Consider the following 72,089-nt stretch of genomic DNA (forward strand, 5'->3'; position numbering starts at 1 on the left):
ATCCTCCCCCACAAAAAAAAAGAAAACCTATTCAATAAAATATTAGCAGGAAAAAAAAACCTAACAATGGGGAAAACATGGGCATCCATGTCTTATAGAATCCCAAAAAGACATGATCAGAAAGAATTTTCACCATGACATATTATCATCAAACTGTCAATATAATCCTGTAGACCAGGAAGGAATGGAATGATGTATTCCAGCTCTGTAAGAAAATAACTGCCAACCAAGATTACTAATCCCAGCAAGGTTAACCTTCAAAAAGAAAGAAGAAATATCTTCCAAGGTAAGCAAATATTGAGGGAATTCAGAACTACCAGACCAGTCTTACAAAAGATGCTTAAGGGAGTACTACACTCTGAAATGGAAAAAAGATAACTAGCATCAAGATAGCATGTGAAAGTATAAATCCCATCAAAAGGGTAGATACACAAAAGAGAAGTAGAAAATTATCAAACATCATCAATACATTAAAACCCCAAACCACAAAGATGAACAAGAAAGAAAGAAAAGAACTATTTTCAAAACAATTAGAAGAAAATCAACAGAGTGAGTATAAGAAGCCCTTCTTTTTCTTTTCTTTCATCTTTTTTTTGGAAGCCCTTATTTTTCAATGATAATCTTGAAACAGACTAAATTCTTCAATTAAAAGATTCAGAATGGACAAGTAGATTTTTTAAAATGCCATCTATAAGAAATTCACTTCAAAAATTCAGGAACACATAGATTGAAAGGGAAAGGAGGGAAAATAATACTGCAATTATATAGAAACCTAAAGGGAGCAGGAGTAGTTAGATCTGACAAAATAGACATTAAGAAAAAAGCTGTAAGAAGAGACAAAGAAGGTTGCTACAACTATCAAAGGTTTAATTCATCAAGAAGATATAACAGGGGCTGGGAATATGGCTTAGTGGTAGAGAGGTTGACTAGCATACATGAAGCCAGGGGTTTGCTCACCAGCAACACAAAAAAAAAAAGAAGAAAAAGATATACAGTTATACATGTATATGTAACTAATGTTGCACCACCAATTTTATTTAAAAAAAAACATTAGACCTAAAGGGAGAGATAGGCTCTAATACAAGAATAATGGGGTATTAAAATACTCTAATCAATGTGCAGAGTTCATCCAGACCAAAAAAATCAACAAAGAAACATCAGAATTAAACTATACTATAGATCAAATGGACTTAACAGACATTTATAGAATATTACATCCAACAGCTGCAGAAACACTCTTTTATCAGCACATAGAGCTTTCTCCAGGATGAACCATATATTAAGTCTCAAAGCAAGTCTTAACAAAACTTAAAACACTTGAAATCATATCCTGCATCTTTTCTGATTACAATGGAATAAAACCAGATGTCAACAACAAATGAAACTGTTGAAATTATACAACTACCTGGAGACCAAACAATACACCTCAGAATAATAGGTCTTTGAGAAAGTCAGGAGGGAAATTTAAAAATCCCTTGAAACAACAACAACAACAAAATAGAAACATTATATATCAAAGATTGAGGATGCAGTACTAAGAGGGACATTTATAACAATGAGTACCTACAGAGAAGGAAGGATGGAAGGAAGGAAAGAGGGGAAGGAAGAAAGAAAGGAAGGAAGGAAGGAAAGAGGGGAAGGAAGAAAGAAAAGAAGGAAGGAAGGAAGGAAGGAAGGAAAGAGGGGAAGGAAGAAAGGAAGGAAGAAAGAAAGGAAGGAAGGAAGGAAGGAAGGAAGGAAGGAAGGAAGGAAGGAAAGAGAGGAAGGAAGAAAGGAAGGAAGGAAGGAAGGAAGGAAGGAAAGAAGGAAGGAAGGAAGGAAGGAAGGAAGGAAAGAGGGGAAAGAAGAAAGGAAGGAAGAAAGGAAGGAAAGAAGGAAGGAAGGAAGGAAGGAAGGAAGGAAGGAAGGAAGGAAGGAAGGAAAGAGGGGAAGGAAGGAAGGAAGGAAGGAAAGAGGGGAAGGAAGAAAGGAAGGAAGGAAGGAAAGAGGGGAAGGAAGAAAGGAAGGAAGGAAGGAAGAATTCAAATAAACAACTTAATGATGCATAACAAGGACTTAGAAAAGCAATAGCAACCCAAACCCAAAATCCATAGAAGGAAAGAAATTACAAAGATTAGAACAGAAAAAAATAAAAGAGACTTAAAAGATCAATGAAACAAAGAGGTGTTTCTTTGAAAAGATAAACAGCATTGATAAATCTTTAGCTAGACTAGCCAAGAAAAAAGAGAGGAGACCCAAATAAATAAAATTTGAAGCAAAAGGGAAATATTGTAAGCAATACTACAAAAATAAAAATGATATTTAGAGATTATTTTGAAAAAATCATATGCTAGCAAATTGAAAAATCTAGAAGGAATGGACAAATTTCGGGACACATATGATTAAGAACATAAATAAAGAATATAAAAGCTTGTTAAACAAATAACGGTGATGAGTAATAGAAAGTCTCTCAACAAAGAAAATCCCAGAACCAAATGGCTTCACTGCTGAATTTTATCCAAATTTTGAAGAAGAACCAATGCCAGTTCTTCTCAAACTATTCCATAGAATTAAAAGGGAAGAAATCATCCTATAAGGCCTGAAGTGCCCTTTTACCAAAACCCAACAAGGACACAACAACGACAAAAACCAATATCCCCAATGCAAAAATTCCCAACAAAAAAATACTAATAAAACAAATTCAACAGCATATAAAAAATCACCATACACCACCATCAAGGTGGTTCAGTCCAACAATTGCAAGCGTTGTTTGATGTATGCAAATAACAAACATAATACATTAAATCAACATGATAAAGAAATACATAAAAATTATATCATCATCTCATTGGATGCAGAAAAAGCATTTGATAAGATTTGATATCCCTCCATGATCAAAATTCTGAATAAAATAGGTATAAAAGGATCATTCCTCATCATAATACTGTCTACATGTGACAAACTCCCAGCTAAAATCACACTGAATGGGAAAAGGTGAAAGAATTTCCTCTAAGATTAAATAAGAGGACAAGTTACCACTCTCATCACTTGTATTCAATATACTGCTAGAAGTTTTAGCTACAGCAATTAGGTAAGAGAGAGAAATAAAGAGCATAACAATAAGAAGGAAGTAAAATTATCCCAGTCTGTAGATAAGATAATTCTATACATAGAAAAAACCCAAAGACTCCACTAAAGGAGCTTAAGAACCAATAAATTGAATATAGTAGTGAGATATAAAATCAACAAACAAAAATTAGTAGCTTTTTAATATGCCAATAATGAATTTGCTGAGAAATAAATAAATAAATAAAATAAAAATAAAAAATAAAAAAATCCTGGGATAGACTTAACTAAGGGAGCGAAAAAGCTCTATAATTAAATGTAAAACACTGACAAAGGAAATTAAAGAAAACACTAAAAGATGGGAAAACTCCCATGTTCTTGGATTAGAAGAATTAATATCATTAAAATGTCCATACTATCCAAAGTGGTCCACAGATTCAATGCAGTAAAAATACAAATGACATTCTTTTTAGAACTAGACAAAGCAATCATAAAATTCATTTGGAAGGACAAAGATCCTAAACCCATAAAACAATCTTGAGCAAAAAGAACAAAGCTAGATGCATCACAATACATGACTTTAGTTTGCTACAGAGACATCATCAACAAAATAGCGTGGTAGAGCCATAAAAATAGACATATATACCCTTGGCTCATGGTGGAGATACCAGAAACAAACCCATGCATCTACAACCAATTCTTGACAAAGGTGCCAAAAACATACATTAGAAAAAGGCAACCTCTTCAACCAATGTGCCAGAAAACAAGATATCTACATGCAGAATATGGAAACTTGCCCCCTATCTTTTACCCTATAAAAAAATTAACACAAAATAGATAAAATACCTAAATGTAGACTTGAAACTGAGACTACTAGAAGAAAAGAGGGGAAAGACTTCAAGACATTGATACAGACAATGATTTTAGAACTAGACAAAGCAATCCTAAAATTCATTTGGAAGGACAAAAAAATCTTAAACAAATAAAACAATTTTGAGCAAAAAGAACAAAACTAGATGCTTTGTTAGGACCCCTAAAGCACAGAAAACCAAAGCAAAAATTGACAAATGGGGTGACATAAAACTAAAAACCTTCTGTACAGCAAAGAAAACAATCAACAGAGAAAAGAGAACCTACAAAATGGAAGAAAATGTTTGCCACCTATTCATCTGACAAAGGGTTAATATCCAGAATATTAAAAAAAAACTCAGGGAAACTTAACAATAAAAATAAGTATTCAATTAAAAAATGGACAAACGATCTGAATAGATACTTCTCAAAAAATACATTAAAAAATTTAAGTTAAAAAGTACAAATGGACAATAAATATGAACAGATGCTCATTAAGCCATTGGGGAAATGCAAAGCAAAACTACAAGATACCATCTCACCTGAGTTAGAATATTTATTATAAAAATAAATAAATAACAAAAAATAACATTCTGGAAGAGATGTGGAGAAGAAGGAACTCTTATATACTGTTGGTAGAAGTGTAAATTAATATAGCCATTATGTAGAATAGCCTGGAAGTTCCTCAAAAAAATCAAAAAATAGAACTACCATATGATAAAGCTATCCCACTCCTCAATATATGTCCAAAGGAAATGAAATCAGCACACAAAGAGAAACCAGTATTCCCATATTTATTGTAGTACTGTTCACAATAGTTCAGGTATGGAATCAATCCAAGTCTCAGAAACAGATGAATAAATAAAACATATGTGATACACACACACACACACACACACACACACACACACACACACACAATGGAATGGAATAGAATATAGCCATAAAGAAGAATGAAATCCTGTCACTTGCAACAAAATGGATCGAACTGGAGGACATTATGTTAAGTGAAATAAGATAGACCCAGACAAGCACCGAATGTTATCTCCCAGATATGGCAACAAACAAACAAACAAAAAAAGTGAACTTGAAAAAAAAATAGCAATTACTAGGAACTGGAAAAAGGAAAGGTGTGGGGTGGGGAAGATGGAATGATCAATGCACACTTTCTGCATATATGGAAATATCACACTGAACCCCATTAACATGTACAATTAATATGTTAGCAAAAAAGAGTACCAAAAGCCAAAATTGATCCTACTGTCAAGTATAACTCAAGAGACCCAATAAAAAATAAAACTGAACAGAACTTTTAAAAATATATGTAAAAATGGGAACCTTGGCGGGGGGGGGGGGAAATGTTACATAAATGGAATCATATAATATGTGATCTAATGAAATTGGCTTCTTTCACACAAAATTCCTTGGAAATTCATCTAAAATGTTACATATTCAATAGTTTATTCCTTTTTTTTTTTGCTAAGTAGTATTCCATGACAAAGACTAACTAAGTTTACTTATTTTTCTGCAGTGCTGGAATGAACCTAGGGCCTTATCCATGTAAGGAAAGTACTTTACCATTAAGCCACCTTCCCAGCCCACTATATTTATGTTAACTAGCTGAGACTGGCTTTAAAATCATGATCCTCCTGTTTCAGCCTCCTAAGCCACAGGGATTACAGGCAATTGCCACTGTACCCAGCCTTATATTTATTTTAAATGGTTAGTAAATAACATTTTTTTTGCAGTGCTGAGGCTTCTACCAAGGACTGGTCCATGCTAGGAGAGTGCTCTGCCACTGAGCTACACCCCAACTCAGAAAACATTTTTAACAGCTCCATAATATTCCCATGGGTGAAAATGCCATGAATTTCCTAATTATTTCTTTATTGTTGAACTTGTAGGTTATTACTGTTAAAAATAAATGTACTGAATATCTTGTACACAAAGGGTTTCCTGATTCAGATTTTTTTTTTTAAAGACAGATTTGTGTGTGTGTGTGTGTGTGTGTGTGTGGTGCTGGGGATTGAACCCAGGTCCTTGTTCATGTAAGGCAAGCACTCTACCAACTGAGCCATATGCCCAGAACTCTTTAAGACAGATTTTAAGTAATGAAATAACTCAGACAAAGTCTATTACCATTTTTCATACTCCAATATAGGTTACCAAATTAATTCTCCAAAAGTTTGTAGACATGTTCCACCAGTGTTCTGGAACAAACTGACCTCACTGTACAAGAACCAGCCCCAAGGTGCTGTGAGACTGAAGGAACAGATAGATCTAGGATTGCACAGAGTGCAATCATGGACAGAAGCATGGTCCTGGATAGAAGCAAGATGAGTGTATTCCTGCGATTTGTGTCAAAAGACAGGCTTACGAAGTTATCAGTGTAGTGGCACCCCCTTCCTCCACAGAAAAGTCTTAACTGGATTCTCCAGAAATCTTCACCATGGCTGATTTTGGGGACTGTCAGCAAAAAGAGTCTCTGCAAATGAGTCCAATGTAGATAAACTTCCTATTTTCGTGTTGTCCTGTCTTACTTGGCCACTGGCCGGGAAGATATTAGCACTCCAGGTGCTGGACACCCCTTACTCGTTTTTCACAAACGTATCCAGTATAGTAGTTTGTAGACATGTGTAAACAAGGCCTCTGGCCTTGAGCTGGGCTTCACCGAGATGTCTACATTTCTAAGATAAGAGAAATTTCCACTTGGGCTCCATGGTAACAGCTGGCAGGGGGAGGAAAGAAAGGGGAGAAGAAGCTCTCCCCTTCTCAGGTGCTGTCCTTGAAGGGTTAACTTGTCCCCAAAACAGTAAAAGAAAAAGTTGCTTTTATGTGAATGTCTGCAGATTGTGAACTTCTGAGCCCCTCCCCTTATGTGCTAGGTATAAAATTCTGAAACTACCCGAACTTGGGGTTCAGGGGATTGATTGATTACAGCAAAAACTGTGCCCTCTGAACCTGGCTACAGCCAAATAAAACTGTTTCCTGCTGTCTTGGGTGCCTTGCCTTGTCTATCCCTACAACATCAGGTCAAAAGTGACTTCATCCAAACTGGGATGTACCTGGTTGAGCTCTAGCAAAAAATAAAAAAAAAAAAAAAAAAAAAAAAAAGGCACATTTACTGTCCAGTTGTAAAGCTCTGCATCCCACTCTAATGGTTTTGTCTATTTCATAGTATACTGGGAAACCATGTGGAATAAAACTGACTTATTTGACTCAGGGGCAATCATGGTGGTTACATCTTTAAGATGGCTACAGTCATGTTAAGCTGAATATACACTGTTTAAGTCAGCGTTTTGCTGCTGTGACTTAAAGATCTGACCAGAACAACTTTAAAAGAGGAAAAGTTTATTTGGAGGCTCAAGGTTTCAGAGATCTCAATCCATAGACAGCAGACTCTAGTCCTCAGGGCTCAAGGTGAGGCTAAACATCATGGCAGAAGAGTGTGGCAGAAGGGAAGCAGCTTACATCAGGATCAGAAAGCAGAGAAGGGGCTCCACTCTCCAGATCAAAAATATATACCCCACTGCCACACCCCACCAGGATCCAGCAACCACTCAGTTAGTCCCATCAAGGATTAATTCACTGATTAGGTGAAGGCTATAACACACGTCATTTCTCCTCCAAACCTTCTTGCATTGTCTCACATCACAACCAAATCATTACACACAAAAAAAAACAATACAGAGGAAATGAAGAGATATTCCCAAACTACAAGTTGCGTCATAAATATATAGCTTGCATTCTACCAAAAGCAATTCTCCATATTCGTAGGAGAAACTAATAAGTACTATCATGTCTAAGATGTACTTGACCTGGGCATGTATGATCTAAGGTTATTTGGTATCATGCTGCACTCTTTGTGGCCAAATGATTGGAGGCAATCCGCTACTCGGTACTTGCATGGTACAATGGTGGCCAGGAGACTTTGGCATGCTTTGACTTGTGTCTTCCTCTGGATTTTTGTTGACAACCTCAACAGGCTGTATTAATTTTCTGGCATTGCTATGACAACATCTCACAAACTGGGTGATATAAAACAGTAGACTTGTATTTCCTCACAGTTCTGGAGGTGAAAGTCCAAGATCAAGGTGCTGGGTGGGGCTGGAGTCCTCAGACTTCTTTCCTGCCTTAGAGATGGCCATTTTCTCCATGTGTCCTCACGTGGTGTCTCTCTCTGCCTGTGTGCTTCTGCTGACTTCTTGTCCTTATCTCCTCCTAGGACACCAGTCAGATTGGAATCAAGCCTATGCTAAGGCTTCATTTTTAACCTAATTACCTCTATAAAGACCCTATCTATAAATACAAATCACATTGTGAGGTGCTGAGGGTTAGGACCTTAACTTGTGAACTCTTTGCAGGGGGCAAAATTCAATCATAACAGAGATTTATTACTGCTAGAAAGGAAACAAAAGTGAGAGAATCCAGAAAGTCCAGAATTGAAAGGACAAGGGATGTTTGGTGGATGCCACTGAGATGGATGTTTGGCCCATGCCATTGACATGTGGAACACACTAATGCAATACCCCTGTGAGCTTCATCTTCAGGATTAACCAACAGCTTAAATTAAGCCAACTTATTGGGAAGCCTTGTTGTATTTTTAGTGATATAATAACTAAATTCAGAATAAAAACGGAATCCTAAAGGCATCTCATCCACACAGTACAAAGATCTCTGACACAGACATTCCTTCTTATATGGGCAATAGAAAACTTCTGGCCAAAGAGCTAATGTTTGATGGGCATGTACCCTATGTCACAAGGAACTCTCATGATAGGACATATTAGTAGATCTAGCTCAGGAAAATGGAATAAGATTCAACCTTTCCATACTTGGAGCCAGCTAGGAATCCTATACACTATAGGCAACCAAATCCAGAGCCAAACCTGGGAGAGCCTGGGTTCTTGACTGTGGAGTAGACAGGACACAGAAAACCATCTGCTATGGTTACAATATCTCATGTGTTAGAAACTTAATCCCCAAATTCATACATTAATGAACTTGAAATGGAGTCTTTGGGAGGCCATTTGAATTAGATATGATCAAGGGGATGGGGCCCCATGAGGGCATTAGCAGCTTAATAGGAAGACGACGAGATGTGTTAGGATGCAGCAAGAGGCCCTTACCATAGGCTGAGCAGTGCTGGTGCCGTGCTCTTCCCAGCCCAGTCTGTTGTATTCAGTGATAACAGCAGAAAATGGACTAAGAACCATCTTTGCTTGAAGAGGCAATGGTTTTCAACAGAGCTGAGCATCTTCCTTATTAGCTCAGGAGATCCACTGGGACCTAGGAGGAGGAAGTTGTAAATGAAGAGTTAGGCTTGATGGTTCTGAGGATAGCATTCACCATGACATGCTTCACTGAAGATCAGCTATGTTGGTAGACTGCAGGGAGCAAAGGTTAAACAGCAGGACAAATGAGCCCATCAACGTATGTGACCAGCTCAATTTCATCTTCCCCTGCTGTTAAGGTACAGAACTGTAAAAATCAGCAACCAAACATGCTTAGCATTGCTTGGACCCATACTCAAAGTCAAGGTAGCCCCAGTCCCTCTGAAGCGGCTGGGTTTTATGCCAGGTTACAAACATCTCACAAAGCCCTGTAAGAGCTGGCAAAACAAATGTAGTCCCATGGAATCAGGAACCTAATTATAGGAAGTTTAGAACAAAAAACACTCTTAGAATGGGAGAAAATATCATGACACTTATATCTGACAGAGGAGTCATATCTAGAATATAAAAATACTCCCCCAAATCAGTAAGAGACAAGACAAATAGAAGAACGAACAAAAGATTGTAACGGGAACTATGCAAAAGAAAATACCCAATGTTCAATATCATGTGAATAAGTGTCAACTTTGAGGGAAGGGAAAATTAAAAGCATAATGTGATAGCAGTATACATCTGAAACTATAATGGTTACAAAGAAAAGCATTAATTATTGGTGACTATGTGAACCAATCAGTATTCTCATGTATTGCTGGGAGAAGTATAAATTGGTACAGTACCTTTGGAAAAATATTTGCCAGTGCTTACTGAAGCAGAACATGCATGCACATATCCAATGATCTAGCAGTTCTACTCCTGGGTATATGGCCAAGAAAAAATGCTTATGTCTACAAAAAGATTTCCTTGAATGCTCGTAGCTAGCTCCTCTACTCATCAGAGCCCCAAATTGGAAACTACCTAAATGCCCATCAACAATAAAATGGGTAAATGAATTCTTGTATACTCATACAATGAACTTCTGTATCAATTATACCACAAACTAAGTGGTTTAAATTTATATATGTTCTTTCATAGCTCTGGAGGCTAGAAGTCTGAAATCAAGGTGTCAGGGCCAAGGTCATTCTTTAGGAATCTAGAGGACAATCCTTCCTTGACCCTTTGAGTGTGTGTGTGTCTTGCTGGGCACTGAGCACAGGGCATCACAAATGCTAGGCAAGCACTCTATTACTGAGCTTACCAACAATCTCCCTTCCTTGACTCTTCCAGCTTCTTGTAACCCAATTGTTCCTTGCTTATAGCAGCACCACAGTAATCTTGGCCTATCACGATGTGGCCATCTTCTCCCCATATGTAACTGTGGTATGAGCTGTCTGTTCTGTTGTCTTCTTTACTTTCATTTTGAACTTCCTGAAATACTTGCAGCCAAAGGAAGAGACAATAAAATTTTTTTCTTGCTTCATATCAAAGTTACTGCTTACACTTCAAGCTACCCTTAGAAGGGAAATCCACTGTTATTAACATCCAGGAAAGAGAAATGGTTGGTAGGAAAGCATGAGAATTTCTACAAAAAGATGAAAACAGAATTAAATCCATTTAAGAATCTGGACACACCCAGAGATAAAGTCCTTAAATAGCAAAATGCTTAAGCTATCTTTCAGACTCCACTTATCGATCATATGAAACAGTCTTTTCAAGAACGGATATATGCAAAGTAGATCCTCTGATCAATGACCTTTAGAATGTCATGTCCCAGGCTTAAAGTCCCCAGAGAGAAGATGCTGCCTCCCCCCATTAGAAATATTTGATCTCTAAAGAGGCATGATAATCACCTGTGCCTGCATAAAAGAACCCTCAAACTCCCCTTTCATGCCATTCAATCAATAAGCAACTTCCCCTTCTCCCCTCCTGTAAATTTCCTACCAGCAACTGACTGGGGAGGCAAATTTAAGCTTCTACTAGCTCTTTGTCTGTGACAGTGCATTGAACTCATGATTCTCCTGTCACAGCGACTACAGCTTTCTGACCCACGTCTAATTTAAACCATTTTCTTTTTGCAAAACTTAGTACTGATTTCTGTGCATATTACACAGTGGGTCCTTATTCCATATCAGAAGGATAAAGCAAACATCAGGCAATATTTTAGCTTTCATGTGAATGGCAAATGTCTACCAATCTCAGCTACCCGTAACTCAGCAAGGAAGAAGAGAACCTATTAGTTCTCAGGACTGCACATAAACTGCACCTGGTTTTCAATACCGGATTCATAATCCCCAGGGGTGGGGCTAGGCACTAGTATTAAAGGGGCTCTGAGGGTTTCTAAAGCTCAAACAAGCCAAGAATGAGCGCCCTACTGGCGAAGTAAAAAGTGGCGCAACAAACAATTTTGTAAACGAATACTTCTTGAAAAGTTTTTCTCGAAATCTTATTAAAATAACCATGTAAAAAGGCTCATTTGCAACGTTCCTTTTCTGCAACAAGAAACGTAAGACCAGGAATTAATTCTGGTTATGAGAACTGTGTTAGCGTCTTTAGTTATTTGCATTTACAATAATTTTACCACGGATGTAATATTGAGAAAACTAGCACCTAAGATGCATTTCACAAAAAACAATGTAGCCAAAATTTACCGAGTACGTCAGGCGCCAAAACCCACCGAGGTGCCCGTTGTGTTGCAATGAGATGGACAGTTACCCTAGGGACCTGTGTGACTGCACGATGTAGCACTGCGAGGCTACACCGTGTACGAACAGAGGAATGAAATGTCGTATTAAAATTATGTACAAGGAATCTGTTGCTCATTGTCATATATACGTTCTGCTGTCATATATACCTAATCAAAATTAATTAAGGAATTAATTTTAAAAATTAAAAAAATAAAAAGACCCCGCAGAAAAACTGCAGAGCGCCCCCTCGCTGCGCCAGCCCCTCCCTCCCTCTGGCCCCGCCTCAACTTCCGCCCTGAAGCCCCGCCCACCCGCGTCTCCGGATGCTCTGCTTGGCCCGGCTCCCTCAGCCTCTCTTTCGCTGGGCGCTTGGCCGTCTTCCTCGCGGCCATCCAGCTTCCGTGGCGTGTTTTGTTTGCGACGCTGTCGTGTAACAGCGCGCTTTACGGTCGCGGGGACGGAGCGAGCCGGTGCCAGGGCCACTCGGGCCGGGAAGCAGGGAAGGCGAGCGAGGTTGATGCCCGGCGGCGGGGCAAGCGCGGCGTCTGGCCGGCTTCTCACCGCCGCGGAGCAAAGGGGAGCCCGGGAAGCATCGACGTTCAGGAGCGGCCCGGGGGGCTCCGGCGGCGGCGGCGGCGGCAGAGGCGGAGCAGGCGGCCCCGGGCCGGGCAGCGGAGGCCCCGGCGGCCCCGGCGGCCCCGCGGGCAGGATGAGCCTGACCCCGAAGGAGCTCTCGAGCCTGCTGAGCATCATCTCTGAGGAGGCGGGCGGCGGCAGCACCTTCGAGGGCCTGTCCACCGCCTTCCACCACTACTTCAGCAAGGCCGACCACTTCCGCCTGGGCTCGGTGTTGGTGATGCTGCTGCAGCAGCCAGACCTGCTGCCCAGCGCGGCGCAGCGCCTCACCGCGCTTTACCTGCTCTGGGAGATGTACCGCACCGAGCCGCTCGCTGCCAACCCCTTCGCCGCCAGCTTCGCGCACCTCCTCAACCCCTCGCCGCCCGCCCGCGGCGGCCAGGAGCCCGACCGGCCTCCGCTCTCAGGTACCTCCCGGAGCCGGATGGGCGGTGCGGAGACTTAGACTGGGCAGCTTCCCGTCTGCGCTTCTGGAGCCCGCCCAGAGGGAAATAAAGCCCCCTTTGGAAATGATCAACCCCCAACCACTAGAGTAGGAATTCAGGTGGTACCCGAAGTACAAATTCATTACGAATTCATGGCACCGAGGATTATTTGTCTCATCCGTACAGGCCATCCAGTCATTCAGGTCCTTAAATGAGGTTCATCTTTCTAAAGCCCATCTGGAGCTGTGTATAATTAAACCTGTAATGACACAATGGATCTGTCCCCGTTTGTAAGTCTCAGAGGAGTAAACAAGTCAATGTTAAGAACCCGAAAAAGTTGTTGAACGAAAATACACATTAAGCAGCATGTAAGGACCTTACAGCTGCCTTCCTTGGACTACTATGATGTGGTGAGGGTAGAGAATAGAAGGTTGTCTCAAGTTTACGGGCTTTGTTACAAAACGCATGTTTTGCATTAGGTAGAAAGTATGCTTGTGCAGCATTGGTTCGATGAGATAGGTTCGATAGGTTAGGTGCCAGGCAGCATTTTAAAATTTCTGCGGTACTGGGGATCAAACCCAGGGCTTCATGCAGGCTAAGGAAACAAGGTGTTCTTGCTTGCAGCCTTTCTGAATCTAAAACATTTTTGGATGCCTTCCTGCACTATCCTCATCTAAGAAGGGCAGCCTTTGTGTTGGGGAAGTTTGTGACTGCCCAGAAAGTGAATGCCACATCAGAATGTTTGTACTGGGGAATGGGGACAGTGTGGGATTTAGGTCAGAAACCCTTTGAATTCTGAAGGGTGTGTTATGTAAAACCCCATCATCAAATACATGTCTAAACCTACACCTTGTTCCTACACTGCATTGTAAACAGGAGGGGAGGTAGTTGCCAGGAAAGGAATCCCCAGGATGTAATCTCCAAGCCTCAGTTTTCTCATCAATAAAATTCAGATTCTAATAATTCCTAACTGGTAGTGTAGTTATGAAGAATAAAAGTACCTGTGAAAAGTATTACTCGTTATTGTCACCAATATATTTTTTTGAGATTACCTTTTGTTATCTTTATTCAAATAGGTAGGGATAATGCTTAAATTACACAGAAGAGGAAATGTTATTACCAGAGCTCCAGTCTTAGTGCTTCTCTTGTTCATTTAGGGTAAGCATCTAATGGGCATAGTTTTAAAAAAGTTAAAAAAAAAAAAAACTTTTCAAATGATTTTGAGATAGGACAGACAATGTATTTGGAAGTAAGAAGGATGGCTTCCCAAAATCAACAAATTTGCACTCTGGTTAGGAGAAAAGACAGGTCAATAACAGCATGGTAAGGCTGTACTAGGTGTCAAAAAAAAAAAAAGATGCAAGTAGCACAAAGAAACAACCTTCAGAACCGGAAAGATTCCCAGAGGAAATGTGTGATATCTTTGCTGTATGTTAATTAGGGATGCAGGTAGAAGGGAAGAATGTGGCCCTGCCAGGTTATTGTTAAAGAATTAGGTCTATACAGAGAAGCTGAGATTTTGTCTACCTGGAGTAAGTTACATGAATGGGAGGATAATCAAGAGGTAAGATTAGGAAGGTGGGTGGTGACTAGATTATGAAGTGTTTTATAATGATGTAGAAGTTTGGGGTTAATTTTATGTATGTGAACTGGTCAAGTAGTATGACAGATTTGTATTCTAGAAATAGAATTAAATGGCAAGGTGGGGCATGAATGGTGGATTAGCAGGGGTCAAAACTGGGATGGTACAAGGTTGACTGAAGCCAATAAAGAAGAGAATTATAGAAAATTGGGAGCTAAGGAAATCAGACTGTCCTGTAGTTCAGGCAAGAGAGGGGGGACTGGAGCTGAGGGAATGCAGACTGGGGACATTGTAAGATATCAATAGTTGATAGATAAGGCTTGGGGAGCTGTGGAATATGGACAAAAGAGAACCTTCAATCTTGTGGAGATGGTAAAGTTGCACTGTGTACTGAGGCTGGTACGTTGCTACTGATGAATTTGCTTCCTCTGTCTCTTTAGCTTCTGCACAGTCAGTCTTAGAAAGCACTTCAGAACATAGTTTTTATATCTGTTTTTGTTTGCATATATAAGCTTTGATCTTTGCAGGAATTGAGGGACTTAGAAAGCAAAGTTCTTAATAGTTACAGAAATATATTTTTTTCATAATAGTGCCACAAGTCATAGAATTTCCAGTGGCTTAACTAATTACAGAGTTCACAGAGGTATATATTTCATTAACCTAAATTCAGTTATAATTTAGTTTATAAAAAAGTGTAGGTTGCAGTGACAAGTAGCAAATACTAATTTTACTGGATCTGAGTTACTTTTCAAAAGTAACCATCAGAGAAATCATTGTACATCTTTGTTTACAGGATTTTTACCTCCTATAACTCCGCCAGAAAAGTTTTTTCTCTCCCAGCTCATGCTGGCACCCCCAAGGGAACTCTTCAAAAAGACACCTCGCCAGATCGCTTTGATGGATGTGGGAAACATGGGCCAGTCTGTGGACATTAGTGGGCTTCAGTTAGCCTTGGCTGGTAAGGAAGAATTGGAAGTTTGAGCATTTTTGTCTGTTTTTGAGATATTCTACTTAAAACAAAGGTCTTTGTAATCTTCATTGTGAAAAGGGTTAGTTACCTTTCATTTTAAAGTAGTTTCAGTACTGGATTCTAAATACCTTTCATTTTAAAGTAGTTTCAGTACTGGATTCTAAATATATGCGTTTGATCATCTATCCATTGTCCTTCAATGTAGAAAGAAGCAAGCACACCTTGTTGTTTTGGAGCTAGCTACACAGATCATCTCTGCAGTCTTGAAGTAGAGATGTTTTTCAGTAGGATCTATAGACCAAAGGTGTATTTGTGGATGATGAAGGGTATTTTTTTCTTCTTACTACTAGGGATTGAACCCAGGGTTCCTCTACCTCTGAGCTATATCCACTAGTTCTTTTTAAATTTTATTTTGAGACAGTCTCAGTAAGTTGCTCAGATGGACCTCAAACTTGCAAGCCTCCTGCCTTAACCTCCCTAGTAGCTGGGATTACAGACATGCATGTGCCACCACACCCAGCAGTTTGTGCTTTCTTAATTTGGGGGGGGGGGGCGGAAAGCAGGCAAATTAAACATTAGTGACTATAAAGAGAAGATTTACCCTTTAACAGTGACAGTGTTCATTAAATAAATTTTATTAAAAACCCACCAATTAGTTGGCAATTTGCCAACTGAAATATTTTTTCTTACATCTTGGACAATAGCCTGTTTTCTAATAACTTTTTGTACTTCTGTAATTTGGATTAAAAAATGCATCAGGATAATTTTGTTAGCATTTTTCTTATTAAGGAGACAATTGGGTCATGTCTAAGGCTTTTTGGCGGGGGGGGGGTACTGAAGAGTGAATGCAGGGGCACTGGACCACTGAGCCACATCCCCAGTCCTATTGTATTATATTTTAGTGACAGGGTCTCACTGAGTTGCTTAGGACCTCACTTCGTTGCTGAGGCTGGCTTTGAACTCATGATCCTCCTGCTTCAGCCTCCCAAGCTGCTGGGATTACAGGCATGCGCCACCATGCCCAGCTGATAAAATTGAAATGTAGGAATTAAAAAAATATATTTTGTGTACGTATATACACACACTCACATATAATCTGGCCATTTTTTTTATGTTGTAAAAAGCAAGTAGCTTTACCCCTTAGTAGCTTGTCCTTTCACTCTTCCTCGTGATGTCCTCAATTTTTAAACATCTCACATTTTAACCTCTTTCAGAACGCCAGTCTGAACTGCCAACTCAAAGTAAAGCCAGCTTCCCTAGTATTCTCAGTGACCCAGACCCGGATTCTTCTAATTCTGGATTTGACAGCTCAGTTGCCTCCCGGATCACAGAATCTTTAGTCAGTGGACCAAAACCACCTATTGAAAGTAGGTATATAGAGATTAATTTTAGACTCTTGGTTTTATTTTATCAGCATTCACTGAAACTTTTTAGGTTTTTGAGACATCTTGTTATTTTCATTACTATTTTAACTTTAGTTTAATATAAAGCTTCTAGGAAAGTATCTATAGAGAGCTCAGTGAAAATTAGTTTCTTCTTTAAAAAAGTTACATACAGCTTGATTTACATATCTTACATCCTGAAGATATAAATTCTCTGATTTTACTGAAATCAGTCTATTTATTACCATTACCTTCTCCACTTTAAAGTTTTACTGATTTTACAGCTCTTAATTTACTTTAATTCAAAGGAAGCACTTAGTGAATTTGAAGTAATATAGCTGCACCTTTTGGTTTGACAGGCTTCCATGTTTGAGTGATGAAGGCATGTTTTCTGCTTCGGGATAAGAACATGTTCTCCAGATTACAGTGCCACCATTAGTTTGAAACTTACACTGACTTGTCATACCATTTGGTTTACAGTATATATTTGGCATAAGTGGGTTTAATATTTGAAGTTTTATCTAGTCACAAGTGGGCCTAAAGATCCATGCCACATAATGATTTATGTGTAGTATTTGCTCAGGCACAACTTTGAATTGGATGAGCCTCCAGGACGGTATCTGAAGAGCATATCACTCATAATAAGTGAGTCCGACCACTCACCAGGCATTTCCTCCTCACATAAGTAGCACTTCTCATGAAGTGTTAGACTGTTTATTTTCATGAGTGGTCCAAAGAGGGATTCAGATACCAGTCCTTGGGCAGCAAGTGATGGAATGGTAGAGATGTGTGTCAATTTTGTAGCCAGAAAACAGTCTTTGGCAACAAACTGGATAGCATAATCCCCAAATTGGGACTAGGATGCATAAGAGAATAAGCCACCTTTGCCCTATGGGAAAACCAAAGTGATGTGTGACATAGGTTCAGCAGAAATCTAGCCAGAGTTTATTTTAGTGAGTGTATAACTTACAGGTCTACCCTGTTTTATAAAATAGTTAAATATACTCACTTCATTTTCCTGTTTTATGAAATGGAAATGGTATTTGTGAATTTGAGGATTCATGAACGACTCGATTGATTTGAAAATGTCAACCAATACTTTTCCTATTCTGTCATTTCACCATACTTAATTTGTCACTTCAGAGTTATTAAATGTAAAGCTAAAACTTGTACAAATCATAGTGGTCCATGAACAGATTATTAGTGGCAATTAAGAGAAGAATGAGTGAAGATGAATAGTATTTCATCTTTCCATTGAAAGATGTACCACTCTAACAGTTGTGTCTTGAATGGTGGTCATGTGTGAATTAGAAGTGTTGCTCATAGCCCTGCTTTCTTCTCCAAAAAGTAATAGGTATGTCTGGCATCATGCTGCTACATTGGTTTTTCATGTTCTTATTTGTATTCTGGATGAAATCTGACTTTCTGAATCATTCCTGCTTCAGATTTTGAAGTGTGAGAGTTTTATCATGCTATCTTTTTAAAGGAGGCATTTGTGTACTTCATTAAGAAAAATTTATGTGTGGTGTGTCACATTAGCTCACTGATAGTCACTTGAATATCACTACTCTCATTATAGGCCATTTTCGGCCAGAGTTCATCCGTCCGCCACCTCCACTCCACATTTGTGAGGATGAACTGGCTTGGCTCAATCCTACAGAGCCTGACCATGCTATTCAGTGGGATAAATCTATGTGTGTTAAGAATAGCACTGGTGTGGAGATCAAGCGAATTATGGCCAAAGCCTTCAAAAGCCCCTTATCTTCTCCCCAACAAACACAGGTATGTGTGTATTCCATGTTTTAGTTTTAATCCATCATGAGTTTGTTTTTCATAAGGTGATAAATGAGCAGTACACCGAAATTGACAACATGAGTTAGCAATAACAAGTCTCAAAGGTTTTTGGATCTCTGAGGCTTTGTTTTACCCTTTCCCTTTTGGTCATTTCGCTGTGGTAGGGCAAGAAGTCAGGTGATTGAAAAGAAACATAAAGAAACTTAATGATGAGTTTGTCTTTGACAGAGGTGAGGTAGGAAAGGCCTCACTTTTTGGCACTGTGCTCCTGCTCTGTACCAGCTGTGCATTTTATATACATCTTTGCATTAAAACTGGACAGTAGCTCTTTTGAGTGGAGTAATTTCATTTACCTCTGAGGTAAGTAGAATTATTAACATCTTTAGAGGAAGAAATGGTTCAGAGAAGGTGAACTAGCCCCCAGTACATAGCTCACTAGTGATAGATTTGAGATTAAAAATATTGCTTGCTATCCAGGGGCAAGACAAGATTGTGGGAGGTTTCTCTTTAGTGAATTTTATTCAGTTTGCACACTTCCAAATTAGAGCTAGTAGGGGAGATACTGACATCTCCAATTCAGTACATCATCAAAAGTATTTTCAATGTCATTAAGAGTTGTTTGTAGTTCCTTTTGTGTAGATCATTCTGAAACACAGTTCACTGGGTAACATTCAAGTAGACAAGTAAAAGCATATAAAATTGCAAGGAAAAAGTGCTTATTCGGCACCTCCAAATTTTATTTTGTTGTTGAGATGGAACCCAGGACCTTATACATGCTAGGCAAACACCCTACCATTGAACTGTGTTCCCAGGCCTGAAAACAGTGTTTTTGAGGAAACCTTGAAATTGCAAAATGTAGGTGTGACTTGCAATGCATCCTGCCCCCCTCCTTGGGTATTTCCATTTTCCGTCTGGGTAGGGTACAGCAGGGCAGGCATTATTTCTGATGTTCATTAATTCTCTGTGGTTTGTGCTTTTTGGAGACCAAATTGGTGATTAAGATTATTTCTGAGCAGGGCACATACCTGTTACCCCAGCTACTCAGAAGGCTGAAGCAGGAGGATCACAAGTTTAAGGTCAACCTGGGCAATTTAGCAACACTCTGTCTCAAAATAAAAAGGGCTGGGGATGTAGTTCAGTGGTACAGTGGGTAGAAATTTATGAAATTGGTGAACATGAGTTTTATACTTTTTTTGTGTAAAACACCTTTGTATGAAGGAAAAGCAATTTCCAATTTGATTTAAAAATCTCTCTCTCTTTTTTTTTCCTTAGCTCCTTGGTGAATTAGAAAAAGATCCCAAACTTGTTTATCATATTGGCCTTACTCCAGCCAAACTTCCAGACCTAGTGGAAAACAACCCTCTAGTTGCAATAGAAATGTTGCTGAAATTAATGCAGTCAAGCCAGATCACTGAGTATTTCTCTGTCTTGGTCAATATGGACATGTCTTTACATTCAATGGAAGTCGTAAATCGGTAAGTTTTCATATTTGATCTAATATGTGGGGTTATAAATGATTAAATGTCCAGGAAAGAGAAGCTGCTACAAAAAGCTGTATCATGTTTTTTTCCCCAGATACTGATTGTTGCCTAAGATAACCCACTTCAGAAATAATCTGAGCCTCAGTGTTTACTGCATGTGAATTTAGCATCCATTAATAAGAAATTTGAGAGTTGGATTTCAACATATTTCATGTTAATAGAAGCATGAATGAAATATAATTGCTTAAACTTACTTCCCTATACAGTATTTGTTACCCTTATATAAATATAGATATTAGGGACTTTTTTCTTAGAAACTTAACAGCTGTTAATATGGGAAAGTACTAAATTGAAGTTGGCAGGAGGGCCTAATACTGAGAGCCCCCATTGGCTGCCCTGAAAAATTATCTTTGCATTGTTCATGGGTGCAGCTCCCCACTCGCTTCAACCACCTCCACTAACTAGTATGGACTCCAACAGCTTTATTGCCAGAGTCCCTGAACGCTAGTGTCCTTTTAACCACTGCATCAGATCACCAGTGTGCCCTGCCAGTCAGACAGTGGCCATGGACACCAGCTCTGAGAACACCACCAAAGACTTAAAGGAAAAGAAGTGAGTTGTGGAAGAGGCAGAAAATGAAAGAAACACCCCTTAAATGAGAGTGCTAGTGAGGAAAATGGGGAGCTGGAGGCTGACAATGAGGTAGATGAAGAAGAGGAAGAGGATGGTGAGGAACAGGATGGAGTTAAAGATGAGGAGGCTGAGGCAGCTATGGGCAAATGGGCAGCTGAAAATGACAAGATTGATTACGTTGATACCAAAAAGCAGAAGACCAATGAAGATGACTAGATAGTAAAAAAGGAAAAGTTAAAGGGCCACTGGGACCTATTCACCCTCCACTTCCTGTCAGGATCTAAAGGTGGTTGTCATTGAGTAGAGAGGCCCACCAAGTGCTCTCCATCACTTAATCAAAACACAATGTGAATTTGCAACAGGGGAGGAAAAAAAGAACCAAAACTTTTCAAGGCCCTGCTTTCTTTTCTTAAAAAAAAAGAAAAAGAAAAACTTGTATTTTTTATTTACATTTTATATTTTTGTACATATTGTTGGGGGTCAGCCATTTTTAATGAACTTGGATGGCCAAACCAGCCTTTGGAGCATTCTCTGCCCTACTTCTGACTTTACTTGTGGTGTGACCATGTTCATTATAATCTCAAAGGAGAAGGAAAAAAAAAAACAAACAATTTATTCTGAGCATTCCAGTAACTTTTTTTGTGCATGTACTTTAATTGTACTGTAAGTAATTGGTTTGTATGAGGTGGTTTAAAAGGCCAAAGATAAAAAGGTTTCTTTTTTTTTCCCCCTTTTTTTGTCTGTGAAGTTGTTGTTTATATTTTTGGCCTTTTTAATGTATTTGTGAAACAAAGTTGTCCAACAATAAACCAGAATTTTATTGGGAAAAAAAAAAAAAAAAGAGCTGAGAAATTCTGAGCATGCTGCCATGGAGACTCCTTGTGTTCTTCTCTCAGCTGTTATGTTTTTCCTTACTCTGTTGTCACTGACCATCAGGGAAACATGTATTTCCTTCGAGATGTGCTCTATATGTTATTGTTTAATCTTAATTTTCCTTTATCATTTTATTTTAGGTATATTATGAATTAAATGGGTTTGAGAGGGTTAGCTTGGGATCTTACTATTTTATTAGGTTGTTTACTTAAGAAAATAGTAGATCCTGGTCTATTGGAGCACTGATTTAGGCTTCATAGTCTGAGCTCCTTTATCTGGTGTCTTGTTTGGATGACAAATTATATGGGCCTTCTACTCTTGCGGAACTCCATTCTGAGTGCTAGGCAACTAAGAGAACATCTTGGAACACCGTTTTGTAAGTTGGAGACTTAAAAAATCTGAAACTAATGAATGTGTCCTTTAAAGTTGGACATTATTTTAATCTTATTTGAACTAAAGAATGTGTTACTAAATTGGTGGCAGCTGAGCGAGCGTATGCATGTAGAGTGCCCTTTAAGGGACAGGAGAGGAAGAGAAGAATGAAGTTTCCAAAACTAGTCAGTTGCCTCCTCTTGTTCAAGCCTCTTTACTAAGACTCATTCTTCATTCAGTGTTTGAATCGTCTTTTGGACTGAGCTGTGTTCATAGCATTCTCGTAGCAGTTAGTGTCTCTACCAGACATTTGGCGCTTATTCCAGGAATGACTGTATTTTGTTATCAATAGGATTCTATCTCCCTGGTGTCTTGGAATTTCAAGGACAAGTTACTGTTTTTGTTTTCCCCCAGCACCTATCATAATGCATTACCCTTGAGCATGGAACATACTCGTTATTTATAAAAATCTCAAGTGAGTATAGTGGCTAGGGCACTGTTTCCTTGGAGCACTAGTTCCTTGGTGCCCTAAAGAAAGAAGTTTCAAGGTCAAATAAGTTTAGAATGTATTATTAATTTTATTTTAGAAATTTGTAGCTCACCTAGCAGACTTTGCAATAGCAAACCCTAATGTGGCCTAGGGTTTCCCAGACTGAACAGAGCTGAAAATGGAAGTCCTATCCCCCATACCATTTTTATTTCTCTGTTCTTTAAACATTCTACACAGTACTTAAAATTACTGGCCTTGGGCTTTAAGACTACAAACTCAGATTCATGCTCTTGTTACATCACAGCCAGGTCTTCCCTGCAGTACTTCCTAACATGTTCTGCTAATAATGCCAGTTCCAATCACCTTTCAGGAAGGCTTCTCTCCTTAGGGTTAAGTCATTTGCCCTTTTATGGCTTTTTCCAAGTCTTTTTACCTTCCCCTCATTTTGGCATTTGGTGATATGTTGAACTGTTTGCATACAGATTTACACTTCTCAGACATACTGCCTCTGGGCAGCTATATGTAATAGAGCTTCCTGAGTGTTAAATGAACACAGTAACTGCTCAGGTTGTTGGTGCTTATAAGAGATGAGACCATGACTTATGATTCAGCCAGGAACCCTTGGGAACATAATGCTCAAATAAGTCATTAATGATTAATTGCATTGCATAATGCTAAGCATAGACTTAAAAAACAGAAGTGTCACAAATAAGTGGCTGTGGTTCTTGTGTTTATTTGCTGAAGAATACTTACAACTGGAAAACTGGATTATGTATCAGCAATTTCTACCATAGGAAACTTTATATTTTATAGTTAACAGTTTGTTTTTTTTTTTTTTAAATGGGTATTGGGGAGGGAACCCAAGGGTTCTTTACCACTGAGCTACATCCCCAGCCCTTTTTATTTTTATTATTTTAAGACAGGCTCTAAGTTGCTTAGGGCCACACTAGTTTGCGTAGGCTGGCTTTGAACTTGTAATCCTCTTGCCTCAGACTTCCCAGCCACTGGGGTTATAGGCATTCACCACTATACTTGGTTGGTTTATAGTATCTTTTGATGTTAGCAAATAAAATAACAATCCATATTTTCTTATATGAAACAGATTGACTACAGCTGTTGATCTACCTCCTGAGTTTATTCACCTTTATATATCAAATTGCATCTCTACTTGTGAACAAATTAAGGATAAATATATGCAGGTGAGTAATGGGAATTTTTATAAATTCTATAAATAGGTGTTAAGAGGATGGGCACACTAAAACTTGAATTTCCTTTTTCTTCCAGAATCGTTTGGTGCGTCTTGTATGTGTGTTTCTTCAGTCCTTGATCCGTAACAAAATTATTAATGTGCAGGACTTATTTATAGAAGTGCAGGCCTTCTGTATTGAATTCAGTAGGATACGAGAAGCCGCAGGCTTATTCCGGTTGTTGAAGACACTGGATACTGGAGAAACGCCTTCAGAGACCAAAATGTCAAAATAATACCTCACCAGAACTACCCAATTTGTTGTTCAACTGTATTGATTAGTTTTTAAAACTTAAAAACTGAGTGGATTGCTTGGTCTTATACATATAAACAACACTTTAATCTACTTTAAAGCAAAAGTTTTGCTTTTCCTGGATGACTTTTTCCTATAGATGAATTTTTGGTAAGAACTTGGACACAAAATGTTCTAAGTATCTTGCTGATGACTCCATAGGAGGAATAATTATCCCAAATTACTGCAGAAAAAGTAGATGAGGTGTGTATTTTTTAAAAGAAATTTTAGCATTACAGAGGAAAGTGCTTGTTTTTGCTTCAAAGGCAAGCTACAGGCTTCTGATAAATCAGGAACCCAGTTTTCCTAAGGTTCCAGTGTTAAAAGTATCCAATGAGAGCAAAGACATTTTGAAGAAATTGTGATACTGTCATATGGTGAAGAGCAGTTGATTGTATCTCTTAACTTCTCATTAAGCAGTATGAAACAAGGACATGCATATAACTTTGTCATGGGAACTTCAGAGGTGGCAGAACAATGTTTGGAGGGCCTCTTAAAAACACGGGAACTCTTAGGACAATGTTATAGTAGGTGATATTGTTTCCTAGGTTTTTTTTCTTCGTTGAGATGTCCTCTGTTATTACCCTAAAATGAATTTTTTTTTTGTTTTGTTTTGTATTGTTTTAAAGGAAAAACAGGGCTTTGGGAGGGAGTGTCACCCCTAGGAACTGCTGTCTGTGGCAGGGTAGATGGTGTGAGATGTACCAGAGCAGGCAGTGCATGTGTCACCCCTCATGTCACTTTGGACAACAGTGCCTTCCAGTAAAGTTCTTTTTTTACCAACTGTCATCTGATGCATTTTTACTTCAAGAAATCATGACAAATTCCTTTTACAGAACTACTTCTAAAGCATATTTACAGGGAAACAATCTGTTCAATAGGAGTTATCCTCTAATCCAACACTTGGCAAAAGTTAAAATTTTTTTTAAGAGTACAAGTTTTACACTAAGTCCATGCCTCAGATCCATACTATTAAATGGGTAGAATCACAAACAACATGAAAAAATTGAGGAAACAAATTAACCCAAACAAACCAAGATACTCCAATAACAGAATCTATTGATGCCACAGTGGAAGAATGTCAGAGGAGTTTAGAATGTATATAGTTAAACTGATCTGCGAGAAAAGGGACAAAAAAAAAAAAAGTAAGGAGTGAAATCAGGGAGAAAATAAAGGAAGTGAAAGATCATTTCAATAAAGAGAGATTTTGAAAAAAAATCAAGCAGAATCCTTGAAATGAAGGAATTAATAAACCAAATTAAAAATTCAATGGAAAGCATCACCAACAAACTAGACCACATGGAAGACAGTTTTAGGCAATGAAGACAAAATAGATAATCTTGAAATTAAAGTAGAACATGGAGAAAAGATGTTAAAGACACCATAAACAGAACTTCCAAGAAATATGGGATAACCTGAACTTCAGTCCAAATTTAAGATTTATTGGGATGAAGGAAATGAAAGGAAACACAATCTTTTCAATGAAATAATACCAGAAAAACTCCCAAACATAGTTTGGGAAATGGAAAAAAATCAAACACGGGAGGCTTACAAGGACCCCAAATATAAAAAACTACAACAGAGAGACCCACACTAAGGCACATTATGAAAATGTCTTACAGAATAAGAATAAAATGTTAAAGGCTGCCAGAGAAAAATAACAGGTCACCTTAAGAGAGAAACCAATCTGAATCTCAGCTGATTTCTCAACCCAGACCCTCAAAGATAGGTGGTCTTGGAACACACACACACACATACACCAAGCTCTGAAAGAGAATAGATACCAGCTAAGAATACTATACCCAGTAAAATTAAGCTTCAGAATTGACAATGAGATAAAAACCTTTCATAATGATAATAATAAAACATTCACAACTCTACAGAGCCTGCACCACAAACATGTTCACTATGGCATTTCATGAAGAAATGACAAAAGTGAAAACCAGCAGAGGGAGGAATAACACTAGAATAGCCAATCAAAGGAGAAACTATTTCAAGTTAAAAACCAGAAATAAAATGACAGGAAATAAAAATCACTTCTCAATAATAACACTGAATGTACTTGGCCTAAACTCATGAATCAAGATAGACTGGTAAATTGGATTAAAAAACAAGATGCAACAATAAACTGTCTCCAGAAGTATGTTAGTTTCCAAATATTTGGAAGTATTCCAGATCATTCTGGTGTTGATTTTTAATTTAATTACTGTAGTTAAAGAATATGTTCTGAATAACTTGAATTGTTTTATGTTTTCATTTTCATTTATTTCAAATTATTTTCTAATTTTCTTGTAATTTCTGATTTCATCATGGTAAGAGAATGAGCTTTGTATCATTTGAACCAAGTTTTATACTTCTTCATGCAATATCTGAATTTTTAGGACATTTTAACATCACTTTCTCTTACTTTGAGCTGTAAAGATTTTTATATTCTGAATTCTGTATTTTACTATTCATAAATCCATATATTTTATCTGTATCACTTGATCACTTTTAAGTCATTTTTCTATTTGATGCAACAAGTACCAAAGAAATTTGGTTTTGTTATTTTTTAATATGTAATTCCAATTATTTCAGCACCATTTGTTGGAAACACTATCCCTTACCATTGAATTACCTTGGCACCTTTGCTCAGCTCATGTATGTGTAGGTCAATTTTTGAATTCTGTATTCTGTCCCATTTTTTCTACGTGTCCATGTTTATGGCAACGTCACATTATCTTCATTAATGTCAGTTTATTGTAAAATTTTAACTCAGGAAACATGAGTCCTTCAGTTCTATTCCTTTTAACTTACATTGGTTATTCAGGTGCTCTGCATTTCCATATACATTTTGTAATTTGCTTGCCAAATTTCTCAAAAAGTAAAATAATTTAAAAAACAACATCAATTTCTCTCAAGGCCTGAAAGTGGGCATCACAGTTCTGCAGATTAGGTCCAACTATTCTTGGATAAAGAACAGTTCATTATTGAAACAGCACTTTGGAATTGCAATTTCAATGACTGATTGCTATTGTTAGAAACAACCCAACTTAGATTCCTTGCAACTTCTGATTCCAGCAAAATATAGCACTGAACCTGAAAAGTCAACAATACAGCACTGTAATTCATGCCTGAATAAAGTTTATCTAACATATTTTATCCTAAAAGCATATTATAGTCTTGCTCTTCATCATGCTTGGGGAAAATCAAACAGTGAAGTTGAAAACGAAAGTACAAAAAAATTCGGTACTAAAGAGACCATGGAAAACACCTGCTTGTACTATGACAGCTGAAACAGGCAGATTGTTCCCTCATTCAAACTTGTGTATCAGACAACTCAAAATTTCAACCCAAGCATGACTAAAAATGACTCCTGAAAACGGTATGTGATGATTTGCGGGTTACAAATGAATTTTACTGAGTAGGCGAGTTTTTAAACATGAATTCTGCAAATGAGGATCAAGATCTCATACACTGTTTATTTGAAAAAGGAAAGAGTCTCAAACTCAGGCATCTGAGGCAGGAGGATCACTTAGGCCCAGGCCAGCATGGACAACAGCAAGATTCCTTTTCCTTAACTGGGATTCAATACGGTACAATCAACTTTTATATAATTGAGTTCAATTTAATTATGTTAGACAAAAAAAAAAAAAAAAAAAAAAAAAACTTGGGTTCTCAGGATCTTTTTTAGTTTTAATATCTTCATATCACCTGTTTAAAAAAAAAGAACAATAAACAAGAGTAGAAAGAGTTTGGGATCCTAAAATATAACCAAATAATTAAAATCAACAGTATTTATTACTCATTTAAGCAACTTTACACAGAAATGGCATCATGCAATTTTCTTACAGAGCACATACTCATTCACACCTATTTTTAAACAGCATACTCTTCTATACTTTCCCATTCCCATGGAGAATGAAGAATAACTCATTCTATTTTAAAGAATACTTCTGGAGTAATGTCCCTTTAAGACAATGTAACGTATCTAGAAAATTAAGAAGAACTTGTTACATGTTTATTGTAATTCTAGCACACTGTGCTTACTAAGACACATTGCTGTGATTTCCTTTTCTATCCATTCTGTTTTGTTATGCAATCACTGCTGTTCAATTCAAGAAAAGCCATAAGAAACATTCAAAAGGCACATGTATAATTCTGGAATTCTGTAACTGATATGAGCCCACAGGAGGTACTGGTAATCTCAGGCTTCTCTCATGAGCCCATGACATAGGCCCACAGCTCATCAAAAAGATGGCCTGACTTTTTCCTAACATCTCAATCCCCCCTCCCCTGGCCCTCTACTGGAAATTGAGCCCAGTGACATTATCCCACTGAGCTACATCCTAGGTCCTGTTTCTGTTTTGAGATAGGGAATCAATAGCTTGGCCTTAAACTGGGTAATCCTTCTGCCTCAGCTCCCCCACTACCCCCATTCACTGGGATTACAGGCAAGTGCCATCACACACAGCTTTTTTCTAACATTTTGAATGAATGCAGCACGTATACTTTAGAGGTCATTTCTTTAATATATTCCTGTAGGAAGAGGGCAAGTCTCTGGCTATGTGGCCAATTATGACATGGTAGATTATGACATGGCAGATATTTCACTTTTATAACTAGTAAACCAATTACTAGCATTTGAAATGCTGAAAAAATATTTTTAAGACTTTAAGAACTAAACTAGCTGGGAAAGTTGTAGGTGGCTCTTCTCATAACATGTTATGCCACAAAACTAGTTTGCTTCAAGCCAATGTCCTGTGCTTTAGGAAATGGCAAAGTGGAGCTTATCCTGGGCCCGTAGAAACTGCTTTTGACTGAAATATAATTACCTCGAGTTCTAATTAGTAACATATACATGCTGATTTAATCTTATCCTTCAAGAACAAATAAATTTTAATGTGCTCAAAGCGACTGCTGCCAAATTAAACCATCTTATTGGGGAATTTGGTTATACTGGGTACTTCATCCAGATGGACACACACCTATTTTTGAAGTTCTGTTATTATTTTTACAATTCCAGTGGTCTTTGATGTGGTTAAGTATGTGTACAAGGGTACAAAGAGAGGTATTAACTACTTGGTCAAGTCCCAGTGTCATCTGGGAATCAGTGATTATTTTTTCTTTGAAACTGCCCAATTTCTGGGAATGCCCTTCTTAGCCCTCCCACTCAGAAAGCTTCCCCTAGGCATGCAGCTTCATCCTGCATTACTGAGGTCAGACCAGTGGGTCGCTTCAGGAGATTTTGTCATTGTGCACCCAGAGAGCAAACTGCTAAGGGAGACACTGCAATTCGGCCTTTTCTTGTCATCATTCCTCAGTAGCCACGGGGAGCAATCTTTCTAGAAAGGCTGTTATGTCCAAGATCCCAAAAAAGCATATAAGAAACCATTACCTGCCAAATGACCATGTCCTCACACCTCTCTGGCCCTCTGAGGTTTTCTGCTGGGAAAGTCAGAATGCCAATCACACCCCAGGGAGTGAAGAGGCCAGGCAGGCAGGGAACCACCATGTACTTCAGTGTCATGGATTCAGTTTCCTTCACACCATTCCTATGATTTTCAAAGTTAAAAAACACTGTTCCACATTATGTGAACAAATGGCTTTTATGACAATTTTTAGGAGGAAAGTAACTAAATCTCATTTAGTGTAATCTTCATCTAGAGTCCCCAAATCCCCAGCATTTTATTAAATTTAAAAGTTTCCATAAAGATTCTGGTTAAGAGTTGAGGGAAGCTATTTTGATGTCTGCTGATTAAGAAGTTACACTTCTATAATTAACCAAAAATAATTAACCTTGGTCTGTCTCAGTGTTCTGAGACAGCTTCATTAGCTACCAAAAGAATTACTAAAGCACATGTCTCTTGAAAGGCAGCTACTTGGTACAGAATCAAGAATGTATTTTCCTATTTGCAGTGAACACAAAAGGTAGATTTCAAGATACCAGCTGTTATGGAAACTAACTTTGAGGCTACCTACGAAAACAAGTGCTCAAAGCAAGACAAATTTTCTATTTCAATACTCCTTGTATCAAATCTGGCTGTACAATTTATTTCAGTAAAACAATTCATCAAATATTTTACTGAGTAGCTAGACTCAGTTTGTATACACAGTACATAGCTGGAGAAAAAATAAGCTTCATAAACCCTAATATTCAAGATATAGCTATAAAATAAATTATTTTTTAAAATCATATTTTCCTCAATAAACAAAGTAAAAAGCAACAAAGGTCTATATAATCTACACTTTAAAAGAAATAACTGATACATAGTCCTTGATTTCCACCTCCAAGAAGTGAGAAAAGAACAAAGAGTTGTGTTTGATCACTTTATAAACAGCAATCTCCAAAAGCTTTACATTTGACCAAAGAGAATATTAAGTAAAAGTTTTTAAAAAGTGTGTTTGTGTGTGTGGGTGTGGCGGGGGGGGGGGGGAGAGTTGAGGTTAATCAAGGGCTTGCTTAAAAACTAATCAAGAAAATTAGTTATTTTATTCCAAAAACAAATATCAAAATTCTTCATCTATCATTCTTTTAATTGTAAAGATTAAATTATAATTAGAACCAGTACAATATATTCATCATTATAAAAATGAATAATAGTACATCTATTTGATTTCCATAATCAAGCAGCAAATAACTTAATGCTTATATGAAATATAAAGTCTTAACTTTTTATTTGTAGGAAAGGTGGACAAACTTCCCTCCATTAAGATGTCACAAGTAGTTCGTACTAAAGGGGAAAATGTAATTCCTAAAGTCATCTAACGCTTTTCTCATAATTCCAGACAACAATGGAAATCGCTTTCTCAAGTTCTGAAATCTCTATGTACAATGAAAAATGTGCAAGAAAGCTAGATATTTCTCATCTTTTAAGTGTAAAGTAAGTTCTGTAAGTTTTTCCTTCAGAGAAAGCCCATGAGATCAATTATTGAATTTAATCACACAATTCCACTTCAACTAATCTAAAATTGGTGTGCTTTGTCTAAAAAGCTTGAGAAATAAAATTAACTTTGTTTACAGTACTATAGTAGCTAGTGTAGTATTCAGAAACACCCCCCTTCCACATTAGCATGCCTTCCCTAGGCATCATCTCTGATAGTCCAAAACAATTTATCATAAACACTGTATTCTTGTAGATAAATATATGAAGACGAATCAAAAAGTCTCCTTAAGAGTAAAATATCTTAGCCTTCTGTATATAAAATCTGAATCTGAAAGGTAAAATGTACATTATTTTCAAGTATATAAACTATGTGCTAAAATTAAAAAAAAATAATAAAATGTCCTCTTTAGTTCAAGCCATGTGTCTGTGAGGGATGTGCGCTAGGAGATGGGTCCTCCACGCTGAGGGTCGCTCCTGCCGGCTTCTACAACAAAGCACCAAAACCCCCCAGGTCAGTAAATTGGTCAGCACATTCTAAACTTCAGTTACATAAATACAGCTACTCATCTGAATATAGTATTTCAAAAAACAAATTTCAGAAACATTTAAATAAACTTACTTGCAAAAATGATATCCTATTCCAAAGAGACAGTCAACAAGAAAAATATAGAACTAATGTTTCTTACATATGCTAAGAGAGGTTTTCTAGTATTAGGCAAAGTGATATTAATTTGATCAGCATGGTACACAAAAAAGACAAAGTATGAGCTGATGGTATTGGAAAATGTTTTCAAGAGTCAAACAAGCAGCTGTGATAATGATGTAGCCACCAATGAAAACATGGCTAACATTTATTGGTACTACATATGATCCCATGAGGTACAGACTAGTATGTCATTATCTCTTTTTATCAGCATAAAGATGTGGAGCTGGTGTTTAAATCCAGGCATTTAAGTGAGAAAAACAGGGATACAAAAATCACTAAAGCTCAAAAGGTTTCTGAGGACTGTGTGATACTTCCCTAAACACAGCAGCAGAGCCAAATACTTATTCCGGTTCTTTTCTTTGCCAGTTTAAAATTTAGTGGTAAAATAACAAATAATTTATTAGGGGCTGCAGTTGTGGCTCAGTGGTAGAGCACTTGCCTAGCACATGTTGAGGCACTGGGTTCAATCCTCAGCACCACATAAAAATAAATAATAATAATAATAATAATAATAAAGATACAAAAAAAAAACTTTATTAAATTTGTTTTATTTTTGGTGCTGGGGACTGACTCCAGGTTTTACACATGCAAGATTATATACTCTACCAGAGTGTCCCCAGTCCCTATTATTAACCATTTTTCCTCACCTTAAAAAAATTGATTTACGGGGGATAGTAGAGGATAGGAAAGGCAGCAGAATACGAAATACACTAGTATGGCAGTAGGTAAAAAAGTGGATGTGTAACCGATGTGAATCTGCAATATGTATATAGGGTAAAAATGGGAGTTCATAATCCGCTTGAATCAAATGTATGAAATATGATATGTCAAGAACTTTGTAATGTTTTTGAACAACTAATATAAAAAATTGATTTACTTTTTAAATTGGAAAATATAAACGGTATATATTTATGGTGTATGATATGGTATTCTAAACTATGTACACAATGGATTGGTTGAATAAAGCTTATTAATATATGTATTACCTCACATACTTGTCATAAGAACACTTAAAGTCTATCTTCACCAATTTTCAAATATATAATATATTGTTAACTAGAGTCACCATGTTGTATAAACATGTCTTGGAACTTATTCCTCCCTTTTAACAGAAATTTTGTACGCTCTGGCCAAGGTCACCTCAAAGCCAAATACTCTGAGCTCCCTACAAAAGAGGGATAGATAGACTGGACAGTGGGAGGAGCAGGCAGCAGGGACCCTTGCAGGAGGTGCTCCACTTGCAGTTCCACACTGATTGATTAGCTGCTCCTGTCAGCCCAGCAACATTTTCCTAACCGTAAGCAAAACTGCATTACATTCTGTAAGTACTAATGTCCCCTTCAAATAACTGATTTTTAAAATTTAGCATTTCTCAATTTATACTATGACTGTTACAGGATAGAAAGAACATTATTATACAAGTTACCAGTTAATTTACTAGAGAACAATACTTAGGATTAAAGAAAGGACAAAGAGAAAAAAATAAAAAGTGAGCCTTCAAAAGAGGTTGGGGTTCTCAGGAAGGGGAATCCAGCTTCTTTAGAACGTACATTCTATTGTTTTGTAAATCTAGTTTCTTTTTTCATTTTCTTTACTTCTATTCACTATTTTGAATTTTGTTATCTTCTAAGTAGGCACCTGAAGAGAGACTATGGTGAAGTGCAACACAACAAGGCAGATGGCAGGAAACTGGAAACTACTTTTGAAGGACATTCAGAAGGACTAGAGCCAGTATTTGCACATTCTCAAGGCTGGTCGTGTGCCAGAGAAAGCAAATTCAGTTTTCTTTATAAAGCCTGAAGGCAACAGCAAAATTCATACTGGTAGCACTTTGGCTTAATGCAATGAGATGCCTAAAAATAAGATCCATTTCTAAGAGGCTGCCCTGGATGGTGAAGAGATCAACCCTGACAATTTTATGGTTCTGTATCCATTCTCCTTTTTCTTTCAAAAGGTGTTTTTTTTTTCTTGGTACCAGTTTAAAACTTCAATTCTAATGTTTCTACTATCTTTACCTCACATGTTAAAAAGCAAATTAAATTTGAATCTCACTGCTTTGAAAAATATGCATTTTTATTCCAGGATGCAACATTCAAATTGGCAAGCATCAACTCTTCCTACTTACAATAATCTGCAAGTTAATTCAATTCCAATAAAAATTCAGATGAGATTTTGATTAGGCAAAATTATTTTAGAATTAATCTTTAAAGAATGCAGAATACCTCAGAAATTTTGTAAAAGAAGAATAAAGAAATAATTTCCCTGCCTTGTAATATCAGAAAATATTTTTTTGTGGAGTGGAGGGTATAGCTCGGTGGTACAGCATGTGTCTAGCCTGTGAGAGGGCCAGGGTTCAATTCCTAGCACAACAAAAGAAAGAAGAAAATAATAATTATCATTCACTAAATAATCTAAGAAGAAATGTTAGGAAAACAAACAAGTTAGTTAAATCTACCAGCCACTTACCAAGTAATGCTGTATTTTCCCCTGCATCTTCTTTGAAAGTGGCAGGGCACTGTGGCCCAGACTCATTAGTGGACGAGGATGGCAGGTTGCTGCCACTGCCACTGTTTCTGCCCTCCTCTTGTGAAGCTACACTCACATTCCCAGGCGAAATGCTTCCAGGGGTAGACTCAGGAGTGTGTAGCTCCTGAACATCCTCAGGTTCTGCTCCCTTGAAAATCCGAACAGAAGAAAATGCCTTTTCTAAGTAACTCCATCAGCACTTAACTGTCCTCTTGCTCATAGTACGTTAACACGTCACTGACATTTGAACACTGAACTTGGCAAAAGTGAACAGGCTCTGAACAACAGAATGCTTCAGACTATATTCTGGTTTTCTTAAAACAAAATAAAACAAAAAAACAACTTAGTCCTGGAGTCCTGGCTCTTACTCTCAGCACTCTCAGCTGTAGTTTGCTTTGTGCTTCCCCTCTTTTACATTTGCTACTTAAATAAAATAATGAAAGGAGGGCCAGAGGCTCCATGGCATCACTACATTAAGTCTCCGACATTTGGGGGGATATCCAGACATTGTTGAGGAATGCTAGAGTCAAAGCTGCATGTGAATAGATGACACTGCTGGAAGGTGACTTACTAAGGGAGGGTTACCGCAGCCTGATTTGATCGTGTGGCTCACGGAGCACTCCACCTCTGTCCTCTGGGCTCTCAGGACACCACTGGCCTGTTTCAGCTGTGTCCAGAACAATCTCCTCCTCCCTTACCAGTAACTGAACACCTTTGACACCCAGCATTGAACGTTCCCTCTCACCTCGACTCCCAACACACCAAGTCACAAATCCTGTTGCTATTGTGTTACCACAATGCCAAACTCCTGCTGAACCCCACCACAAGCTGTTTATCTAAAATCTGCCTAACCTAACTACCTGGAGGCCTCCCATCCCATAGGTCACCCCTGGAGACACACCATCAGTCAGTAGTACACTGAAGTGCTGCTAAAATCCTTTAACACCCAGCTCAGTGGCCCAAATAAAATGCACTACCTCCATCTTCTCACTTCTCCTTGCTTAATACTCCAGCCAGTACCTCAAACACTCTTCTCTTGTCATGTTCTACCTGTGTACTGGTCCCTACCAGTCCTGAAGGTCAAATTCCCAAGAGCCCTCGATCAGAGGAGCTATGTCTTATCCATCTTTACCTCACTAGAGCCAAGTTCAGATTTAACACCTAAATGGCATTCCTTTATCAGTGCTCACTGAATGAATAAAAACAGTGACAAATAGTATTACAGTGTAAAAACCAAATGACGGTTCTTAAAGTCTGCGTGAGGGGCCACTGGTGACTTTCACATGATCATGAAAAAACAGAGAATTAGACACTACAAGAAAGCACGCCATGGCTATCGAAAATAACCAAGGCAAGAGGAGTTGATGGGTTAAAGAAAATGGCAAACCATGTAAAGACTAAAAAAAAAGTAAGTGAATTCTTTTGTCAGCCTTAAAGTTACTATAGGTTTCTACCCTTCAAAAACTAAATTAGGCATTCTGGGGACAAAAGTCTAGCTTTCTGAAATTAACATTCTAAGAAAGCAGGTTAACTCTATGCAAAATGAAGACTCGTTTGACTTTTAATATACAAATATACATGGAGTTATGCTTCCCAAATCAAAACTCATGAGGATCAAAGTCTCTACAGTAAGGTCAGTGAAATTCCCTCATACAAATGTCCAGAAGTGAACAGCAAGTTTAAAATTATTGACTAATGAAGAGAATAATCTAGTAAAAGCTTCAGAGTATACCTAACTAAAAAGACAATTCTATGACTGCCAAGAAAATAACCTGTCAAACTCCTTGTGTTCTAGCATTTAAAATGCTGAACCAGGAAGGCTCAGTTTCTCACTAAGCTAGTTTCTGGAGCAAAGAGGACAAGAGCTAAGCCCGCTGGGGAAGCATGTTATGCCATGCTGAAGAAAGCTACAATGATTTTAAAACCACAATAAGTTAACTTTAGAAATCATGGAAGCGAGACAAATTTTCAGGACATCAAAGGATGAGGTTCTAGTAAAGCAGTTCTTGATCACTGGACTTTCCTCTTCCTGGATACCTACAGAGAGGTTATTCTGGGACTCATTTTGCAGTTATTAAGGAGAGGTCTCTTCAGTATCTTCGGAAGACACTGTAAGTTAGATGAGACGAAGTTTCAGGCAGACCTGCAGCCCAGGAGATATGCACAAGGCCCTGGGTTCAATCCCCAACACTAAAAAACAAATCTATATCTTTATAGTTCCTATTCTATAATAAGCCCTACAAAAAAAACCTCTAAAACTATGTTTAGCTACAAGAAAAATAAAATCAATGTTCAAACTATTCTTTTCAAAGATCTCTACCTAAAAATTTTATTATGAGTGTATTTTGAGCCATTAATATATTTTATGTAGACTCTGAAAACAAAAAAATGTGACAATCTAGAAAAATAATTTTTTCCTCTATATCCTTCTCTTTGGGTTGGATAGTAATTAAGAATGTGAACTCAGAATTAAGCAAACTTGTGTTTGAAAGCTAATCCCCCATGAACTAGCTGCACAACTTTAGATATTTAGCTTCTCTAAGCACAATTTTGTAACTAGTAGGACAGGGAAGCTAACAGTTGTGGGAGTAAATATAATCACATATTTAAGGCCTTTAGCAAGCACATGGCTAGTTGCTGTTATAATCTCTTTCATTTTGCCCTCATGTCTTCTGAGAAAGATTTCTGACCATCTACATCTTACAAACTAATGGACCAAAATCAATGCAGAACGATGTCTCCAGCACTATTTAATTTTGAAATCCAGGGATAAGAAGAACTGATATGAAGCAGTGTTGACTTTAGTTTCCTCTTATGTAAAATGTGCACTGAAGCCAGAAAAGTTGTGGGGTTCCTTACGATTCGATTCTTGTTTATACGAAACTGACTACCATATAAACATTTTGCAGTGTAGTATACCAAGATATATTGGTCTAAGTAATTAGAAATTTTCTGGGGGACATCCTGGCCTATTATTATACCATGAATTGAATTAATTAATTTTTTTTTTTAACTTTAAGAATTTGTTTTTAACAAAGAGGAAAACTTCTTAAAAAGAGCCACAAGGATATAAGGAGGAGCTTGTCTGGTCCTCTTGTCTCTGGTCAATAATGAAATCTATCACTCAGGAAGAACTGGGGCAGAGATTAAATATAAACAAAAATGTAACAAACCCAATATCCCAGGGCTTTGATGACATCAAGTTTACACATTGGACATGTTCGGTGATCCAAAAGCCATGGGTCAATGCATATTCTATGAAAAATATGCCTAAAAAAATTAAGTATGTGTTAATGTTTTAAAATAAATGTTTATATATCTTATAAAGGAAATAAGACATTCTATCAACTCATCCCCTCAGTACAAGTTAACCAATGTCAAATCAACATTCTAGAGTAGTCATTTTTCCTAAATTATCAGCTAATCTGCTTTGTACTTACAACAGAATTTGGGACTTCCAGTAAAATGTTCCCTTCACTCCACAAAAACAGCATGGCTTATTTCCATCCCATGCTATGTTGTACATTTCTATGTGCTTGAAAAAATTACCTGCAAGACTTTTGGGAATAAATGTGGCTTAAGTAAGCTAACACTAATAAATTAATACTAAATTGATAGTATTTTATATGGGTCCATAAAAGCATTCAAATGGAAAATATATCAAAATATTAACAAGCCAACTTTGGGTGGCAGGCTTAAGAAAATATTTTTGTAAACATTCTACATTTTTCTATCAGAATTTTTAAAGGGCATATATATTTTCTTCTTTTACTGATTCGCCATTATTTCCTCCCATGTGATGGATGAGTCTATTTTCTATGTGTGAGGAAGACAGGGCATCAAATATGGGCTTTGGAATAAAACAGATGGGGATCAAAAGCCAGCTGTGCAACTCAACAGCCTTGACCCTGGACGAGGCTCCTGCCCTCTCTGCATATACAGCACAGGCTGCTCTGAGAGGCACAAACAATGTGTTGGAGTGCTGGGCACAGCAATGTCTAGTACAATCATTTGAAGAGCTTCCTTCAAATAGAAATCCCCTAGGTCAGGTAAGGTAACAGTTCTTAATTATATCATAGTCTAATTCACCTTGCCTTTTGATTTTCCATCTGCAAACTAAAAACTGACAGACCCAAGGAAACAATTTTTACAAAAAAAAAATATATATATATTGGGAATATGTTATATAAATCACAGGAGAAAACTGGGAAATAAGTCAAAATCTCAATGAGCAGCCCAGGAAATGTACATGTCTGCATTTGACAGTCAAGTACAAACCCCACCTCAGCCATCAGTATAGACACCTAGGCTCATCTGTGCAGCATAGAGAGCATTATTTCTTAAGGAAAACATGTCCTAAACAAGCCTAGAGTAACTTTAATGATGTTAAAGAGGACATGATCAACCTATACTGAGACCAATTCATTAGGTACCCACACCTACTTTCATTCAGGAAACTTTTGACTTTGATATTCTGATACTCTTTCCTTTATTTCCTTCACAGAATTATCAAGAACTTAGTCTACCCTGCAGTAGTAGATTATACACTAACATGCTTTGCAAACAAAGCAAAACACAAATATATTAACTTATGACGTGCTTCTAAAAGGTGTAAAGTATAACTGAAATTTATCTGACTTAAAATATAATTTCTGTACATAAAATAAACCCTTCTGCTACAAAATAATTCTTCTAAAAGTTATCAATTAAAGTAGCCTAAAAAGGAAATCACAACTTCCTGTTGCTAAAACTGAACTTGAGCAAAACTAAGTTACTGTAACCCAAATAAAGGGAGGAATATTTATTTTTCACAACCACAAAAAAACTCAAACTCAGGGTACAAATAGCAAACCACTGCCCTCCCCACACCTGCTTCCTGCTGGCTGTTTTAGGTCCATTCCCTTGGGTCCTTCACCTTTTTGCTTTAATTTTCTTGCTCCTGATATAGCATACTTTGCTAAGTATATAATAAAATTCCCAGCATTCTAATGAATACCTGCTTATGAGACTAGAAGCTCATCTATGACAAAGATGTACACTAGGTCTAATGGTCATGGAAGTGTCCTAAGAAAAGCAATTTTAAAGAGCCTTGAAGACAGTAAGAAAACCTAAGCTTCTCTTTCAAAAGATGAGATGATCAAAGACAGCAAGATCTTTATACCATAAAAAGGACACGGAACTCTTCTGTCAGGATACTGAAACTTGTCCAGCAATTATTAATGTCTCAGTAGGTTAAAAAAGAAAAAAGAAAAGAGAAAAAAAAAAAACATACTTGCATGGCAGAATTCTGATAACGTCCTTTACTTTAAAATTTTCAATACACACTGCACAATTCTCGGCATCAATATCAATTCCCTGTAAAAAGAAAAGAAAAGAATTTACTTTATCCTTGGCATTAGCACATCCTTCGAAAATGCACTATATACTGACTAAAACAATGATGGATTCTATTTTACATTGGGATAACATGAAACTAAAATTCAGATGATTATATTTGGTATTTACTTCTTACCACTATCAAGAGGTTATCTAAGGAATGAGGCTGAAAATGAAAAAATTTTACTGTTTGCCTACTCAGACACAATAGTATTTAAATACGCTAGGAAATGCCTGCCATATTATGATGAAATAAATCATTTCTCAAACATAAACCTTGCACTTTAATGAAAAGAATAAATATCCAGGAAATTACTCATTTCCTAGAATCATTAAAAAGAAATTTACATCTGCTAAAGACACATTTATAATCTGCACATGAGAAAATGAAAATGGCTACATATCTGAAAATATCTACCTCACTAGTACTAAAAGATTTACAAATAGGAATAAGTCATTGTTTTTCATGTAATGAATTAACAAAGATACAAAGAAACAAAAATCGCTGGAGAAGAAAGTCTTGTGACAAAATTTCCACTTCTAAGAATTTATGGGTCAGCCCTCTCCACTTCTCTGGGTACCCATGGATCCATCCACCTGGTTCTATCCCATCAACCAAGCAGTCAGGGCCAGAGTGATCATTGTCCCAAGGCAGAACGGACTTCTGGGACAGGGATTCAGGAACTCAGTGCTGAATGTGGCTGCAAAGTTCATTTTATGAAATATGACTACATTATTCTTATAATTACTTAAAAATACATTTAGCTAATATGCCACTTATAAAAAAGAAAGCAGTTAAGAACTGAATTTTGTATGAAAATAATGTTATCAAAGACCATGTTAAAATCAAGTTTATACCAACATTTTAAATTATACACTGCAATAAAAGTAAATATTGTCTTTTATTTATCATATGCCATGCAAAAATAATGAAACGATTTTAATAACTTTTTGAATATGTACTTTTTTTTTTTTTGGCAATACTGGGGATCAAACCATGGCCTTGCTAAGCATGTGCTCTACCACTGAGCTACATTGTCAGCCCTGAAATGATTTTTTGAAGTCCTTAATAATGGCATTAAAGTTTACACATTACTATTAGTAAATCTACACAAAAGAAAAATTGGAAAAAAAAAAAAAAGAATGTCAGTATCCAAAACCAGGGTTAAGATGTAGACTACAAAAAATACATGTTTAAAATGTAAAATTGTCATGTGTCGATATAACTCACAGAACATTTATGGATCTTCTTTTTTTAATATTACTCTGACAACTTTCAAAAAACTGTCCCTGGGGAAAAAATATTATATATATGTATATATATATATATATATATATATATATATATATATATATATATATATATTTAATATATTTTTTAATGTGCTGTATAGGAAGAAGATAATATCAATTTACTTATGTTTTCAAAGACTCAATTCCATTAATTACACATATGAATCAATGTCTTCTCATATGTTATAATGGTGGTTCCTGAAGAGAGCAGAAGGCATTCATGTTCCAGAGGAACATAGAACCATATGCTTATCGAGTAACTAGTTATGCAGAATGGGTTTAGAATCTACCAAGGGCATTAACTGGAAAGTCTCTCCTAAAGAACCCTTAGTGATTTGTAAATCAGATGCTAATCTTAAGCCATAAAGAGTGTTTTTTCTTACATTTCTTTTTTATTTTTTCTGTTCAAAACATTTATACAAAAAGAAATCATTACCTTGTAACAAACTACTAAAATTCAAATGTACTACAATGTAAAGTTATATTAGGGAAAGAATGGTAGCCACCAATATAATTCTTAGAGTACCTTAATACTAACTATATCACATAAACCATTAATAACAGATTTCAAAATTTTATACTCTGTAATTTAATGTGTTATTTTTGTTTTAATCATCCTTTAAGTAGGTTAGAGGAAGAAATATGTACTGTAAATGTAGTTTCTCTTCCTTTTGGTGGGGGAGGAGGGTAGACTAGAAACTAGAGAATGGAGAAGATTAAGTTTCAACAACAAAACAACTGAACCAATCCCACAACTAAAGTCAACACTAGTTAGCAACATTTCAAAGCACCAAAGCGGGACCATTAAAAAAATAAATACTACTGCATTAGTAACAGCTTTCCTTTTAGGCAATCTATATCATTCTAGATTCAGGATTTGTCCTATTCCAAAATGCTTTAAGTCTCTGGTATGATTCTAAATCTTTAAAGTCTCAGCCCCTCCCAACCCCAAAAGTTCACTTGTTTTTTTAATAAAAAAGTAGTTTTAAAGATATCTTTTTTTTTTTCCTTTTCCACAAATATCAAGTATGTTTTTCCTATACTTGGGGGAATCAGAGAGAATGGACATGTAGTCTCAAATTTAACAGAAATGAATTTAAGGAATCGCAGGTCTATGGTATAAACTTTAAGTTTTGCAGCTTCTTTATAGTCACCCAGATCTATCCAATAGCACTTTCTAAGATGATGGGCATGTCAGTGCCATCCAACATGGCAGCTCCTGTCAATGTGGCTACTGATCACTTGAAATGTAGCTAGTGTCACTGAGTGACACAATTTTAAATTTAATTTAATTCACTTAAATAGCTGTATGTGACTAGTGGCTAACCCTCAGGAGAGCACAGATCTGGAATGTACTTCAACCTCAGTATTTCTACTAATCCTCTTTACAATAAATATATACATGCAAGTTAATACTAACTCAATTCACCAAAGCGCCACAGACTGGATACTGTGAATTAAAAGACGGGAAGGGAAGTATTTCTCAAGACATAAACACATCCTCTAGTCCAAACCAAGAAACAAAACAACCCAGTATAAAAATATTACCTTTTCTCCATGCTTTACAGTATGAAGTAGAAGCTGGCCAATAACTTTCTTAGTTTCCTTTCTATGGCTCTTGGAGAGAAAATTATTATTATTAATAAAATATCATTATTATTGTTGAAATTTTCAAATTAAATCACTATTTTATAAAAAATTATATGCAAGCATATAGAAAAAATTTCATTAAAGTCAATTTTTAATTTCATATTACAATGAAAATAACTAAAAATACCTTCATCACCATTTTAAGTCTTAATATATAGAACAGTCATATAACTTAAGAGCTATTTCACTGACAAAACTTATTTTCAATTCTATGTCTGAAGAAGAAATCAACTTTTTCAGTCTGTATGTAGTGCTGTGGAGATGAAACTCAGGGCCTCAGATATGCTAAACATGTGATCTACCACTGACCTACATACACCTCAGCCACAGAAACCAATTCTATGTCTAAATATCAGCAAGAAATAGGCTGAGGATGGAGGTACCATATGCTCATTCTGTCAGCCATCCACCTTTATGGTACTAGGGATTGAACCCAGGGTTGTTTAACCTCTGCCCTTTTTATTTTTTATTGAGACAGGGGTTTGCTAAGTTGCTTAGGTTGGCTTTGAACTTGCAATCCTCCTGCCTCAGCCTCCCAAGCCGTTGGGATTACAGGTATTCACCACCATGCCCAGCATCAAGGAACTTAAAAACGAAGAGCCCCTCCTATGTCATCAGTCAGGAAGGCCAACTTTGCATAGGCACAGATCCTGCTACTTGGAAGCCTCTGGCTCTTCATCAGCCCTCATCTCTGCTGTTACTGAGACAGGGTCTCTCTGAAGGGAAATAGCTTGACAGCTGCTCCACAGTGGAGACAGGGATGCTCATTCCCTGTCTTTAGGCCAGCTCAGAAACCCAGGTTATGAGAGCAGGTTCACTACATCTGGTACCTTTTTGCCATTGCTCTCTGTTTGGAAAAGGACAGATGATATGTGCAGGAACTGAATGTGCAAAAAGTGTCCTAAACTTAAAAAATAGTTTTTAATCTTCCACAAGATAGAAAATTTAATGCATTCTAATTAGAAGGTTAATTTCAAAAAGTCATATGAATACTTATATGAGTGAGAAGGAAATAAAAATATGGTCAAATATAACTTCAAGCAATATATATCTTTTCAAAAGCAAAAATAAAATTATCCATAATTACCTGACTTCCAAACTGCGAGCCAGTATACAGGAAACGTTGTATATAGTAAAATATTAGCCAGGCTAAGGAGATAATCATCATAGTGATGAAGGCAATGGCCACAAACACCACAGACTGACCGCTGATGAACTCCTGCACATGACGGGTGCCAATCCCTATGGTCACTTTTACTGGAATTCCTTTTTGTACCACATCTAAAATTTCTCTTCCTTTTAGATAGCTAACCATAATGACCACTATACTTCCTGTTCCTGTAGGAAGGAAAGAAATCAATGTAAGACAAAAGAAAGCTATGTTCATCAACACACATTTGAAAACTTCAAAAAAAATTGAAAAATTTTCAAGGAAAACATCAGTTATCAAAATTGATTCCAAAAGAGAAAATAGACTGATCTCATGAGGAAAAGTAGAATAAATCACCAAGAAGTACCTTCCCAAAAGCCAGGATACCCTTCATGGGTGACATATATACCACCAAACCTTTAAGGTTAAGTACTGCTGATGATATTTAAATTGTCCCACAGCTGACTGTAAGGGGACAAAGGAAGTTTTAAAATTATTTCTAAGATTATAAACCCAAACATAGAATAAAAAGCAAAAGAACAAGCCTGACTAATTTTACTTGCATATAATAATATATAATACCTGAAACATACCAATTAAGAGGCAATATGAGAATTTCACTATGATCACTATTATTTAAGATTGCTCTGAAGGCACAAGCAACCATGAGATAAAAAAAATAAAAAGGGGCAAAATAATCAACATAAACCTAGCTATAAATGAATATAACAATGATTAAATATAAATAGGATTAAAGAAAAACATTAATATTCTACTTCTAAAGTCATTTAGGGAAAAATAATCAGGAATGGATCAGGCAAACTTATATATATATATATGTATTTTTTTTTAGTTATAGTTGGACACAATACCTTTATTTTATTTATTTATTTATTTATTTTTATGTCGTGCTGAGGATCTAACCCAGGGCTTTGCACGTGCTAGGTTGAGTGGTGTACCACTGAGCCACAACTCCAGCCCCCAGGAAAACTTTTTAAATTAACTAAAACAGAATGGTAGTAGCATATGAAGACACTCACAGAACAGCACAGAATAAAAACACCAGAAATAAACATACAAAACTATGTGTGTGTGTGTGTGTGTGTGTGAGTGAGAGAGAGAGAGAGAGAGAGAGAGAAAGAGAGAGAGAGAGTGAGAGAGAGAGAGAGAGAGAGAGAGAGAAGAGAGAGAGAGAGAGAGAGAGAGAGAGAGAGAGAGAGAGAGCCTAGAAGAAACAGGGGAATTAAAAAACTAATTTCCAAGTCAAATGTGGTGGTACAGTTCTGTAATCCCAGCTACTCAGGAGGTTGAGGCAGGAGGATCACAAGTTCAAAACCAGCCTGCACAACTTAGAGAGATCCTGTCTCATAATTTAAAAAAAAATTGTTAAAAATGGGCTAGGGCTACAGCTCAGTGGCAAAGCACTTGCCTACCATGCTTAGGACCCTGGGTTCCATCCCCAGTACTGTAAAACAAACAAATTTCCTATAATTAAAAGGACGACTGAAAAACAAAGAAAGTCCATTTTCAGGATGGAAAATACAAATGGTTTTTAAAAATAGCAGCTTAGGGCTGGGGATATGGCTCAAGCGGTAGTGCGCTCCTCTGGCATGCATGGGGCACTGGGTTCGATCCTCAGCACCACATAAAAATAAAATAAAGATGTTGTGTCCACTGAAAACTAAAATAATAATAATAATAATAATAATAATATTTTAAAAATTCTTTCTCTCTCAAAAGCAGCTTAATTGATATATAATTCATACCATAAAAATCATCCTTTTAATGTATACAATTCAGTGGTTTCAAGCAGACTGACTAGTTGCACAAGCATTACCATCATTTAATTCTATAACATTCCCATCATCCCATAAAGAAACCCCTGTGTCCATCAGTATCCATCCCCAACACGTGGATTTTAAACATGAAAACTCATGGAACACGTGAAAAGATGTTATATGTAAGACTGTCAGAGACACTCTCTTGTACAATGCTTGGGGAGTGAATTATAACATTCTTGTATGGGGGTGGGGGGAATGGTTACCAAAAAATTTAGACGCACCTTTCTCTGACCCAGCAATTCTGTGTCTAAGAATGTAATTAACTGATGTACTTATACATAAATATGGTGGAATATCTATAAAGATACTTTATTGCCAATGTTTTTTCTTTCTTCCTTCTTTTTTTTAAAGTAATAAAAATTCTTGCTGTCAAAACAAGACATAACAGACGACAATAAATTGTCCTGATAATTTTAGACTCTAGGCTTCTCAATGAGGTCAGCTCCTTATATAAGATAGTATCCAAAACAAATAACAAAAGGTATCTGAGATAGTGTTCAAGACAGGGACTATACATGTACACATGCGGAGAATACAAAGGCAGTTTCTTGATTCCCTGTCCTTTTTAAGATATGTGCTGCATGTACCTTTTGGTGAAAAATGCTTTCATGAAAAATTGTGAATGTTTTCATTTCTCCCTGTGCAAAAACAAAAACAAGTTTTAGGCCCTGACCTGAAAAAGGAAATCAAAATACTATGAAACTAATTTCACATAAATATCAAATCAAGACTACAACTGTACACATCATCTTCTTTACTTCAAATGAATAGAATCAATTTCCTCCCTTAGGGAGTTTTCAAACTGGCATTAAATTAGTCTTACTTTAAGGTACAAAAAAGAAGAGGCAAAACTAGTGTCTGAGAGGCAGGGGTGTAGCTCAATTAGGACAAGCTTTGTACTAATGTTTCCAAAAATGAAAAATTTAAAAAAATGATTTCTTTAGCTGGGGCCTCTCTCTCAATGACAGAGCATGTGGGAGGCCCTGAATCCCCAGCACGGGGGGGGGGGGGGGGGGGGGGGGGGACACAAAAACCACTGTGAAATACAAAAGAGAAGCATCCCTCCAACAGCAGTGGCTCAGAAGGTACAAAGAGGTATGAGGAACCAGCTATAGGACAAAGGAATCTATCAGGTCTACCAAGAAACAAGGAGACTCTGGTTTCAGCCTTGGAAGTAGATTCCCTGCCAAGTTAACTTGTTAGCTATTAACTATAACCAGATCTGAAACAGATTTGAAGTCTCCCTAACTAACAAGACTGGATCACAGGACATGCAGCACAGTCAAGGCCAAAGCTGTCTTACCTAGTCAGTGACACCTCTACACCAGGATTTATCATTGTACTGATGGTGGTAAAAAAATCAAGAAGCCTAGGGTTTCAACCAACACAAATATTAAGTTCTTGTATAGGGTAAACAAATCAAAAATAGGTTAAGTAGATGCCCCAAACATTACTTCTAAGATTATATGGCATAACTTTAAAGAGGTACAAATGGTTTCGTCTACACGAGGACAAGCTTTGTACTAATGTTTCCAAAAGTGAAAAATTTAAAAAAAAAAATTATTTCTTTAGCTGGGGCCTCAGTTTAAGAGGTTCTGAAAAATATACCTTTCCTATATCACAGCCAAGATAAGGTTAAGAAATCCCCATCCAGCGTCCCTGGAATTGAGAGAGAGCTCTAGATGCCAACTGAACTTACAAAGCACACTCAAAACAGGGATTGAGATTATAGGCCTGTAGGGGCTGTTTCTTCCTTTCTATTACCAGTTATGTCCATCTTGAATAGCTAGAAAATTGCTGGATCTTCGGTCATTTCAGTGGCCCAGACACAGATCAGCTCCACTGGAGGGTTTCTGGGCTTCCTGGTAGGCCTACATGGCAAAACCTCCAGAACCAGACTTCAGAGAGGATACTGATTGATAGTGCCTCCATTGATCTGACAAGCTTCTGTCCTTAACCCACTTCCAGGACCCATAATGCTAGAATATGGGCCAGGTAAGGCATTAGAGGAACCAGAAGTAAATCAGCCTCTGGGCCCCTGTGCAGAGAAAGAATGGAATACTGATGATGGTGAACGGGGTAGATGTAGGCTGCTTCTCTTCTTTTGATCTCTCTCTGCCCTGCAACTTCAGTTTACAGAGTACTTCTGCCATTTGAAAGCCCTTGGTCTTCTGGGTGATAAGGCCCCGGTGGAAAGTGCAGCCACTACCTCTCAGTGATGCCTATTGTTGATAATGCTGAGGGCTTTCCTGATTTGCTTCATGATTGCAGAATTCATGATGATATGGGTCGTTCTAGCCTTCACTACCTGGACATTGTCCACACTGTCAATGGTCATGGCAGGGGACAATTCACAGGCCTCTCCTTCTTATACCCTGGTAAGGTGATCACACTTGCACTCTGGAATTGCTGCATGTGTTAGATGCAGAAATCCTGAGCCTAGGATTCTCAATGACATCACTGTAGCTGAGTGGCTGGTGGAACATCCTCATGGGCAGGCAAATCTTGCCTACAGGCCCACTAGACACAAGAAGAAGCACTTCTGGATGTCTTGAAGCCATTTGAAGACTGGGCTTTGGGTGCTTTTTCTATATAGATTGCAGAGCTGAATTCCTATTAAGTATAAATGTGAGGTGTCCTCAGAAAGTTCATGTGTGAGATAATGCAAGATGGTTTAGAGATGAAATGTGTGGGTTAGGAATTAACTGAGTGGTAACTGTAGGCAGGTAGGGTGGAGGATTGCCTTTAGGGTATATATTTTGTCCTTGTTGAGCAAAACTACTGGGTCTCTCTCTCTCTCTCTACCTCCTGATGCCATGCTCCCAAATGCCTTCCTCCACCACACACTTTTTTTTTAAACACTTATTTTTAAATTTGTTTTAATTAAACAAAGTTAGACATGACAGTACAATGATCTCAACATTTCATACATTTGAATCAGATGGGATATAATTTCTAATTTTTCTGAGTGTACAGGTTGCAGAATTACATTGGTCATGCAGTCACGTATATATCCACAGAAATAATAATGTCTATTTTATTCTGCTGTCCTTCCATTCCCCCCTTCCCCTCCCCCCTTCCCCTCCCCTCCCCTCCCATCACTTCTCTCTACCCAATCTAATGTGACCCACTTTTTTTTTTCCCCTCACATCGTCATACCTGAATTCTGTATAACGAAAGGGGTCTCCTTCCCTCTTCCATGCAATTCCCATTCTCCCTCCCTCTCCCTCCCACCTCTCTTCCCTATCTAGAGGTAATTTTCTCCTCACGCTCTTCCTCCCTACCCCATTTTGAGTCACCTCCCTTACATCAGAGAAGATATTCAGCAGTTGTTTTTTAGGGATTGGCTAACTTCACTTAGCATAATCTGCAATGCCATGATCTTGTAATTTTTTAGTGCTAAGTAATATTCCATTGTGTATAAATGCCACATTTTTTTAATCCATTCATCCATTGAAGGGCATCTAGGTTGGCTCCACAGTCTCGCTATTGTGAATTGTGCTGCTATAAACACTAATGTGGCTGTGTCCCTGTAGTATGCCATTTTTAGGTCTTTTGAGTATAGTCCAAGAAGAGGAATAGCTGGTCAAATGGTGGTTCCATTCCCAGTCTTCCAAGGAATCTCCATACTGCTTTCCAAATTGGCTGCACCAATTTGCAGTCCCACCATCAATGTATGAGTGTACTTCCCCCCCCACACACATCCTCGCCAGCACTTGTTGTTCGACTTCATTATGGCTGCCATTCTTACTGGAGTGAGATGGTATCTTAGAGTAGTTTTAATTTGCATTTCTCTGATTGCTAGAGATGGTAAGCATTTTTTCATGTATTTGTTGATTGATTGTATATCGCTGTCCAGGAGGAGTCTGTCCAGAGGGTCATCCCTTATGCCTCTCCTTTACCTGCTAGTGTTTTTTCTAAAGTTTTTGTTATCATAATTTAAATGTCCATCGAAAAGAAAACAGCTTTATAAATTACAATACACGTACAGGTTAAAACAGCAGCTCTGTTAGTATTAACAATACTCAAGGTATTCAGAAGAAAAAAAAAGCAACAAGTAAAACCACATGAACAGCATGCTGCCCTTAAAAATCTCCCAAGAAGTTAAATGCTTATATCAACATAGACCACTTCTAGAAGGCTACTCAAGAGACTGGGACAAAGAATGCCTCTGGGGAGATAGCCTGGTGGCTACTGGACAGGGTGGGAATTTTACTTTGCACAGCAGAAATTCTGTATCATGTTTACATACTACCTATTCAAGCAATAACTTCAAAATGCACATAATGTTCCCTGACATTACACTGAAACCACATTATAATGCTATTTCACTGCACAGGGAAATTTAATCTGTAGCACATCAAATGTGGATCTCAGCCATTGGGATCTGGTTACTGAAATGCCAGAAGGGCACCCTTCTAAAGTGGCTCCTTACAGGTTCCTGTCTGGAAGGTATCCTGTGACCTGCCCAGGGGCATAAAAGTATCCTTCAGCAAGAACTGTGGTTTCCAAAGCACTTCTGCAAACTACCATATAATCACTGGGTAGACACAATAAGGAGGTAGGCATTTCCTGCCTTGAGAAAAATAAACATTTAGTAAAAGAAAGATATGTATAGGAATAATTACAGGGCTGGGCTGGCACAAGCCTGTAATCCCACCTACTCAGAAGGCTGAAGCAGGAGGATTCAAGTTTAAGGACAGTCTAAACAACTCAGCAAGACCATGTCTCAAAATTAAAAGGGCAGGCAGTGTAGTTCAGTGGTAAAGTGCTCCTAGGTTCTCTCCCAAGCGCTGCAAAACTAGCTAAAAGCATTTTTTTTTTTAAGAGAGAGAGAGAGAGAGAAATATTTATTTTTTAGTTTTTGGCGGACACAACATCTTTGTTTGTATGTGATGCTGAGGATTGAACCCGGGCTGCACGCATGCCAGGCGAGCGCACTACCGCTTGAGCCACATCCCCAGCCCTGCTAAAAGCATTTTTAATTATTTAAAAAAAAAAAAAAAAGAGAGAGAGAGAGAGAGATGCTGTGAAAAATTTCAAGCACAAACTAAAACAGAAAAAACATTATCATGAACCTGCATGTTCCCATCTCAGCTAAAAGCTTCGTTAGATACAGAAAGCAAAACTCTTTTTATGCTATGATTGATTATAGCTGATAACAACTGCTGGTACTGGCAGCATTGTCTTTGTGTGAAATGGAGACAAAAAAAAAACAACTTTGAAGCACTTTCACATTTCCTAATTATTTCACTTGAAGCAGAGAAAGATATTATCATTTCTACAGCTGAGGGCTCACAAAACTTGAGTTCTTCAATGTCATATGCCTGGAAAAGCTAGTTTTAAGGGTCTGAAGACTTAGTTCCAAGGCAGTATGCATTCCTTGTACCCTCATTCATAGAACATGGCTTCAGAGCCAGACAGGCCTAGGTTTAAATCTCACTGTTTTCTACACCTGGGGACCCAGACAAGTTGATCTTCTCTGCGAATGCTTACTCAGCTATGAAATGAGGATAAGAGTGAGTCTACTCTGGGCTGATGCTTAGTAATGAGCAAGTGGAATAACAAAGAGCTACAGAATTGAGGGGATAATTTTGTCTGGGGTGGAAGAAAATCTTTCCCCAGAGGCACATTTGAGTTACATCTTCAAGGATAGATAAAAGTTTATTAAGCCAAAAAAAAAAAAAAAGAGCTTCTCTAGATTGTGAAACCATCATTCACACACACACACACACACACACACTATACACACACACACACACACACACACACACACACACACACACAAACATAATATACATAGATGGTGACTGGTTCAGTAAGGCCAGTGATTAAAATATATGTAAAGCATTCTGTTGAATAGATGAATGGGATGTGGGATTAATCGATATTAGAGAGATAACTGAACACCTAAAATAACAAGACTGAAAAGTGAGAAAATGGATCTTGACACAATGAATACAAGAAGGACACCTTGAACTGAGAACACTTGTACATTAATCTGAAACTTATCTAGGAAGTTAACTTAGCTAAAGTTAACTACAATATTAAGAAAACAACAACAAAACAAAGGGCCTAGGATGAGAGCTAAGTAGTTTGTTACACTGTAACCAGATCAGCAAGATTGCTGCCAGGATTTTTTTTTTCCCCTGTCCTGAGACCTGAAGCCAGGCTTCACATGTGCTTGTCAAGCACTCTACCACTACATTACACCCCCAACCCTTTTTTTGAAATTTTATTTTGAGACAGCTTCACTAAGTTTTAGCCCAGGTTGGTTCCAAAGCAGTATGCCTTGTGATTCTCCTGCCTTCGACTATCAAACAGCTAGGATTATAGGCATGCACCACTACACCTGGCCCAGGAACTATTTTAAATTTGATGAAACTTAAGAATGATGACTCTTTGTACTCTGTGATTGATTTGTTTTTTCAAAATACTTTTGGGGATAAACTGGGGTAAGTAGGGTATCTGGGTATAAACATACCAGCTCTGGCTGGGCTTAGTGGTACACACCTGTAATCCTAATGGCTTGGGAGGATGAGGTAGGAGGATAATGAGTGGAGTTCAAAGCCAGCCTTAGCAACTTAGTGAGTACCTAAGCAAATGGGCGAGACCTTATCCCTAAATAAATAATATATTAAAAGGACTGGGGTTGGGGTTCAATCCCTGGTACCAGGGGAAAAAAAAAAAAAAACACACAAAAACAACATACTAGCTCTGGAGCTGGTTCATGCATGAATCCAAGAGGCCCCAGCCCTACCCTCACCTCCTGGTGGCATCATTACCTCCTTTTTTTTTTTTTTCATCTTTTTTTTTTTTTATTGGTTGTTCAAAACATTACAAAGCTCTTGACATATCATATTTCATACATTAGATTCAAGTGGGTTATGAACTCCCATTTTTACCCCAAATACAGATTGCATAATGTAAAAATGTGGATGTGTAACCGATGTGATTCTGCAATCTACATCATTACCTCTTTGGACAACCCTAGGGAGCTAACCCTGCTCAAGTTATTTTGTATAACTACCTTAACAGGCACATGAAAGCATATCTCAGTTTATTTCCAAATAAAACAGGTGAACTTCATAGAAGTTATAGAAAGTCAAAGATTTGGAACAGAACTGATGGAAGCCCTTACAATTTTTTTTCTTTCTTTCCTAGGCCTTAACATCATTAAACATCTTATCAAACTAAAAAAAAAAAGTGGTCACAATAAAATTGTAAAAAAAAAAAAAAAAAAAAGCAGGGAGGCTGAGGGCCTAGTTCGGTGGTAGATTGCTTGCCTAGTATGTGTATAGTCCTAGGTTTGATCCCTGATACTGGGGATAAAAACAAAAGGCATACTGCACAATCCCTCCCGACAAAGGAACCTACTCACCTCACCATCAGGCAGGACAACTCCTTGATGTCTTTTTGTCTATTTTTTTTTTTTTTATGGTACATAGTACATGATCATAAACCTACTTGTTGAATAATAGATTAAAAAAGACAATAATTTTTAGCAAGCCAAATTACTATAATTTAAAATTCTTCTGTGCAAAAATAAAATTGTGTTCACTTATTTCATTTTCAAAATGTCTGTATTCTACTTATTCCCTCATCAAAAACTAAACAAATTAAAAAAATCCCAACTTTGCCAACAACCTCAAAAATTCAGCAGTGACATTTGAGTCTAATATAGTACTTCTCCTCCCAAAGAAGCTATTTAAAGTAGATTTCAACATTCTCTTGAAGGAGATGAGAGCTACTGAAATATTTAAAGTAGTAGATTCAATCTCTGGTCTAGAAAACTAACTCAGGCAACAAGAAATTACATTTTAAGTTTCAAGAACAGAATCCTGTAGACCTTCAGGTTTCTTTTTCCAATAACTTAACTGGCATACACTCTCCATTTCTTTCACCTTTCCTGGAGAATTTCCTGGCAAATCATTAAGATTCAGCAAAAGTTCAACTGAGGCTGTTCAGCAACAGCCACCCACCTCTTCAGGTAACCAATGTTATCAGCATCCCTTAAGTACTCCTCTTTTTACACACCTACTATAATTTTTTTTTCAAGAGAGAGAGAATTTTAATATTTATTTTTTAGTTTTCAGCAGACACAACATCTTTGTTTGTATGTGGTGCTGAGGATCGAACCCAGGCCGCACACATGCCAGGCGAGCGCGCTACCGCTTGAGCCACATCCCCAGCCCCACCTACTATAATTCTTTATAGGTTCCTCTCCTCACTAGATGAGTACTACCTGTTCTTTTTTATTAGTTTTTGTAGCCCCTGCTTCAAGCAGAGACAGCCCATTGAAAGGTTTAAATGAATCAATCCTCCATAACTACAGTTGTGACAACTTAATAAGGAGAATTATAGACTCTGAAGTAGGGAAAATAGTACACCAAGTAAAAACATAAACGTCTTAGAAATATGAAAGCATTTCACAGGACAAATGTTTCCACGATTGGCTAAGGGGTGACTTAGGACTCCAAAATACATGCAATTCATTTTGGGTGCTTTAGAATTTTAAGTGTTTTAGACAATTTGGCTTTCCCAAAAATATTTTGGATTTCTTAAACATACTACTGTCATTGAGAACTCTTTTGCAGCTTTCCCAAATGCATTACTTCACCTCAGACCTTTAGCCTTTGGCAGTGCTATTCCTGCCACCCACAAGTCCTATAGCTCACTTACCCCTACCACACACTACACACACCTTCCCTATCAGCTTTAACTTGCCCTTCAAAATACACTCTAAATTCAAATCTACATTTAAAGATAACTTGTGAGTGTAGTATTATAATTAAGAATTTATTATTCATTCATGAAAGACCATACTCTGCCAATACAAAAATCACATCTCTCAATGCGTGATTTCTCTCTAAAGTCAGAGATTTCTTACATGTCTTTGAAACCTTCCTTGCCCTTACCAACTCTCTTTCCCCAAACATAGCTCTAATCCTTGCCAGTATTTTGCACTCAGTAAATAATTGTTCAAAGAATCAAAGTGCCTTTTTGTAAAATCATACCAAGATTTCAGCTAACACAGCTCTTTCTTTGCCTTTCCTTCTCTCCCTCCCTCCTCCTCCCCTCTCCCCTACTGAGGACTGAACCAGGGGCACTTAACCTGGAAGCCACATCCCTACTCCTTTTTTGTATTTTATTCAGAGACAGGGTCTCACGGAAGTTGCTTAGGGTCTTGCTAAGTTGCTAAGGCTGGCTTTTAACTTGTGATCCTCCTGCCTCAGCCTCCTTGAACTGTTGGGATTACAGGCATGTGCCACTGCACCGGCCTAGCACCCTATTTTTTAACCCACAATATCTACAGTAAAGTTAATATTTTGTGTTAACAATGTGACTTTTATCAGTTTCTACCTATCTCAGTCAGGCTAACTTCTACACCTTTGTAACACTGTTGCCCTTCCTTTATGCTTCCTAAGCCCCTGTGCTTATATTTCAAGTAAGCATGTCTCCTACACATTGCTGCCTGAGCAGGTACAATACTTTACATAAAATGGCTGCTCAATATAATTCTGCTAATTGAACTATGGACATTTTTTTTTTATACTTCTTAAATTTGTTTTTTTTATTGGTTGTTCAAAACATTACAAAGCTCTTGACATATCATATTTCATACATTAGATTCAAGTGGGTTATGAACTCCCATTTTTACCCCAAATACAGATTGCAGAATCACATCGGTTACACATCGACATTTTCACTTAATGCCATATTAGTAACTGTTGTATTCTGCTACCTTTCCTATCCTCTACTATCCCCCCTCCCCTCCCCTCCCATCTTCTCTCTCTACCCCATCTACTGTAATTCATTTCTCTCCTTGTTTTTTTCCCCATTCCCCTCACAACCTCTTATATGTAATTTTGTAATAACAATGAGGGTCTCCTTCCATTTCCATGCAATTTCCCTTTTCTCTCCCTTTCCCTCCCACCTCATGTCTCTGTTTAATGTTAATCTTTTCCTCCTGCTCTTCCTCCCTGCTCTGTTCTTAGTTGCTCTCATTATATCAAAGAAGACATTTGGCATTTGTTTTTTAGGGATTGGCTAGCTTCACTTAGCATAATCTGCTCTAATGCCATACTATGGACATTTTTAACAGTCCTTACTGTTGTTCTAATAGAATGTTATCTTAAAAGTCATGATTTTTAGAAACCACAAAGTTGATTTAAATCTAAAAAAATATCTATTATTGTATTTCAGTTAGACAAGCAAAGGGTTTCAGAACAACTACTGAAATTTTCCCTGACTTGGGAAGACTATCAGTATTCAATTTTACGAGCACCCCACCTCTATGCCTTTCGTAGAAATCCAGTGTTACCCTGAACACAGAATAGCTCAATCAGTGGGTTTTCTTGGCTCTAGCTACATTATGACTAAATATGGGAAACCTAAGTTTAAATGGCCTTTAAGGCTCCACTGTCACCTCAAATTAAACTGGATCCTTTCCACTCACAAAGTCACATACCCAAGTGGGTCAAGTTCTGTGAGGGTCTGTCCTTTCCATTTCTGCAAATACCACTGAAGTACTGGCCCTTACAGATCACATGGTAGCCCAATAGTCTGACTAAACTTTTCTTCTTTTCCTCTCTTTAATCCACCAATCACACTGTTACCAATGTAATCTCCACTTAAAGTCAGTGGTTCAAAATGTTGGATAATTTTGTCACTCCCTTCTCTCCTTGAACACCTGACAGCTTCTGGAGACATTTTCGGTTATTAAAACTATAGGAGTGCTACTGGAATCCAATGGGGGTGGGTGACTGTCATGCAACCAAGCATCCTACAAAGCAGGATAGCACAGCACTTACCACAAGAATTATCCGGCCATAGATCACCAAGTTTTTAAAATTTTTCGAGTATCAGTTTCCTTATCTGTACAAGAAGGTTAAGAAACTACCTTAAAGGGCTGTCAGAAAGACTGTGTCACTGTATACAGAATGCTGAGCACGTCTACACAATGGGTGTTTTCACACTTAAAACAAGGTACAATTCTGTGTATCTTGTCTTACATAAGAAGGGTAGAATGAAGGCTGATGGTAGGAACAGAAGTCCTAAAAAGAGAACTTCAAATGAACAATAAAGAGGTATTTTTCTGGACCTCAATACATTATATGCTAATAATATTAACAAATAGGGTGCTGAACCATGGTTAGAACAAGTGTTATTCACTGGGAAGGATATCAATGTCATCATCAAAAATTAGAGGAGATTTAGAATGATGAGCATCCCATTTAAAATAAGTCTTCATTAATATGTGATTACATACAAAAGTGTGTACACCAGCATTGGGGAATCATGGCACACTAACCTCTTTTCATTGACACAACTACTAAACTTGGATCCACTATGGATAGTATGTATCTGCAATGTTATGTCAAATCTGGCAGGACCTTTCATAAGTCTATGAAACACAGCTTGGGCACAATGACAAACAGGTAGAAATGTAATCACTAGAGTAACAGCACCAAAGGTGGTGCCTAACCTCATGTCACCACATAGACATCTGTGCTTGCTCCCCTCTCTTTCTGTGGCTAACCCTTCCACAAGTGTTCAGGACAAAGCCTTTTTGCCTTATCACAGACCCAACATCTTCAGTCACTTCTCCGTTCTGGGGTCCTAGAGGATCACTTCAAACACCCCTTACCATCTCCTATACCACGGTACCTTGCTCCTACAGTTTCTGCCAATTTCTCTGCCTCCCCGCAATATGTAGCCAAGCTTCTTGAAAGTCTCCACTTCCTCACCTCTCAACTACCATTCCCAACATTCCACCAAATAGGCCAGGCTCACTTTTCTGCCCTCATTTTAGGGTTCAGTTTTGCATTGTATGCAAGAAACCAAAAAGGAAGGAAGGGAGGGAGGGAGGAAGACAGTAGTAGAGGAAAAAGAATGTCTGAAACTTGGTAGTCACAGAAACATTAGAAAAAAAAAAAAAAAAAGGAAGTTCAGAATTAGTTAATCTTGTGATACCTAAAGCTAATGTGATCTCAGCACAACAGAAATAGGTTTACTCTCTGGGTCCTGGCTATCTCTCACCCAGAAAGAACTCAGTTCCAAGGACAGTATTTTGGAAAGTAAGATTCAAACTACCATAACTGCCTGAAGATGCAACCTGTTGCCCTGGGGAAGTGTAAGACGAGTACCCTAGCAAAGAGCAAGGTCTTTTCTCCAATTGAGTAACTTCTAAAATTTCTTCCAAACAAGACTGAACAAATGATTGCTAAATCATATATTTAGCAAATGAGAAAACATACAGAACTTAAAGCCCAGGTTCTCTGACTCGAGTCCAAAATTTTCGGACAAAGTTTAGAATACTGACATGTTTCATGAAAGTGAACATACCAGAGTGAAAAGATACCAGAGTGAACGGACAGCACGACCCTGGAGTGCACTGGTTAGAGCTTCAACTCCTACTTACCCGCCCGATTTGGGGAAACAGCGAACGGAAATGGGACTGCCCACTTGGTAGAACCACAACCTTCCTCCAGTAGATTTTCATTCCTTTACTGCTCCCCCTTCTGAGGGCACCTCCGTCCACATCAACCACCAAATGAAAAGATCTAATCTTATGTGTCGACGTGCCTCCTTCTCAGCAGCACCCGGAGAACCAGAGGGGGCAAATCCAGGGCTCCCCTAATACCTCCCAATACCCAGAGACTATCAGAGTCGCGCCCAGGGCCACTTCTTGGCCAGAGAGAAAGGATCCGCCGCAAGAACCCACAAAGCCGCCGACCGTGACTACCGTACGGAGACCTCCTCCACCTCGCACGCCCACATGGCTCACCAGCGTGGGACATGGACGCTGTGAGGTTCCCGTGGCGCTCCTCGTTGTACACCACCACCGCCGAGGCGTTCCTCCGCGCCGCCGCCAGCACCTTGTCCTTGAAGGTGCAGCCCCCCCGCGCCACCAGGGCGACCCACGGCGCCGGCCCCTGGCCGCCAGGCGTGGGCACCAAGAAGCGCGTGCCTGGCGCGCAGCCCTCGGGGTCTCCTCCCGGCGCGAGCGGGACGCCCACTAGGCCCCGCGCGTCCTCCTTGGGCGAGCTATCACCGAAGCGGCCGCTCTCCGAGACGCTCCGCACCGTCAGGTTCGTCTGCGGGTCCACGTACTCGATGCCCACCACAGCCGAGTACCACTCGAGCGCTCGGCTCCGGGCCCCGGGCGCGTACAAGGCCAAGGCCAGCAGCGCCAGCGCGCCGCGGGCTCGGATCCCGGCCGTAGCCCGCCGCTGCCACGCCATGGCCTGACCGCCGGGCGGCGGAGGAGAGAGCGGGCGCAGGGCGTGAGGGCTCTCGCGAAGCCGCCGAGCAGCAAAGAAAAACTGCCGCCAGCCGCCGAGCCGAAGGGGAGTGAAGCGAAGGAGGAGGAGTCGCGGCGCACGCGCACCTGGAGGGGCGTGGGAGCGCGGGGGCGGGGCAACGTTGTCCCGCCTATTCGCTCTCGGGTGGAGTGCGCAGGCGCGAGACGCTCTCGGAGACTGGGTTGGGTAGGTGAGCGGCTGAGCTACATCCGGGGGCCAGCAGAAGCTAGTGGGGGTGTGGCCACCCACGCCTCTGCTGGAGCCACGCCTGACCCTCTGGGGCAGGAGCAGAACTTGTGCCCTAGTACGTCCCGCGACCCCGAGTCTGGGAACCGTCCCGGTAACGGGGTGCAGAACGGCCGGCGAAGGACCGCGGTTGTGTGAAATCTCGGCGGAGGTCTGAGTTGACCGCGCAAGGCATCGGGCAAAGACTTGCCCTGTCTAAGCCACTTAAAAAGACGTTTTGAAAAGAAGCTATAGTCGTGCGTGTATCATGCACGTGTTATCTGAGCCCCTCTCGGTAGTAATTTGGTAGTGAGTTTTGATTCCTAACACTTCTCTCAAGGGTTGTTCCCAACAACCCTTTGTGTTATAGTGGTGTCCCCGGGAGGTCCCGAAGGAGAGGGAAGTGGTCAGCAACTTGAGCTGTGAGAATTCTTGACACTCCGAAGGATTTTAAGGACGCGTCAGTGTGGAACACAGGATGATTTTATTAAAAGAAAGCAAGAAGTACGCACGCTGAGAGAAAACAGAGTGCAGGGGTTAAAGTGGACCAGGCGGGCTTTACCCTAACATGGAATGCAAAACATATACATTATGTGTACACAATATATATGTAATATATGATTTACATATGTATGTAATATGCATATAAATAGTCAAATCTAGTTCACAGGCATGATGTAAGAAGGTATTTTTACTTCTTTGTTTTTTGTGTTAATCACTGGATGTGTTCATCATTACCTATTAGGGGTTTGTTGGGGGGGTTATTTGGGGTTTTTTTATTGTTTGTTTTTTGGTTTTGTGTGTGAGTGTGAGAAAATCTCAACTTCGCTCTGTGGTGTTTCATGGTTTTGCTTTGTAAGTTTAAACAGTACTGTACTATATTTATGTATTATTGAGGGTTACTGTGCATTTTATCAGGAGTATGGTACGTATGTGGAGTAATCAGATCCTAAAAATATAAATTAGAGAAAAAAATCTTTCTTTGAGCAACGAATTTGGGGTCTGTTTTTGTTTATGCAAAAGTCAGGAGCGAGGTTACTTAGGAACCTGTGGATAAGGTCTGATAATTGACTTAATAGTGTTGTATGTGAATAAAGTTATGTAGAAGTGGAATTTTAAACAGGAATTTAAATATGGCCACTCTTATTTTATCCCATGATTTTTTTCTGTCTAATATTATGTCTTCTATCCTATCTCAGTATTTTATGTATAATGTGTAAACTGCCATTTAAATGAGCACCTAGGTTATATTTAATCAATTTATAGAAAAATGGGTACAGAATTTGTTTGGAAATGAATACAGGTGATTCAGTGTCCATATAAAACGGCAGTAGATACAAAGTCTACTTGCTATGTAGCATTGAATGATTCCAAACACAATTTCCTCCATGAGCAAAACAGGTTTTGGTATAATAAGAACTTGTAGTGTGGGGCTGGGGGTGTAGTTCAGTTGTAGAGTACTTGAAGTCATAGGTTTGATCCCTCCTCTCTTGGAGAATATGAAGACTTTCCATATGTAAGAACTTGGGAGTAAATTCCCCCTCACCTTGAGAATGTATCATCATACCTAATCAGGCCCCATATATGAACTACTAAACATCAAAACACCTATAAGCCTAAAATTTTGACAGAGATACTTTGAGAGTCAAGGCAGGTCACACTGTTAGCTGCTTCCCTGAAGACCCACAATCATAGGCTAGGCAGACCTTTAACTAAGCTCCCAAGCCAGACCTGCCCATACTGGCCTTACCTTCTAGCTTGGAGTGTTATCACAGATCTGTGCTGTAATGGTCAAACCAGTTTCTCCTGAGAACTACTTGTATAAAGGTACACTTCAACCTTTAATTAGATTTACTTTCCTCAGAGGCCTGTTTTCATCCTAATTGAGCAACTAGACTAATAATTATGGAATTCACCCACTGTGTGGTTAATATACCCGGCACTATCAAATATCTTCCCTGGGAGATTTCTTCACATTATTCTCCTTCTCTTTCAGCATTGTGAACCTAAGGAAGAAATTCTCTTTCTAAGGCAATAAACCATGTGATTTGTGAATTCACGCTTGGCTTAGCTCCTCATTTTCACCATACAAAACACTACTGTTGTAGGAACTTCTGACTGACTCATCTTCCTTCTTTGTACAAAGATCTATAATTACAGGAACTAGGTTGTTGGTACCCACACCACATTGTTAAACCCCCTTGTCTTTCCTCTTTGTCTTTCTACATGTGCTCTGAGATGCAGTCTGGTCCACAATCCATGAGTTATTCTTGAAATTGGATCACCTCTCTAATCAGGAAACTAATTGTGGAAGATTGATAGAATCCCAGGCTTAAGGCCTTACCTTTGTCCAGACCTAGAGTAAGAAGGGAAAATATGGTGATCTATGCAGGCTGGGAACAAGTCTCAGAACCTGCCCCCCAACTTTATGCTCCTGCAAAACAAAAAATACTTGTAGTTCCCAGAACACATTATTGTGGTTTCGTGTTATGTCTTGCAAATTCATTTCTTTCTTCCTGAAATAATCTGCTCCTGACCCTTTTCCTGGAAAATACCAACTTGGTCTTCAAGTTTAAAACTCCAAAGTTGTTTCTTCTGTGAAATCTACATTAGTTAACTATAGGCAACTTAGGTGTTCCTCCTATTTTCCACATTGCTTATGTATAATTGCTTATACATAATTGTTGTACCGGCAATACTGTTTCCCAGGCCTGTTTTTTTTTTTCTTTTCTTCTCAGAGTACTGTCAATGTATTTTGATCGGTGCATTATAACTACCAAGTCAGGTTTTTTATTTCTTATAATACTATGCATGTGTTGTGTATGTAATCAATGTTTGTTAAATGAGAAAAATGACTCTTTTGTACGATTCCAGGTTTATAGACTCAACAGGCTAAGAGAAACAGGCTTTGGAGCTATTGAACCCTTGGGCCCAGCCCAGCCTCTTGGTTTTTATTCTTTCATTACCAGCTCTAAGCCTCAACTGATTTTTCCCTGATCCAAAACTGCTACTACTATCTCAAACCTTCATGATCCTCTTTCTGTGCACTGGCTGCCAAGTGTCACTCAGACTCTTCAATTCCCTTTGTGTAGTGCCCCGGAAGAGCTAACAGGCCTTACCCCCAAGTCTTTTTGTTTGTTTGTTTATTTCTTTGTTTTAGGGACTCAATCATGAGACCATAATCCTGGAGTAGTACGAAAGAGTCATTTTTCTCATTTAACAAACACTGATTACACACACAACAGGAGAGATGTGTCTTTACCCTTTAATCATTTTATTAAGAAACATTTCACACATTTCCCAAAGCAGAGAGACTCCCAAAGCTGCATGCACTATAACAGATTCAGTAATGATCAAGTCATGGCTAATCTGAGTTTAAATTTATCAACAGTTACTTCCTCTCTTCCCTGTTGGATTACTTAGAAGCAAATTCCAGAAACTGAACCAAGCTGGGTGGTACACTCTTGAATCCTAGCTACTTGAGAAACTGAGGCAGGTGGACTGCTTGAACCCAGGAGTTTGAAGCTGGCTTGGGTAACAGGATACCCATCTCAAAAATAAATAAGTAAAGCAGTATGGAGATTTCTTAGAATATTGGGAATGGAACCACCATTTGACCCAGCTGTCCCTCTCCTGGATCTATACCCAAAGGACTTAAAAACAGCATACTACAGGGACACAGCCACATCAATGTTTATAGCAGCACAATTCACAATAGCTAAACTGTGTAACCATCCTGGATGCCCTTCAGTAGATGAATGGATAAAAAAAAATGTGGCATATATACACAATGGAATATTACTCAGTAATAAAAGACAATAAAATCATGACATTTGGAGGTAAATGGATAGAGTAAGAGAAGATAATGCTAAGTGAAGTTAGCCAATCCCCAAAAAACAAATGCTGAATGTTTCTTTGGTATAAGGAGGCTGATTCATAGTGGGATAGGGAGCAGGAGCATGGGAGAAATAGATGAACTCTATATAGGGCACAGGGGTTGGTGGGGAAGGGAGGGAGCATGGGGTAATTAATGATGGTAGAATGTGATGATCTTTATTATCCAAAGTATAAGTATAAAGACACGAGTTGGTGTGAATATACTACATATACAACCAGAGATATGAAAAATTATGCTCTATATGTGTAATAAGAATTATAATGTATTCTGCTGTCATATATAAGTTTAAAAAATTACATTAAAATAAATAATTAAATAAATAAAAATTAGCTCAGTTTTTAAATACACTTAAATATCCAGTCAGTGTGCAAATAGCCCCGATTTTTTTCCCAAATGTTATTTTACATTTGTTTGGATTAAGATTCACACATTACATTTGGTTGAAATGATTCTCAAATTCTTCATTCATAGTCCCCCTCCACCCCCAACTTTGGAGTACTAGGGATTGAACCCAGGAGTACTTAACCACTGACTCCACAACCCCAGCCCTTTGATTGATTGATTGATTGATTGATTGATTCTGAGACAAGTTCTCACTAAGTTGCTTAGGACCTCACTAAGTTGCTGAGGCTGGTTTCAAATTTACAGTCTCCCTGCCTCATCCTTCCGAGTCTCTGGGATTACAAGCATGAGCCACCTTTTCTATTCCCTTTGGAAGAAATTTGATGATTTGTCTTCTACAATTTCCACATTCTGTATTTAGCTGATTAAAATCTCATGGTATCATTTGGTATTTTCTATTCCCCATATTTCCTGTGAATTGGTAGTTAGATCAAGAGATCTGATTTGATCTGGATCTGCTTTAGAAATAAGGATATATTTCATAGGTTGTACTGTGTACTTCTATCTGGAAGCATATCATATTGTGGTGCTTTTCTTCTTTGAAAAGTTTGTTGCCATTAATAGTTTTTAACTAAATCTATTATTTTATTAAAGGTTTGCAAAAAAAAACTTCCTTAAAGGCTTGCAAAATGATATTCTATCATTCCTTCTTCGTTTACTAGTTGGAATACTTGTATAAAGAAAAAACACCCCTCAGTTTCACTGAGGCACAGTTTGTACAGAATAAATGCTTGATTCTTTTATTTATCAGTTTTCAGAATAATAAATCCCTAACTAACTCCCCTCTGAGAGAATTCTTTAAAATCACCACTAGCAACATAATAATTCAGCATCCTTGATGTGTTTCAGTACTTTGCTATTATTGCTCTCATTGAACGATAATAAAATTTCCCATTATAATAACGTAAATTTTCCGCTACTGGCCAGTGGGAGCCTTTCCAAGGTGGCTCCTGAGTCCACTGGACAGACCCTTGGAAATCTTCCTTGCTTTCTGAAGTCAGCAAAGATCCAGCCATTTTTTCAGGAGTCCTTATAGGACACAATCTGTCTCCTGCATTTCTTTTCTTTCACTCATTATATAAATAATATGTGCTCATTATTAAAAAAAAATATATCAGGCCAGGCATAGTGGTGCACGCTACTAGTCCCAGTTACCCAGTAGGTCAAGGCAGGGGGATTGCTTGAGACCAGGAATTTGAGGCTAATCTGTGCAACATAATGAGATTCTGTCTCCCTCCTCCCAATACACACAGCAAAAAATATTTTTAAATAAATAAAAAAATCAGAAGACATAGGTCAATTGAAAGAAGGTTTAGAATACTATAGTTATTCCAGAGAAATACTATTAGATTTTAGTAAACTACATTCTACCCTTTTTTCTGTGTCCACATATTATACCTTTTAAAATGACAAAGTACAATGCATATTGTTTGCTCACTTGCCTTTTAAAATCTCAGCAAATCTTCATAAACATTTTTCTCTACCATGAATCCATTTCTCCAAGATATTTTATAAGGCTACATGGCACTTCATCATTTGAAATCAACAGTTCAATACCTGTTCTTGGACATAATTTTTCCTATTTTTCATATTATAAAAGAATTTTTAATTTATGCTTTAATTATAAATGATAATAGTTAAATACATAATAAAATTTGATCTATGATTTATATATAATATTTATAATATTCATCAATGAAAATTTGTACAATTATTTAATTTTCTCGGGAGGAAGGACTTGAGCTCCAGCAATTTACATACGATCCTCCTGATGATTCCAATGTGCAATCTGCAGCACAATGAAAACTGATGGATAATAATGACTTATTGTTCCAGTTCCATGCTGTCCCGGACCCAGAACACCTTTGAAGGGGCATACAGAAATCTTCTTCCCTGCAAGCACATCTGGTCATGACAAGCAACTGGAATAGCTACATAGTCAGTACTAGTGGCTCTCAAAGGGTGGCCCTTGGGCCAGCATTATTGACATTACCTATAAATTTGTCAGAAATTGCCGCAGTCTGGCTGGGCACAATTCAGGAGCCACTTGTCAAAAGAAACTAACTTTATTTTTAGAACCACACAAGCCAAACAAAACAGCTCCTCAGGAAAAAACCCTCAGAGCCCAACTGCCACCACCGGCTTCCCACAAGCCACATTCCCCAACCACCAGCCTTCACACCTCCCACAATCCTCTTCCTCTTGAGGCTGATTGGCTGGGTCGCATGGGTGGAGCCAAAAAGTCCCCCAGTGAGCAGCTCCGTGGCCTGAAAGGGCAGGGAAACAACCCAATGAGCTTCACCTCAGAGGAGCCAATCAGCTAGATGTTGCTGGGGCCGCTGTGAGCCAATCATCAGCTGGCAGTCTGAAAGTTTGCTGGGGCTCCTTCAGCTCATCAGCTGGCAGTCTGAAAGTTTGCTGGGGCCCCTTCGGCTGTGGCTCTCAACAAGAAATGAAATTCTTGGGTCCTACTCCAAACTTACCTAATCAGAAACTGGTAGGTGAATAACCCAGTAGTTTGGGTTTTAATAGGCTCTTCAGGTGATTCTGATGCATACCTACCTTTGAGAAGCACTTTTCAGAATCAAAATGTGGTCACTTGTGTCAAACTCTACTAAAAATATAAATAAATAAAGCAGGGAGTTATGAAGGCGGGAATCCCTTGCACCTATGTATAGTACAAGAACTATCACAAAAGACTCTGCTAGAACTGGAACTTGGTCCAAAGGCCACCGCAACCTTAGACAAAAAATACTATGATGATTATCTGCTCAGCAACTGACCGTCTAGCCTTGGACTGAGGTTATCCTTGTTATTGATTCGTGTAGCAAAGCATTATTGTTTCAAAACAACTTACGTAATCTTCCTCTTTTTGCCTTTAAAAACTTCCCCTTGCCTCAACCTCATTGAATGCCCTCATACTTTCCTGTGTGACGTGTATTCCCACTGCAGTGCTACTCCTGAATAGCTCTCAAAGTTGGGAGCATCTCCATTCGTTTGTTCTTTTAGTTTGACACCCTTAATAAAGAATTGTATTGGAACCCAGTCATGGTGGCACACACCTGTAATCCCAGGTGTCTACCTGTGACTCAGGAGACTGAGGCAGGAGGATTGCAGGTTTGAAACCAGCCTGGGCAATTTAGTGAGACCCTTTCTGAAAATAAAAAAAATAATAATAAAAAGGACTGCAGATGTAGCTCAGTGGTAGAGCATCACTGGACTCAATCTCCATCACCTCAAAAAGGAAAAAGAAAAGAAATATTTTATAGAGTAAGGCTGATGATATAAGGCAGAAAGTGTTATTCATAACCACCCAATTGAAGAATTACGTGTTCATCAAAATATTTTGTTGTCTCATTTGTTGGCTTCATAATACATGTAGTGGGGAAGAATTTCAGTTTATAATCTCAGGTGTGCAAGAATTCTCCAATTCTTCATTCTTTTGAGTAGTGATGTTTTGCTTGTTTCTTTTTAATTTAAAAAACATGGATTGAATCCAGAGCTGGGGGGGCTGGGGAGGGCTTCTGATGAACAGTCTTCTGATGAACATCTCCAATGTTCATGCACTGCTCCCCTGCCGCTCAGGGAAATGGGGCAGGAGAAGGTAGGCTGGGCTGGGAATCTCAGCAACCACTCACTTGGGATCTCAACACCCCTCAGACGCAGCTCTGAGTCTATGATGTCCAGCAGACTGATTTTCTTTCTTTCTCCTTCCCCATAAAAGTGTGCTGCTCAGCCATCTGCCTTTGGAATCCTTCTTCTAGCCCAATGGTCTTCACATTTAAAAGTACACATTCACCACCGGAAGAACTTGTTGAAAGAGGTTCCTGGACCCCACCCTCGTAGATTCTGCTTCTGGAGATGGAAGTGGGGTGGGGCCTATTAACTCACTTCCAACAGTTTCCAGGCTCCCCTGGGGATCAGCTTTCTGTAACCCTGGCTGTGTCCACTGCAAGGGGAGGGAGAACCTAGAACAGCTCCTTTGTCCACTCTGCAAAGTTTTTGAGGCCGAGAGACTCCAAACCCAACGCTTGTTGGAACTGGGTGTGGGATGATGTGGGCATGGAAGGGAGAACAAACAGATTTGTATTTCAAAGTAAACATTATTAGTTTGGAATTATGAAATTGGGTTCCACTAATGAAACATCACTGATCTGATTTTTTGTTTTGTTTTGTTTTTTGAGCAGCAAAGGCTATATTCAAAGCACGAAGTGGAGCACTATTACATTTACCCCCTGTCAATTCATTCCATTTCTGTGGAAAAGTGGGCAAGAACATCTCCGAGCTGCTTCCTGCATAAAGAGGGCAAAGTTGGGGGAAGTGACCCAAAGTCCGTGTTTTCGATCAGGTGGGTCGTGGACAGTTAAGGGCATTTAGCTTCAGAGCAGTCCAGAGGTCCACAGTGACTGATCTGATTTAAATGTAGACGATGTACCTAGTGGAATTTGGTTGAGACTTTTTGGGAAAAAAAGAAGATCCTAAGTTGACTTAAAGCCCCTTTTTCCTAAGCAGGGGACTTTCCTGATAGCAGAGATTGCAACTTTTACATTTTTATACCTCTAAAAGCATAGCAGTGAACGATGGATGAACGAGTGAGTCAATGAAATAGAAAACATGTCTGCCTTCATGCAACGTGTGTATAAAAATGGGCTTGAATGAATATCATGTAACTATTAATGGCCGTTTTGAGGCGTTGGTACTACTCTGAACAAATAAAAAAAATTGAATTGGGTTTTATTTCATAAATATTTAAAAATTTTGATTGTCTATCTCAGACATTTTCCTTAATGCATTTGTATAATTTTATTTACTAATAAAATGTTACATATGATGTGTCAAGATGCATTCTACTATCATGTATAACTAATTAGAACAAATTTTAAAAATGGCTAAAAAATAAAAATAAAATGTTACAAACCAATTTCAACTGATAGTTCTACAGAACCTTCCCAGTTCTGTTTGCTCCATGTAGGTGTGTGTTGGGGGAGGAATCAGAGGGCAAAGGACACCGGAAAGTACAAGGAATACAACTTTCCTAGGCTGTTGTGAGTGTGTCAAGGACTGTGGCCCTTGGTCTCCTCAATGGATTGGCCCAGCACTGAGAAGCATCTGCCCCAGGGTAAACTTCTACTGGGTCATAGTCAAGCCAGAAAATCTAGGGTGGCACCTGAGAAGAAGGAATCTCTCTAGATTCATTTCAGTCTAGAATCTAGTCCCACCGTGGCTCCAGAAGGGACCAGATTCTAATATGGGTCAGGGTTAAACAGAGGCCCCTCCCTCGTTTATGAAAGGGCCCACACATGGCATGGAAGACACAAAGGGATAATCTGACAATGTCAGTCACTAGACCATAAACTGAGACATTATCAAATGTCCTTTTAAGGAGTTGAATCAAACCATAATCAGGTCCAAGCCTGGGCAACTGTTTTCACAGTAGCCTCCCCCCCCCACTCCTTTTTTTTAAAACATACTGAAGTGGGCACCCCCCTTTCTCCACAGAAAAGCCCTCTTCACCATGGCTGATTTGGGGACTATCAGCAAAAGAGGCTTTGCAAAAGAGTCCAATGTAGATAAATTTCCTATTTTCATGTTTACTTGGCCACTGGCCGAGAAGATACCAGCACTCCAGGTGCTGGACAGCCCCTTACTAGTTTTTCACAAACGTATCCAGTATAGTACTTTGAGGAAATGTGCAAACAAGGCCTCTGGCTTTGAGCTGAGCTGCACAGAGATGTCTACATTTTTAAGATAAGTTACAATTGGGCTCCCTGGTAACAGCTGGCAGGGGGAGGAAAGAAAGGGGAGAAGAAGCTCTCCCCTTCTCAGGTGTTGTCCTTGAAGAGTTAACTTGCCCAAAACAGTGAAAGAAAAAGCTGCTTTCATGTGAACTTCTACAGACTGTGAACTTCTGAGCCCCTCCCCTTACGTGCTGGGTATAAAACCCTGAAACTCCCTGAACTCGGGGTTCAGGGGATTGATTGATTACAGCAAAAGCTGTGCCCTCTGAACCTGGCTGCAGCCAAATAAAACTGTTTCCTGCTGTCTTTGGTGCCTTGCCTCGTTTGTCCCCACAACAATACCAAGTACTTCTTTAGTCTTTGGAACACTTTCAGCATTAAGAAATGGTTAAGAACCTTGATTCTATTCTCCAGAAGTTGTCCATGATGAATTTCCAGAGAAAAATGTCTGCATTTATTCCTGGGGGCCCTTATATGACTGCAATATCAATTACAACAGCCTTCCTTTGGATGTGTCAAGTTGCTCATGGTAGACTAGGTCATAGTCTTCTAAGAAAAGGAATATGAGCCACACATGTAATTTTAAATGTTTTCATAGCCACATTAAAAAAGGAAAAATTAATTTTAATAATGCATTTTGTTCAGTCCAATATTTGCAAGATACTTCAACATGTAAACGATATTTTAAAAATTGAAATCATTTACATTTTTTTCACACCAAGTCTTGGAGATTCAGTTGTGTGTTTTACACTTTCAGAAGATCTCCATTAGGACTAGCCACACTTCAAATATTCGATACTCATGGTTGCAGGAGCAGGTAAACACAGGGGGATTTCCTAAAACACTGTGGTTATGTCTAATTGGAGCACATGCTTTGCTAATGGACTCTGTGCATTAATGTCCTCACACAAGGGGAAAAGATCTGTCCTGACATGTACTGAAGACTCAGGCTTCTTCCTCAAGTACCAAAGATCTTAGTAGTTCCCAGGAGTTTCACATACCAAGTATCTCCTGCTTTCAAAATAGGAGTCTCTAAGTGGATCCATTTGGCTTTACTGGCACTTGAAAATTTAGCTCTAACATATGAAAAAATGTGTACTAGAGGATGAAAAATTATGGAAATTTTAATAAATTGAATATTTAACTGAATACTTGTATAAAACTTTTTTTTATCCTACAAGCTATGGCATCCTACAAACCCCCTAAATACAAAGACTTGTGGATGGTTGTGGAGAGCTCATAAACAAGGGTCATAATTTGTAAGTTCTTCAGGGCATCCCTATCTTTAGGTCATCCAGTGATGGAAGTCTGTGTTTTGGATTAGCCCACCATAATGAGAAACTTCCATTTCCTCAAGTCTGTGAACTGTACTACTCATCTGGAAACAAGTCGTACGTTTGTTGATTAATACTCATGTAATGAGGACATTAAAAAGAAAAGGCAAGCTTCTTCAACTGGACTTCATTTAATCCTATTTAGATCATCATTTGTAGCTTTAGAGGGGAACCTGAGAACAAAATAAATAAAAGATGGCATATAGCAAATACATCTGCCAATTTTCAACATGCAATCGTCTCCTTCCTTAATTTTCAGTCAGTCTTTGGAAATATGTGTTTATGGGCAGGTAAACAGATACAGCTCCTTTATGCAGGTAACTGTTACATTTGCATTGCTAAGAACTTGATTGTTTCATCTAATTATCTAATTGGTTGGCATGTAATTACTCCTAATTTTCCCTTAAAATCCTTCTTATTTCTCTAAGGTCAGTAGTGATGTTCCCTCTTTCATTGCTGATTTAATAATCTGAGTTTTCAAAATAAATCGAAAAGGGCTGAGGGTGTAGCTGAGTGCTTGCCCAGTACTTGTAGCTGAGTGCCATGGGTTCCATCCCCAGCACCACAAAAAATAAACCAATACAAACAGAAAAAGAATTCAGCTAAAGTTCTGTCTGTCAACTGGGTTTAGTCTTTGCAAAGAGCCAATTTGGGGTTTCATAGATTTTCTCTGGAGTGTTTATTCTCTGATGCACACTTATTTTCTCCTCTAGGCTTTGATTTGTCCTTCCTTCTGCTTGCTTTAGGTTTTGCTTGCTTTTCCTTTTCCACATTTTTAAAGATGAAGTTGAAGTTATCCATTTGAGGTCTTCTTTTTAATAAAGGCAACTATGAATTTCTCTTTAAGCACTTCTTTAGCTGGTATTCCCTAATTTTTCTTCCTCCTCCTCCTCCTCCTCCTCCTCCTCCTCCTCCTCCTCCTCCTCCTCCTCCTCTTCTTCTTCTTCTTCTTCTTCTTCTTCTTCTTCTTCTTCTTTTTTCCTGATTAGTTGTACAAAACCAAGAATGAACTCTAATGTAAACTGCAAACTTTGGTAATAAGCATGTGTCAATGTAAGTTCATTGATTTTAATCACTGTTTCACTCTGATGGGGATGGTAATAATGGAGAAGGCTACCCATGTGTGAGTGCAAGGAGTACAGGGAGTATGGGAACTTTCTGTACCTTCTGCTCAATTTTGCTGCCAGCCTAAATCTGCTTTAAAAAAAAAAAAAAACAGTCTTGAATAATCTATTGGAAGGTACTGTGCACTGAGTAGCAGTGCTTACAGCTTGCCCTGTTGGCTGGCACCAATCAGTGAACTCTGGTTGGCCATGAGATAAGGAGGTTATTCCAGAATGGAAATCAATCTGTTGTTTCCTTTATCCAAAAAGCCTTGCTAGAAAAAGAAACGAATTCAGCTATATTGAACAGTGTACTTAACAGTATGCACCATATTTTGTATGAGGTGTTGTCTGAGGAGATACAAAAAGCAAGCTGACACAGGTGTATACCAATGACAGTAGCAGGGATAAGGCATACATATTTGTGTGACTTTCTACTAGCTAAATTGTAGTGAGTTCCCTAAGATGATCCAAACAATCAGGAGAGAGTGTGGTGAGCCATTCATGGGCTGTGTGTGTGAGCTATGCGCATTTGAGCATATCAGGGGATTGGTCTGGTGTTGCATGCTGATTGGGCCATGTGACACAAATGTGCTTTTCCTCTCTCTCTGCTGGTGATCCCACACAGCACCTGAGATGGATGTGACTTGCCAAGATGTCAATCAATCTGCTGACCGCAGGACATCACCAAGCAAGACTCCACCCTTTGA

General features: G+C 38.4%; 2 protein-coding genes, 1 non-coding gene and 1 pseudogene across 5 annotated transcripts; 1 reads left to right on the plus strand and 3 right to left on the minus strand.

The window, feature by feature from the left end:
* Positions 1–12,245: 12,245 nt before the first annotated feature.
* Positions 12,246–24,747, plus strand: Cnot11 (CCR4-NOT transcription complex subunit 11). 2 transcript variants are annotated; one of them, XM_076832847.1, is made up of 7 exons: positions 12,246–12,831; positions 15,225–15,389; positions 16,616–16,768; positions 18,363–18,565; positions 19,850–20,052; positions 23,529–23,625; positions 23,711–24,747. In XM_076832847.1, exons 1-7 carry the CDS (start codon positions 12,306–12,308, stop codon positions 23,906–23,908), a joined length of 1,545 nt encoding a protein of 514 aa, XP_076688962.1. In that variant the 5' UTR covers positions 12,246–12,305; the 3' UTR covers positions 23,909–24,747. The 2 variants fall into 2 exon arrangements, with proteins under 2 accessions (XP_076688962.1, XP_076688963.1); XM_076832848.1 differs by lacking the exon at positions 15,225–15,389.
* Positions 24,748–27,405: 2,658 nt separating this feature from the next.
* On the minus strand, positions 27,406–58,711 carry Rnf149 (ring finger protein 149). Of its 2 annotated transcripts, XR_013088602.2 has the most exons (8): positions 58,163–58,711; positions 43,469–43,719; positions 42,280–42,348; positions 39,335–39,417; positions 37,236–37,332; positions 34,003–34,210; positions 29,342–31,314; positions 27,406–27,657 (listed from the first exon to the last, which is right to left on the minus strand). XR_013088602.2 is itself a non-coding variant. In XM_076833110.2 (7 exons), exons 1-7 carry the CDS (start codon positions 58,617–58,619, stop codon positions 31,271–31,273), a joined length of 1,209 nt encoding a protein of 402 aa, XP_076689225.2. In that variant the 5' UTR covers positions 58,620–58,711; the 3' UTR covers positions 27,406–31,270. The 2 variants fall into 2 exon arrangements, 1 of the variants encoding a protein (XP_076689225.2); XM_076833110.2 differs by having other exon boundaries at positions 27,406–31,314.
* On the minus strand, positions 29,157–29,268 carry LOC143380835 (small nucleolar RNA SNORD89). Its single transcript, XR_013088710.1, has one exon. It is a non-coding gene; the product is annotated as a small nucleolar RNA SNORD89 (small nucleolar RNA).
* Positions 47,159–47,830, minus strand: LOC143380687 (putative monooxygenase p33MONOX pseudogene; annotated as a pseudogene).
* Positions 58,712–72,089: the final 13,378 nt, after the last annotated feature.

Source organism: Callospermophilus lateralis, chromosome 14, assembly GCF_048772815.1.
Source record: "Callospermophilus lateralis isolate mCalLat2 chromosome 14, mCalLat2.hap1, whole genome shotgun sequence".
In the NCBI taxonomy this organism is placed as follows: domain Eukaryota; kingdom Metazoa; phylum Chordata; class Mammalia; order Rodentia; family Sciuridae; genus Callospermophilus; species Callospermophilus lateralis.

Coding starts and splice junctions, on each gene's coding strand:
- Cnot11 (XM_076832847.1), top strand. CDS start 12,306: ATGCCCGGCGGCGGGGCAAGCGCGGCGTCTGGCCGGCTTCTCACCGCC. Junction 16,769..18,362: donor ACCAAAACCACCTATTGAAA/GTAGGTATATAG, acceptor CTCTCATTATAG/GCCATTTTCGGCCAGAGTTC. Junction 20,053..23,528: donor TCAATGGAAGTCGTAAATCG/GTAAGTTTTCAT, acceptor TATATGAAACAG/ATTGACTACAGCTGTTGATC.
- Rnf149 (XM_076833110.2), bottom strand. CDS start 58,619: ATGGCGTGGCAGCGGCGGGCTACGGCCGGGATCCGAGCCCGCGGCGCG. Junction 43,720..58,162: donor AGCGTCCATGTCCCACGCTG/GTGAGCCATGTG, acceptor TCCTTCCTACAG/GAACAGGAAGTATAGTGGTC. Junction 31,315..34,002: donor GGAAAATACAGCATTACTTG/GTAAGTGGCTGG, acceptor GCTTTGTTGTAG/AAGCCGGCAGGAGCGACCCT.